This window comes from Bubalus kerabau, chromosome 16, assembly GCF_029407905.1.
Source record: "Bubalus kerabau isolate K-KA32 ecotype Philippines breed swamp buffalo chromosome 16, PCC_UOA_SB_1v2, whole genome shotgun sequence".
NCBI lineage: Eukaryota > Metazoa > Chordata > Mammalia > Artiodactyla > Bovidae > Bubalus > Bubalus kerabau.
In genome coordinates, this window is record NC_073639.1 from 27,265,349 (window position 1) to 27,337,437 (window position 72,089).

The following is a 72,089-nucleotide window of genomic DNA, read 5'->3' on the forward strand; positions in this document are numbered from 1 at the left end:
AGCATACCCAGGGCTGATCTCCTTTAGAATGAACTGGATGGATCTCCCTGCAGTCCAAGGAACTCTCAAGAGTCTTCTCCAACATCACAGTTCAAAAGCATCAATTCTTATCCCTTATGATTATACAGTGGAAGTGAGAAATAGATTTAAGGGACTAGACCTGATAGACAGAGTGCCTGATAAACTATGGACGGAGGTTCATGACATTTTACAGGAAACAGGGATCAAGACCATCACCATGGAAAAGCAAAAAGCAAAATGGCTGTCTGAGGAGGCCTTACAAATAGCTGTGAAAAGAAGAGAAGCAAAAAGCAAAGGAGAAAAGGAAAGATATAAGCATCTGAATGCAGAGTTCCAAAGAATAGAAAGGAGAGATAAGAAAGCCTTCCTCAGCTATCAATGCAAAGAAATAGAGGAAAACAACAGAATGGGAAAGACTAGGGATCTCTTCAAGAAAATTAGAGATACCAAGGGAACATTTCATGCAAAGATGGGCTCGATAAAGGACAGAAATGGTATGGTCCTAACAGAAGCAGAAGATATTAAGAAGAGGTGGCAAGAATACACAGACAAACTGTACAAAAAAGATCTTCACGACCCAGATAATCACGATGGTGTGATCACTGACCTAGAGCCAGACATCCTGGAATGTGAAGTCAAGTGGGCCTTAGAGCACGACTACGAACAAAGCTAGTGGAGGTGATGGAATTCCAGTTGAGCTATTTCAAATCCTAAAAGATGATGCTGTGAAAGTGCTGCACTCAATATATCAGCAAATTTGGAAAACTCAGCAGTGGCCACAGGACCGGAAAAGACCAGTTTTTATTCCAATCCCAAAGAAAGGCAATGCCAAGGAATGCTCAAACTAGCACACAATTGTACTCGTCTCACACGCTAGTAAAGTAACGCTCAAAATTCTTCAAGCCAGGCTTCAGCAGTAGGCAAACCATTAACTTCCAGATATTCAAGCTGGATTTAGAAAAGGCAGAGGAACCAGATATCAAATTGCTAACATCTGCTGGATCATGGAAAAAGGAAGAGAGTTCCAGAAAAAATATCTATTTCTGCTTTTTTGACTATGCCAAAGCCTTTGACTGTGTGGATCACAATGAACTGTGGAAAATTCTGAAAAAGATGGGAATGCCAGACTACCTGACCTGCCTCTTGAGAAACCTCTATGCAGGTCAGGAAGCAACAGTTAGAGCTGGACATGGAACAACAGACTGGTTCCAAATAGGAAAAGGAGTATGTCAAGGCTGTATACTGTCACCTTGCTTATTTAACTTATATGCAGAGTACATCATGAGAAATGCTGGGCTGGAAAAAGCACAAGCTGGAATCAAGATTGGTGGGAGAAATATCAATAACCTCAGATATGCAGATGACACCACCCTTATGGCAGAAAGTGAAGAGGAACTAAAAAGCCTTTTGATGAAAATGAAAGAGGAGAGTGAAAAAGTTGGCTTAAAGCTCAACATTGAGAAAACTAAGATCATGGTGTCTGGTCCCATCACTTCATGGGAAATAGATGGGGAAACTTGGAAACAATGGCTGACTTTATTTTTCTGGGCTCCAAAATCACTGCAGATGGTGACTGCAGCCATGAAATTAAAAGACACTTACTCCTTGAAAGGAAGCTGTGACCAACCTAGTTGGCATATTAAAAACAGAGACATTACTTTGCCAACAAAGGTTCGTCTAGTCAAGGCTATGGTTTTTCTAGTGGTCAAGTATGAATGTGAGAGTTGGACTGTGAAGAAAGCTGAGCGCCAATGAATTGATGCTTTTGAACTGTGGTGTTGGAGAAGACTCTTGAGAGTCCCTTGGACTGTAAGGAGTTCCAACCAGTCCATTCTAAAGGATCAGTCCTGAGTGTTCTTTGGAAGGACTGATGCTGAAGCTGAAACTCCAATACTTTGGCCACCTCATGCGAAGAGTTGACTCATTGGAAAAGACCCTGATGCTGGGAGGGATTAGGGGAAGGAGGAGAAGGAGACAACAGAGGATGAGATGGCTGGATTGAATCACCAACTCGATGGACATGGGTTTGAGTAAACTCCAGAGTTGGTGCTGGACAGGGAGGCCTGGCATGCTGCAATTAATGGGGTCGCAAAGAGTCAGACACAACTGAGCAACTGAACTGAACTGATAGCATCTGTTTCATAGAAAAAATACTTTATATATAAATGTTATTAAGGTGTTATTAAATATGTATTTCAAGTCTCATTTTAATGTTAGTTCATATTATTAGCCAAATACACACAAAATCAGTTATAATTCACTGATAGATCTAGTTAAAGTAACATGTCAATATAAATGGTGATATCCCTGAATATATAATATTAAAATAGTGGAAATATTTCATTTAGATTGACTTGTACCTCTACCAAAATAGAAAAAGGCAGCATTTAAGGGTGCTTTTGAGAGAAAACTAATGACACATTTTAATGAGATCATTCTTTTCATTGTATGAAAGGGTGTACAGTGTCATGACAATGCAATATTAATGAATGTGTATATCAGGTATTGAATGAATGCTCCTCTCTGACTAGGTTAGAGAAAAGAAAAAAAAAGTTATTTTAAAAAGTTGCTTGCAGTTGAAATGATTGAAATGACTCGCTCTGAGAGGGTGGCAGCATCATTCTAATCTTTACTGGAGAAAAATAATCTTGATTGGCCTCTTTGGTGATCAAAGATGAGACACATGGCACCTTTGCTATTACCTACATGGGAGATGGGCTTCCCTGGTGGCTCAGTGGTAAAGAATCTGCCTCCAGTGCAGGAGTCACAGGAGATGCAGATTCTATCCCTGGGGTCAGGAAGACCCCCTGGAGGAGTACATGGCAACCCACTCCAGTATTCCTGCCTGGAGAATCCAATAGACAGAGAAACCTGGCGGGCTACAGCCCATAGGGTCATAAAGAACTGGACACGACTGAAGCAAATTAGCTAGCAGGCATGCACCTGGGAGATAGGTAAATAAGAATTAAATTGCTCTGTAAAATTATATAAGTGGGACATTGGTGCTTGACAGATAATGCTTTGAAAACAGAGTAGAAGTAAGGATGAGAAGGCTGAGGTGAGGCAAGGCAGGCAGGAAGTGGGGTTGCTGCTGCTGCTGCTAAGTCGCATCAGTCGTGTCCAACTCTGTGCGACCCCATAGACGGCAGCCCATCAGGCTGCCCCGTCCCTGGGATTCTCCAGGCAAGAACACTGGAGTGGGTTGCCATTTCCTTCTCCTATGCAAGAAAGTAAAAAGTGGAAGTGAAGTCGCTCAGTCGTGTCCGACTCTTAGAGACCCCAGGGACTGCAGCCCACCAGGCTCCTCTGTCCATGGGATTTTTCAGGCAAGAGTACTGGAGTGGGTCGCCATTGCCTTCTCTGGAAGTGGGGTTAGGTCAGAGTAAAGGACAATCACTTTTGGTGGATGTTTGAGCCTCCTTCCATTTTCCATCATGGTGTGATCAGCAAGACTTTAGAAATGAGACATAACTTTTAGTTTGAAGATTTTTTTTTATTTTTTTTTTCTGTATGTGTTGTAATTGTTTTCTTTAATAGTCAAAATTTGGTAATGACCTGTATAGACAGCAATACTTTCCAGTAATGCTGCCTTGGGCAATAAAGAACGTGAAACAGGCCTGGAGGTTCTGATAACATTTAGAACTGTATGACTAGAGGCCAGGCATCAACAGCTCAGTGTATTGATTGAGAGTCTGTTTACTGTTGAGAAACAGGTAGTAGCACCCACCTTCCAGGCTCAATAAATCTTTTCACCTAACTAAACTAAAAGTTGAAGAATAAAAAACCCAGATGATATATTCTAACAATATCTCAGACAGTATCTAGCGGTATCAGCAATGTTAAATAAATCATGATGATTTAACATTATATTTACCATTGAAGAAACATTTTTCTTACTTTCTAATGAGGAAATACATAGAAAGGTATGAGTAGCTCTGAGAGAGAGAACAGAATTTATGAAAAAAAATTTGTACAGAAAAATATATTTCATGTGATGAGTTGGATATTCATGTGGATATATAGACATACCTATGGTTCTTAATAATTAAAAAGAAAGTGCACAAAAGTGCTAGATTTTAAGAGACATATCAGAGAAGGGCAGTAATGGATTTTCACAATACAGGCCAAGCACGGTCTTAATGATTCTCATGCACTTTCAATTTAAGCTTTCAGAAAATTAATCACGTTAAACCACTTTATGTGCTGAAATAACCTGGCTTTTTTATTACATAATTATCGGACATGGCGGGGTAAAGTTGTTTGAGCATTTTTATGGCTCTCAGATGGATAATAGATCACAGTTCTGTATAGCAGCTCTAACTAGAAAACATCATGCACTGCTCTATCTTGTCAATATAGGTTTTCTTTATAAAAGTCTTAGGATGTAACAGAACTTTGGTGACAACAAGAGAAATTTCCAGTGACAAGGGTTCTTGACCTGTGCATACAACTATAATTTAAAATATAAGAATTCAAATCCCATGACTTTAAAGCATCCTCTTACAAGTAGGACAGATATTTTGTAGAATAAACAAGTTGATGGCATTAGTTAAGCTGATTGATATTATTTTAATAAAAATATAGAATATGTATCTAGTAATTGTCAAAATTGAATGAATAGATGTTCATTATAGAAAAAAAAATTACATTTTGGCTTCTACCATGATTAATTTTAACATCATAAAAACTGAGATTGATTTTTTACTGCAATAATTTCTAGATCAGATAGGGCTCACAAGAAACCCAAAATAACTGGCTACAATCTTTAGAAGTTCCATTTTTTAAAAAATAACTGTATTTGAAAAAATCTCCCTTCTCTTTATGAGTAATTGCAACTAACTGATACATAGTGAACAAAAAGAGATTTGAGAATGCATTATTTAAGGATATATGTTGATGAAAATGGAAACTGAAATAGGAACCAGTTAGAACAAAGAATATTTATGAAGGAAAGAAAACGCTTCAAAACACCACAAGAGTTACACTGTGTGTTTTCTAAGTAGCATAGTGATTAGGGTTCAACCTTAGAATAGTGGTTCATTTGTTTCAATTGATTTGTCTTACTAGGAAGTAAAATATATAATTGTAAAAAGTAAATTATATAATTGTGAAAGATAGATGAGATAGTAACTCTGATTCAAACTGGTTTTGAAAGGTATCTAAAAATCTGAAGGTTGATGGAAATTTTTGAGCACTTTTTCTAAAATAAACTTTGGGTTAATGTCAATTCTATAACCTATTTTCACTTTTTAAAGTTTTGTTCAATTCTGTTGCTAAGTCGTGTCCAAATCTTTGTGACCCCATGGATTGCAGCATGTCATGTTTCCCTGTCCACCACCAAATCCCCACAGCTTGCTCAAACTTTTGTCCATTCATTTGGTGATACCATCAGACCATCTCATCCTCTGCTGGACCCTTCTCATCCCACCTTCAATCATTCCCAGCATCAGGGTTTTTCCAATGAGTCAGCTGTTCACATCACAAAGTATTGGAACTTCACCCTCAGCATCAGTCCTTCCAATGAATAGTCAGAACTGATTTCCTTTAGAATGCAGTCCAAGAGACTCTCAAGAGTCTTCTTCAAAACCACAGTTCAAAAGCATCAATTCTTTTGCACTCAGTTTTCTTTATGGTTGATTTCACATCCATACATGACTACTGGAAAAACAAAAGACTTTATGGGCCTTTGTTGGAAAAGTAATGTCTCTACTTTTTAATATGCAGAGATTGGTCATTTAATATATCTAGGTTGGTCATAGTTTTCCTTCCAAGGACTAAGTGTCTTAATTTCATTGCTGCAGTCACTATCTACAGTGATTTTGGAGCCCAAGAAAATAAAATCTGTCACTGTTTCGATTGTTTCCCCGTCTGTTTGTCATGAATTGATGTACTGGATGCAATGATCTTAGTTTTTTGAATGTTGAATTTTAAGCCAGCTTTTTCACTCTCCTCTTTCACTTTCATCAAGAGGTGCTTTAGTTCCTCTTTGCTTTCTGCCATAAAGGTGGTGTCATCTGCATATCTGCAATTATTAATATTTCTCCTGGCAATCTTGATTCCAGCTTGTGCTTCATCCAGCCCAGCTTTTCGCATGATATACTGTGCATATAAGTTAAATAAACAGGGTGACAATACACAGTCTTGACATATTCCTTTTGCAATTTGGAAACAGTTCGTTGTTCCATGTCCAGTTCTAACTATTGCTTCTTGAGCTGCATACAGGTTTCTCAGGAGGCAGGTAAGGTGGTCTGGTATTCCAATCTCTTGAAGAATTTTCCAGTTTGTTGTGATCTGCACAAGGGCTTTAGCATAGTCAATAAAGCAGAAGTAGATGCTTTTCTATAACTCTTGCTTTTTCTATGATCCAACAGATGTTGGCAATTTGATTTCTGATCCCTCTGTCTTTTATAAATCCAGCTTGAACATCTGCAAGTTCATGGTTCATGTACTATTGAAGCCTACTTTGGAGAATTTTGAGCATTACTTTGCTAGCGTGTGAGATGAGTGCAATTGTGTGACAGTTTGAACATTCTTTGGCATTGCGTTTCTTTGAGATTGGAATGAAAACTGACCTTTTCCAGTCCTGTGGTCACTGCTGGGTATTTAAAATTGCTGACTTATTGAGTGCATCACTTTAACAGCATCATCTTTTAGGATTTGAAATAACTCAGCTGGAATTCCAAGACCTCCATTAGTTTTAGTCACAGTGATGCTTCCTAAGACCCACTTGACTTCGAACTACAGGATGTCTGGCTCTAGGTGATTGATCATTCATCGTGGTTATCTGGGTCATGAAGATCGCTTTTGTATAGTTCTTCTGTGTATTCTTGCCACCTCTTAATATTTTCTGCTTCTTTTAGTTCCATACCATTTTGTCCTTTATTGTGCCCATCTTTGAATGAAATGTTCCCTTGGTATCTCTAATTTTCTTGAAGAGCTCTCTAGTCTTTCCCATTCTATTGTTTTCCTCTATTTCTTTGCAAGGATTGCTGAGGAAGGCTTTCTTATCTCTTCTTGCTATTCTTTGGAACTCTGCATTCAGATGCTTATATCTTTCCTTTTCTCCTTTGCTTTTCACTTCTCTCCTTTGCACAGCTATTTGTAAGTCCTCCTCAGACAACAGTTTTGGCTTTTTCCATTTCTTTTTCTTGGGGGTGGTTTTGATCACAGCCTCCTGTACAATGTTACAACCCTCCATCCATAGTTCTTCTGGCATTCTTTCTATCATATCTCTCCCTTGAATCTATTTGTCACTTCCACTGTATTATCATTAGGGATTTGATTTAGGTCATCCCTGAATGGCCTAATGGTTTTCCCTTCTGTCTTAAGTCTGAATTTTACAACAAGGATTTCATGATCTGAGCCACAGTCAGATCCCAGTCTTCTTTTTGCTCTCTGTATAGAGCTTCTCCATCTTCGGCTGCAAAGAATATAACCAATCTGATTTTGATCTGGGGATGTCCATGTGTAGAATCATCTCTTGTGTTGTTGGAAGAGGGTATTTGCTCTGACCATTGTGTTTCTTGGCAAACCTCTTTTAGCCTTTGCCCTGCTTCATTTTGTATACCAAGAGCACACTTGCCTCTTACTCCAGCTACCTCATGACTTGCTACCTTTGCATTACAGTCCCCTATGATGAAACAGACCTCTTTTTTTTTTTTTTTTTTTTTTTGGTGTTAGTTCTAGAAGGTCTTGTATGTCTTCATAGAGCTGTTGAACTTCAGCTTCTTTGGCATTATTGGTTGAGGCATAGACTTGGATTACTGTGATACTGAATGTTTTCATTGGAAATGAACAGAAATCTTTCTGTTGTTTTTCAGATTGCACCCAAGTACTGCATTTCAGACTCTGAGGGCTATGAACTGAGGGCTGTGAATTGACTATGAGGGCTACTCCATTTCTTCTAAGGGATTCTTGCCCACACTAGTAGATATAATGGTCATATGAATTAAATTCGCTCATTCTTGTACATTTTAGTTCACTGATTGTTAAAATGTTAAAATGTCAGTATTTAGTCTAGCCATCTCCTGTTTGACCACTCCCAGCTTATCTTGATTCATGGTTCCTATGAAATTTTCATAGGTTCTTATGCAATTTTGTTCCAGGTCCCTATGCAATTTTATTTTTAACAGCATCAGACTTTACTTTCATCATCAGATGTATCCACAACTGGGCATTGTTTTCACTTAGGCTCAGCCTCTTCATTCTTTCTGGAGTTATTTCTCCACTTTTCTGCAGTGGCATATTGGGCAGCTACTGACCTGGGGAGTTCATCTTTCAGTGTCATATCTTTTTGTCTCTTCATTATGTTCATGAGGTCCTCAAGGCAAGAATACTGAAGTGGTTTGCATTTTCTTCTCCAGTGGACCACATTTTGTCCACCATGGCCCATCCATTTTGGGTAGCCCTATATGGCAAGGCTCATAGTTTCGTTGAGTTAGACAAGGCTGTGATCTATGTGATCAGTTTGTTTAATGTTCTGTGATTGTGGTTTTCATTCTGTCTGCCCTCTCATGGATGGAGGCTCAGATGGTAAGGTATCTGGATCAATGCAGGAGACCTGGGTTCAATCCCTAGGTTGGGAAGATCCACTGGAGAAGGATATTGCAAGCCACTCCAGTATTCTTTCCTGGAGAATCCCTATGGACAGAGGAGCTTGGTGGGCTACAGTCCATGGGGTAGCAAATAGTTGGACACAAATAAGAGACTAAGCACACCCGCAACCCTCTGATGGATAAGACGTTTGTGAAAGCTTCCTGATGGGAGGGACTGACTGTGGGGGTATCCTGGTCTTGCTCTGATGGGTAGGGCCATGCTCAATAAATCTTTAATCCAATTTTCTGCTGATGGGTGAGGCTGTGTTCCCTTCTTGTAGTTTGGCCTCCTTCAAAAGGACTTATGCCAGCACACCCTGTAGCTTCCAGGACTATTGTATTCAGTGCCCCAACCCTGTGGCAGACCACTCGCAACCCACGCCTCTGCCAGAGACTCCTGGACACTCACAGGCAAGTTTGGCTCAGACTTTTGAGAGGTCACTGCTCCTTTCTCCTGGGTCCTGTTGCACACAAGGTTTTGTTTGTGCCCTCTAAGAGTCTGTTTTCCCAGTCCTGCGGAAGTTCTATAATCAAATCCCACTGGTCTCCAAAGTCAAATTCCCTGGGGGTTCTCAGTCCCTTTGCCAGATCCCCAGGTTGGGAAATCTGTTGTTGGCCCTAGAACTTTTGCAACAGTGCAAGAACTTCTTTGGTGTAATTGTTCTTCAGTTTGTTGGTCATCTTCGCAGTGGCTCTATGGTGGTACTAATGGCGACCTCCTCCAAGAGGATTTATGCCACAAGCTGCACCCCAAGGTTTGCAACAGCCAGAGCCCCTGTCCCAGCAGCACATCACTGCTGACCCAGTGCCTCCGCAGGAGACACTCAAACACTCCAAGGCATGTCTGGCTCAGTCTCTTGACTGAGTCTTCTTTTTTACTTGTAGGTAATTTTCAGTTTTATTTATAAATGTTTTGGTTTCCATGCTCATTAATATATTTTGTCATAAGTTACTTAAAAATCAATCAATAACTCTAGTAATCACCATAAGGACAAAATTAGTTTCACAAACTCTTGGTGCATAGCCGCAAATAACTTTTGTAGTGTGATGATAAGGCATAGTAACAAGGCTTAGGGTTTAACATGTTTTCCCTGTATGTTAAAATAGTTGAAAGTTATTCACTCATCTATTTATCACTAGTAAACCATATTAACCCAAAAGAGAGTTATTACAGTGGTTGAATAAATGTTCTCAAGGGAGCAAAGTCATGGAGGACAATAATGCTGTGACCAAGAGCAGGGAAAAACAATGAGGTCACACTAGAGGTGGACTTAGGTGCAGCAGAGTGTATAGGAAAGGAAATAGATAGAAATGAACGAGGAGTTCAAGGGCAAGATGTTAAAATGTACTGACAAGCAAACATTAGTGGTTAATGGGCAATAAAATTTTAAGATAGGGGTCTCTCAATCTTAAAGATATTGATTTTTGTATTTTTATTACAGGATAAGACACCAAAATTATATCACCAGCACTTATGTCATTTAAATATCCACACTTTGCTTGAAGGAAATAGAAAATTAATGGTGGACATTTTCTATCTTGTGCTTAAGTCATTCTTTTGTCAAAAATGATGTGATTAGGGATGTGTTTAATTCTTTCAGGCTGTATCTTAGAAGTGACTTTGATGAACGAATAGTTTGCAGTATGCCAATTTCCACAAAGTTATTGAATTTGCCTCACACATTAAAAGGGTGTTGTGCTAATATTTTTGTTATAGGTTATTTGATTCAAATTTCAACATCTAAGTACATTTAGCTACTTAAAATTTTTACCACCATTGAGAATAATACACACACTAACATGGCCTATATTCCATTAGATATATATTGCACTGAATTTCATAAATATATTAATATTTACTATAGTTGCATTTCTTAGAATATGGCTTCTCCTTTCTCTATATATATTTTAAATTATTTTATAAATATCATTGATCTAAAACTTAATGATTGTGTTTTGTTTTAGACCCAAGCTTTAACAGGTGAATTAAATTGTACAATACCTATGTAATTAAATTAAATAAATATAGTTTATATAACTCTTTTTCCATAATATCATCATAGTAATTGTCATTATAGGAATTGTCAGCAATTCCTATAATGGTAAAATCACATTACATATAGTTTCATAGTTGTCTATAGTTTGATTTGCTTTCTTACTTCAATGATTATGCAAGGGATGGAAGTAGTTACTGAATATGATCAATATTTTCTCTAAAATTAAACATGTTCTAGCATTCAAGAGACTATATAACACATGGAGCCCAGCCTGGTGCTCTGTGATGACCTAGGTAGGTAGAATGGTTGGAGAGGGAGTCTCGAGAGGGAGGGAATGTGTGTGTGTATATATATGAGGGAATGTGTGTATGTATATAAAATTATATGTATGTGGGAGTTGGTGATGGACAGGGATGCCTGGCGTGCTGCGATTCATGGAGTCACAAAGAGTCAGACATGACTGAGCAACTGATCTGATCTGATCTGATATAAAATTATAACTGATTTGCATTTTTGTATGCCAGAACCCAACACTGTAAAGCAATTTTCTTCCAATTAAAAAATAAATTTTAAAAAATGTAGAAATAAACTAGATATTGATTCTAATACCCAGTTTCAAAATATTTTTTACAATGTTCTTTTTAAAATGTTTGTTTTTATCAAAATAGCTTCAAAACTCTTAGGAAAATGTCCAATATTAAATAATGTGTTAAATTTTCCAACATATTGCTTTTTTGAGAAAATATCCTCTTTTGGATAATTTGGAATATAATAATGTTATGTTTTGGATAATTTAAAACATGATAATATTCCAAATACTTTTATGATTAGAGGATATTTGGTCTACATTTAAACGCTCTATTTACCATTGAAAGACCTCATCTCAACATATGTTGGGCAATCATCAGTCAGTTCAGTTCAGTTCAGTCACTCAGTAGTGTCTGACTCTTTGCAACCCCATGAATCGCAGCACGCCAGGCCTCCCTGTCCATCAGCATCTCCTGGAGTTCACTCAGACTCACGTCCATCGAGTCGGTGATGCTATCCAGCCATCTCATCCTCTGTCGTCCCCTTCTCCTCCTGCCCCCAATCCCTCCCAGCATCACAGTCTTTTCCAATGAGTCAACTCTTCGCATGAGGTGGCCAAAGTACTGGAGTTTCAGCTTTAGCATCATTCCTTCCAAAGAATACCCAGGGCTGATCTCCTTCAGAATGGACTGGTTGGATCTCCTTGCAGTCCAAAGGACTCTCAAGAGTCTTCTCCAACACCACAGTTCAAAAGCATCAATTCTTCGGCACTCAGCTTTCTTCACAGTCCAACTCTCACATCCATACGTGACCACTGGAAAAACCATAGCTTTGACTAGACGGACCTTTGTTGGCAAAGTAATATCTCTGCTTTTCAATACACTATCTAGGTTGGTCATAACTTTTCTTCCAAGGAGTAAGCGTCTTTTAATTTCACGGCTGCAGTCACCATCTGTAGTGATTTTGGAGCCCAAAAAATATGGAATGTCTTAATTTATTCTCGTACAAGATAGAAACCCTTACTTTCCTTTAATTCATCTGTCAGACCAAATTTAGAGTGTGTATTCATTTCTGCACAACATCCTATCAACAGAAACATCCACTTTCAGAGGAAAACAAGTCCTGAGAAACAATACTCCACTTCTCCACAATTTGAATTGCTGGTTTAACCCCATAAAGCTGTTTCAAAGTAATTCACAGGGTTTCTGTGAGAAGTAAATGAGGTAATTGATACAGATGTGTACTTAAAAGACAATAAACATTTATAAAAGGTAAGGATATCTTGTATATAAAGTTTATTTCCTGGAGATTCAATTTATTGGCAATAGGACAAAAGTCTTCCTTCTTGAGCATTTCTCTGTAGCAAATTATTGACAAAATTACCAATTTCCTTAATATCTACTTCTGTATAGGCAATCAGAATAAATATTATCTGTATTGTTTCTCATAAAAGGTTACTAGATATTTTCTCATTCAAACAGATATAAGATATGGATTATTTCCTAACTGAATTATTTCCCATAAAAAACAAGGATATTAGATATGTATTTTAACTTACTCATCCTACTAGACAGGTTATATAGCTTGGACAGTTCCACAGTCTGCACTCCAGGTTAGCAAGTGATTATTGAGTTTCTGTCATGAAAACTGCTTATATGGTAATATACTTATTGACTTAATCTGCAATTGTGAAATGACTGTCCTTTATAACACTTAGTGCATCACAAGAGACACTGTCTCCCTTTGGAGATACTTACCATGCTGCCACTATGGAAATACATAAATGTCACGAGTTTTTGAAAATGTGAAACTGAATAACTAAAACTGGCCTTTCAATGAACTGCTACTTAAAAATTGTTGTTGTTTTTTTATCTGAATGCTCTGAGAATTTTTTTTGCATGTAAATATATTTGAAATGATGATAATCTTGAGAATTGAATGCATTTTCTTTTCTGCTTCTTTGCTATTTTTATTCTATATCTGTATTTTTAGAAGCACCACAGTTCATTAATAATTAGAAAGTAACCTTTCAAATGTGGAATTTCTAGACTTCAGGTATCACTTTGTATCTTTTAAAATCAATTTCTACAGACTGAAATTCAGGATAAAGATAAAAGGAAAATACAGAAACATGGAAAAACTCTCTTTTTAAGATTTGCAGGCTGTAGTGTCTCATGAGTGATTGTCAGCTAGTTAATGCATTAAAGGATTATCACTCATGGGTAGTTACTTAAATATTTTTTTTCTTTTAATTTTGTTTCACTCCTAAAAAAAGATTATTTCCACATGAGATGTGCATATTTCATCCTCACCCTCCATGAAATTAGAGCTAACATTAGGGATGGATGAGCTATTTCAAGAAAATTAGCTGAAAACTAAGCTTTCTTAAAAAAAAAAGGAAATATTAAAATATTTTCAGAAGAAACAGGAAAATAAACACAGATAGTAATGTCCATGTTTATAACACATTATGCAGATTGGGCCAGACTAGATTCATCCATCAAGTGAAGAGAAGCAGCATCCTTTGGCTAACTATCTGTGAAGGTAGTTTTCCAAAAAGGCTCCTTGGTAGGTGGGAGGAGGGAAGACATGTAAATTCTATTTCACATATAAGATTCAGACACATGAAGATCTGAAATAAAGAACTGAATGTTTTTCATGAACAGACAATGAGGCCTCTTAAATAAGAAAAATAAGGAATGAAAGCCAGTATTAGTATCTAGCAACACTGCTAAGCAATCTAAAGGGGGGCACTCTGCATGGGTTTACCATCTGGCTATTCCTTGGCTCTTTAGAGACCCAACCAGGCTGGAAATACATACGGTTCTTTTAAAAAGCAGCAGCAGAACAACAAAGTGTTGATATGCAATTTTCAGCAATATTTTTATTTCTGTATTTTTGCAGGATCTAAGCTAAATTTCTACGAACTCTTAAGTAGACTAGAAAACAGCATTCTTTGATCATTTTACTGCTTAGAACATAGATGGGAAGGAAACCAGTTCTCACTCTGTAAGAGTGTTGTTATGCAAGGCATCAGAATACTGAAACTCAGCTTGTCTGTTGCCTGAAATGCAACTCAGTTTGCAGCAGTAGATCTTGGCACTCTAAAGGCTGCCATTGGAGAGTCCCAGTTAAGTTACCAAGGATGTCTGCAAATTCATGCCTGATGGATGGTATTGGAAAATAGAAGGCCTAGGAGTTGTATAGGAATCCACCAAAGTAGTATGGATAGGAATAAATAATTCATTGATTTACCCAGCACTACAAGGACATGAAAACTTGATACATGCTTAATATCAAGTCAATATGTAGAGGGCAAGAGCTAAAATTAGGGAGTCCTATCAGTGTGACAATATTTATTCCTGTGTCTGCATGGAGCCTTCTTATTCATTTGAAATATGTTCCCTTATATTTTCAAACTTCTTTATTTTATGATTATAAAATTGAAATAGGTAAGACAACTTCTAAAATGATGCTTTGCGTGATATACAGAATTTTGGCATCTCTATATCACAAAAGCATTTTGAAGCGTATACATTCTTAGTAGCATACACATTTAAGTAAACTTTTAAGGAAGGAGAAAAAAAATGTATATATTTTTGCTTATATACAATATGCATATGTGTGTTTATCTCAGTAGCCAAATGTTTTCTTAAGTATTCACTTTGCCAATTAGAGAGGGCTTTTCAGTACCTTAGAAGTTTGTTTCTGAACTGTAAAAGCACATATTTGAGGGCTGTTTCATAGATATATGCAAAAATATTTTGTTAAATATACTTACAAAATAAAATGTTAAAGACATTTTCTAGATGACTAAAACAAAGCAAAAATAAGCAAGGCAGAAGCCAGATAACTTTGACTATATGTAAGTGTAGGTGTATAATATTAGTATAATATTAGATGACTTAAATTGCTATACTGTATGAGACCTCTGTTTTCTGAGGCAGAATTTTTATATCATTTAAAAAGATTGTAGTCAGTGACAGGGAAACAAAACTTGAACTTGGCTGCGTTTTCCGTTTCCATTTCAAATACTCCAGTATTTTAACTTGGCACAATGGCCTGATTTGTGATCTTTAGCTGTGGTATGTTTGTGTGTGTGGCAGGGGGTGGGGTTGAGGTTATTAGTCACTCAGTGGAACAGTGATTTGATACTTTTATAAGTTGAAACCTGAAGTAGTAGGTATAATTCTCTGCAATTATTTGTTTAGTCATTTTTAAGGATTTCGTTTGTCAAGAGTAGAAGGTAGATAGGCTGTTTGAATTTCTTGAAATTTTTTCACAGCTTTATTAAGGCATAATTTACATACTCTAAAATTTGCCCATTCTAAGTGAATTAAGTGATTTTAGTAAACTTATACAATTATGCAACCATTACCACAATCCTATTTTAGAACATTTTTATCACCCAAAGTTTTCTTTTTGCCATTTGCAAATTAATCCTCACTCTCACCTTTGGACCTCCACATTGATCAGCTTTTGCCTTTACAAATTTGCCTTTTCTAGACATTGCATGTAAATAGAATCATACAGTACTGTCTTTTGAGTCTGCTTAATTTCATTTAGCTTAGTGCTTTTGAGATCCCTCCATGTTGGCACATGAATAAGTTTATTCCTTTTTAGTGCTAAATGGTGTCCCAATGAGTAGATACACACATTTGTTTATCCAGTACTTGGTTGTTAGACATTTGGATTGTTTCCAGTATTGACTATTATGAATAATGCTATGAACATTCATATATAAATCTTTGTAGGTATATATGTTTTCATCTCTTGGGTGTGTTCTTAGGAGAGAAATTTCTAGGTCATATGTTAAGTTTGTGTGTAACTTAAGAAACTACTAAATAGTTTTCCAAAATGTCTGTACTATTTAACCTTCCCAGTAGCATTGTATGAGATCCCTTTCCACCACATTGTAAGCAGTGCTTGCTATTGTCTAGTTTTTTTTATTATAGCTATTCTGGTGGATGTATAGTAGTGTCTCATTGTGGTTTAAATTTCCATTTCCCTAGTGACTAGTGATGTTCAGCATCTTTTCATGTGCTTAATTAACCATTCCTATATCCTCTTCGGTGAAATATTTATTTAAATCTTTTGCTCATTTTGGGGGTATATTTTAAATACTGGATTGATTGTAAACTTTCTTTATATGTTTTTGGTGCAAATCCTTTGTCATATATGATTTGCAAATATTTTCTTTCAGTGTGTAACTTATAGAGGAGCTACACACTATTTTACTTTTTAGAGCAGTTTTAGGTTCATAGCAAATTTGAGCAGAAAGGACAGAGAGACCCCCTAGGCCCCATCTGCCCACACATGCCCAGCCTCTCTCCCACAGTCAACATCCTCCAAGAGTGGTATGTTAATTACAATTGATGAGCCTACATTGACATGTCATTATCACCCAAAGGGTGACTTGTCTTTTCATTTTCTTAATTTTGAAAATGGAAAGTTTTTAATTTTCATAAGTTTTAACCAATTTATTCTTTTATGGATTTTGATGCCCAACCTAATGGATTTCCCTGGTGGCTCAGATGGTAAAGCGTCTGCCTACAATGCCAGAGACCTGGGTTTGATCCCTGGGTCAGGAATATCCTCTGGAGAAGGAAATGGCAACCCAGTCCAGTACTCTTGCCTGGAAAACCCCATGGACGGGGGAGCCTGGTACCTTACAGTCCATGGAGTTGCAAAGAGTCAGACATTACTGAGTGACTTCACTTCACTTCACATTCTTACTACAGATGAATATACTACTCTCACTGTGCTGCTTACTTGAAGACTAATTCAAAATACTTGCATGAATGTATATGATTCTGTCATAATGCTAGATTCTAGAACAAGCAAAAACCCAAATTTCAACTGTTTTCACACAATTATTTCTTGCTCACATTACAGCCCAAAGAACATATTCATGGCAAGAAAATGCCTGCCATGTGATGACTCAGGAACTTAACAGCTTCTTCTGATTTTCCAAGACCTCTGTATTCAGTTAAGCAGATGGACAGAAATCATGACAAAGACACTCTTGTTTCATAAGCTCCAAGAGATAGAAACATTATAAACTTCATTCATCAGTGTTCAGAATTGGACACTAGATGCACAAGAAAGAAAGACATGCAATATAGGCATTCTGTTCTATGAAAGAGAAAATATGAATCTTTGTGGATGGCAGAGCATTTCTGGCACATTATATAGTGTTTTATTTTGTATAAGATAGTTTCACATATATTACGTGATGCTTAAAATAAGACTGAAGTTGATTTAGAGAGTTAAAAATTTAGTACAGAGTTGGCCTAGGACTGAACTTTCATCATTCTAATGCACAATATATAGTGTTTCCTTTCTATAACAGATATTTAACTTAATAAAATTCTTGTGAATTCCTTTATATTTTTCTTCATGGCATGTTTACCAGTGACATAAACTATAATATTTTATGGTTAAATTCCAAATACCTATTAATGTATATTTTGCCATTAATGCTTTCTTTTTAAAAGCTAACAGAATAAAACTAATCAACATCTCCGTAAAATCATTATGAGGAATGGTAATTATAATAATGCCATTTGTAAAAATGTGTGTTTCATACTAATGGCTAAAATAAGGACAGTATAAGCAGCTGGTTTTAAAAGTGTTTGACCCTAAACAGTCTATGACTAAATGTAACATATCAGTTCAGTCGCTCAGTCATGTCTGACTTTTTGCAACCCCATGAATTGCAGCACACCAGGCCTCCCTGTCCATCACCAACTCCAGGAGTTCACTCAAACCCATGTCCATCGAGTCAGTGATGCCATCCAGCTATCTCATCCTCTGTCGTCTCCTTCACCTCCTGCCCCCAGTCCCTCCCAGCATCAGAGTCTTCTCCAATGAGTCAACTCTTCGCATGAGGTAGCCAAAGTATTGGACTTTCAGCTTTAGCATCAGTTTTTCCAATGTACACCCAGAACTGATCTCCTTTAGAATGGACTGGTTGGATCTCCTTGCAGTCCAGGGGACTCTCAAGAGTCTTCTCCAACACCACAGTTCAAAAGCATCAATTCTTCGGCGCTCAGCTTTATTCACAGTCCAATTCTCACATCCATACATGACCACTGGAAAAACAATAGCCTTGACTAGATGGACCTTTGTTGGCAAAGTAATGGCTCTGCTTTTTAATATACTATCTAGGTTGGTCATGACTTTCCTTCCAAGGAGTAAGTGTTTTAATTTCATGGCTGCAGTCACCATCTGCAGTGATTTTGGAGTTCATAAAAATAAAGTCAGCCACTGTTTCCACTGTTTCCCCATCTTCTTCCCATGAAGTGATGGGACCAGATGCCATGATCTTAGTTTTCTGAATATTGAGCTTTAAGCCAACTATTTCACTCTCCTTTTTCACTTTCATCAATAGGCTTTTTAGTTCCTCTTCACTTTCTGCCATAAGGGTGGTGTCATCTGCATATCTGAGGTTATTGATATTTCTCCCACCAATCTTGATTCCAGCTTGTGCTTCTTCCAGCCCAGCATTTCTCATGATATACTCTGCATATAAGTTAAATAAGCAGGGTGACAATACAGAGCCTTGACATACTCCTTTTCCTATTTGGAACCAGTCTGTTGTTCCATGTCCAGTTCTAACTGTTGCTTCCTGACCTGCATAGAGATTTCTCAAGAGGCAGATCAGGTGATCTGGTACACCCATCTCTTGAAGAATTTTCCACAGTTTATTGTGATCCACACAGTCAAAGGCTTTGGCATAGTCAATAAAGCAGAAATAGATGTTTTTCTGGAACTCTCTTATTTTTTTCCATGATCCAGTGGATGTTGGCAATTTGATCCCTGGTTCTTCTGCCTTTTCTAAAGCCAAATTGAACATCTGGAAGTTCACAGTTCACATATTGCTAAAGGCTGGCTTGGAGAATTTTGAGCATTACCTTACTAGCATGTGAGATGAGTGAAATTGGGTGGTAGTTTGAGCATTCTTTGGCAATGCCTTTATTTGGGACTGGAATGAAAACTGACCTTTTCCAGTCCTGTGGCCACTGCTGAGTTTTCCAAATCTGTTGGCATATAGAGTGTAGCACCTTCACAGCATCATCTTTCAGGATTTGAAATAGCTCACTGGAATTCCATCACCTCTGCTAGCATTGTTTGTAGTGATGTTTTCTAAGGCCCACTTGACTTCACATTCCAGGATGTCTGGCTCTAGGTGAGTGATCACACCATCATGATTATCTGCGTCATGAAGATATTTTTTGTACAGTTCTTCTGTGTATTCTTGCCACCTCTTCTTAATATCTTCTGCTTCTGTTAGGTCCATACCATTTCTGTCCTTTATTGAGCTCATCTTTGCATAAAATGTTCCCTTGGTATCTCCAATTTTCTTGAAGAGATCTCTAGTCTTTCCCATTCTGTTGTTTTCCTCTATTTCTTTGCATTGATCACTGAGGAAGGCTTTTTTATCTCTCCTTGCTATTCTTTGGAACTCTGCATTCAGATGCTTATATCTTTCCTTTTCTCCTTTGCTTTTCATTTCCCTTCTTTTCACAGCTATTTGTGAGGCCTACTCAGACAGCCATTTTGCTTTTTTGGATTTCTTTTCCATGGGGATGATCTTGATCCCTGTTTCCTGTACAATGTCACGAACCTTCGTCCATAGTTCATCAGGCACTCTATTTATCAGATCTAGTCCGTTAAATATATTTCTCACTTCCACTGTAGAATCATAATTTGATTTAGGTCATACCTGAATGGTCTAGGGCGGCAGCAGAGAGGAGCTACCCCAGACGTAGGTCAGGGGCAGCGGCTGAAAGGTGCGTCCAAGGAGTGGTGGCTGCGCGGGCACAGGAGGGCTGAGAGGAGCTACTCTACGTTCAAGGTCAGGAGGAGCAGCTGTGAGGAGATGCCCCGTGTCCAAGGTAAGGAGCAGCGGCTGCACTTTGCTGGAGCAGCCGTGAAGAGTAACCCACGTCCAAGGTAAGAGAAACCAAAGTAAGATGGTAGATGTTGCAAGAGGCATCAGAGGGAAGACACACAAACCATAATCACAGAAAAATAGTCAATCCAATCACATAGACCACAGCCTTGTCTAACGCAATGAAACTAAGCCATGCCGTGTGGGGCCACCCAAGACAGTCGGGTCAAGGTGGAGCGGTCTGACAGAATGTGGTCCACTACAGAAGGGAATGGCAAACCACTTCAGTATTCTTGCCTTGAGAACCCCATGAACAGTATGAAAAGGCAAAATGATAGGATACTGAAAGAGGAACTCCCTAGGTCGGTAGGTGCCTAATATGCTACTGGAGATCAGGGGAGGAATAACTCCAGAAAAAATAAAGGGATGGAGCCAAAGCAAAAACAACACCCAGCTGTGGATGTGACTTGTAATAGAAGCAAGGTCCAATGCTGTAAAGAGCAATATTGCCTAGGAATCTCGAATGTTAGGTCCATGAATCAAGGCAAATTGGAAGTAGTCAACAGGAGATGGCAAGAGTGAACATCGATATTCTATGAATCAGCAAACTAAAATGGACTGGAATGGGTGAATTTAACTCAGATGACCATTATATCTACTACTGTGGGCAGGAATCCCTTAGAAGAAATGGAGTAACCATCATGGTCAACAAAAGAGTCCGAAATGCAGTACTTGGATGCAATCTCAAAAATGACAGAATGATCTCTGTTCGTTTCCAAGGCAAACCATTCAATATCACAGTAATCCAAGTCTATGCCCCAACCAGTAATGCTGAAGAAGCTGAAGTTGAATGGTTCTATGAAGACCTACAAGACCTTTTAGAACAAACACCTAAAAAAGATGTCCTTTTCATTATAGGGGACTGGGATGCAAAAGTAGGAAGTCAATTAACACCTGGGGTAACAGGCAAATCTGGCCTTGGAATATGGAGTGAAGCAGGGCAAAGACTAATAGAGTTTTGCCAAGAGAACACACTGGTCATAGAAAACACCCTCTTCCAACAACACAAGAAAAGACTCTATACATGGACATCACCATGACCACTATACATGGTCAACACCAAAATCAGATTGATTATATTCTTTGCAGCCAAAGATGGAGAAGCCCTATACAGTCAGCAAAAACAAGACCAGGAGCTAACTGTGGCTCAGATCATGAACTCCTTATTGACAAATTCAGATTTAAATTGAAGAAAGTAGGGAAAACCACTAGACCATTCAGGTATGACCTAAATCAAATGTAACATATACATCTAATAATTGCATAACTTATAAACTAATGATAACTATATAACTTATAAATAGATTACTGATTTATTTTATTTATATGCTATGTAAAAACTACCTGCTCTTCTGAATTTTATTAAAGCCTATCATGTTCTTTGTGATATGAGAAAATGGGAAGAGAAAAGTCTAGTATGAACAACACAGATCATTTTCACTTACCATATGAATTCGAGGCTTATTAAACTACGTTTGAAGTCTAATACCTGTGAAATCATTAATTTCCCTGTGATAGTCCCTTGCCTTCTCCAAATATCAAGCGAAGTCCCTTTTGCTGTTATTATAAATCCTTCACAATGACACTGTCAATCATTCTTAATCTGTCATCTATTATTAGTCTCTGCAAAATTAGAATCCCAGATGTCAGTCCTGTCTGTCATGTTGCCACGTGTATGCAAGAAGTCTTTCCTTGTATGAAGAACAATTCTCATCTACAAATTCAGCATAAGGTTACAAAAAAATACTACAACAGGCAACATTACACCCTTCCATGTTATAAATTTTAATAAACAGTTTGACTTCAGAACACACCATTTAAGAGGACCTCCTGGATACTAAGCACCTCACAGATCATGAAGTCATTACTGAAAATTTTCAGTGTAGAGGTACTTAGGTATATATTTATTATTTTTTTTAAAAAGTAATATAGTCAGTAGCCTTGAAGAGGTTATAATCCAGGGAGGACAGTGAAGGTAGTAGGTGCTAAATGTTTTTCCACTCTTCATTTTGCTGCTGCTGTTGCTTGCTAAGTCGCTTCAGTCGTGTCTGACTCTTTGCGACCCCATAGACAGCAGCCCACTAGGTTCCCCTGTCCCTGGGATTCTCCAGGCAAGAACACTGGAGTGGGTTGCCATTTCCTTCTCCAATGCATGAAAGTGAAAAGTGAAAGTGAAGTCGCTCAGTCGTGTCCGACTCTTAGCCACCCCATGGACTGCAGCCTCCCAGGCTCCTCCATCCATTGGAATCCATGGGATTTTCCAAGCAAGGGTACTGGAGTGGGGTGCCACTGCCTTCTCCGACTCTTCATTCTAGTTTAGGACATATAATTAATGATGGATTTTAGTGTGTGCTACATTTAGGGCTGTGGTGAGTGATATTCTATCAAGAGGCATTTTATTCTATGAAGCACTCTGAATCAACCAGAGGGTTTTCTCTCGATAAACTGTTGCCTAGAAACTCAAAGTTACCGCTCTTTTCTTAGAAGAATCCTAAAAGGCTCTGCACGTCCTTGTCCCATATTCCAATTACATCATTTTCTTTATTGCCAATTTTCTCTTCTAGCAAGACTAGAAAATGACGATATTTATTTAAACCATTCAAAAAAGATTAAGGCAATTTGAATTTAAGGGGTGCTTGTCATTCACTCAGAGCCATCCCTGCAGACAGGATAGTAAAGACTAACCGACCCAATAGACCCTTTACTATAGTGTTTAGAACTAAAAAAAAAATAATAAGCATTTAAAGACTATGCATATTTGAAGTCTAGGCTCTTATTTTGATGTTGTTGGAGGTGCCGTTAATTACAAAAGATTCTCTTTATGTGTATAAGAAATGAATCATTATAGTAAGAATATTTGCATAAACATGCATGTTATATGTATTTGATAATCAGGACACAGTGTATTGCCAAAATGTATATATGCTATTCTGCTTTTCAAGTAGTGCTGGCAACCTCTTCATGGACCTCTCAGCCTGGGGCTCCTTCTCAGGTGCTGCTGTACTCATGGAGCCCTCCTTTCTTCCTTCTTCAGGGTTTATTCTCTGTACTGACCTTTCAAACTATTTTATTTGACTCTATTTTCTTGTTTTTTTTTCCCCCCTCTTAACATTTACAGACTAAGTAATAACCTGTTTTTCTTAGCTTTCATTTTCTGTAACTGCACCCAAAGACAAAGACATGGAGAACCATAAAAAAAGCACAAAGATAGCAGTAGTAACACAAAGCTAACAAATTTCTTTGTAACAATGTCACAGAGCTAACACATTTCTTAAGTAGCAGGTCCTCCACATGTTTTTATTCTGAAATGGTAATTCAAAACAGTGATTTGTAGGTTAGAAATCTGAAAAAAAACTAGCATTTTTAAAAGTTTTAGTCACATTATGAGCTTGCCTGGGTCTTCTGAAAAGCAAAAGCCAAAGCACAGTTCACTCTACAAGAGATTTATTAGGGACAATGATTGTACAGGAAATAAAAGAATCAGGGAAAAGCAGAAGAGCCATTAAAACTTGATACACCCTTGAATCAAGTTAAAGCAAAGACAATGAAGGGAGAGAAGGAAGGTTGGGCAGAAGTATCCTAGACTGCAGTACAGTTCTTTTCCCCCTAGTTTAATGAGACTTAATTGTCATATAATGCTGTATAAGTAACAGGTGTGTAATGTGATAATTATATATATATATAAATATATATATATAAATAGATATATACATTGTGAAATGATAATTATCATAAAAGGCTTAGTTAACACATCCATTACTTCACACAGTTAACTTCCTGTATGTTTTGTGTGTATGTGTGCAGTGAGAATGTTTAATATCTACACTTAGCAACTTTCAAGTATACTAATATACAGCATGGTGACTGCAGTTAATAATACCATATTGCAATGCATTTCTAAGAGTTCAGTGTGATCTTTGAGGAGACTGTGAGCCAAAGTCACCCAAGTATCAAGGGATTTCAGTGCCTTCTAGGAATGGATGTGCCTTAGTATACCTTCATGCTCAGTCCCTGTCTGGGAACAGCTATTGAGGATCAATTTCCAAGGAAATCTGATGGATTTCTTGGCTGTATGGCTGGAAACTTTGTTCAATTTTGCTCACTAGTAACCAGAGATTAGAGAGGTAGATCCTAATGGCTATCATGGATCATATGCCTCTCAACATTTCTAAAAATATTTCTGTCACAGAGAATAGTTGATCTTACACCACCTCTAGCCATCCTGGGTGATTCCACCAATTCCTGGTATGTTGATCAAATGGGAATATTTAGTAATATTAATAATAGAAAGTACTACAAATAAGCAATAATAAGAATGACTTAGGAGTAATTTGCAAATTTTTATTGGTTCTCATTTAAAATATTTTGTTACCATTAGAGGCAGGACTTGACTCTTTTTGATCTCTTTGTCCTCAATCACTTCTTTATGCCTTGGATATTTATAGAAGAATTTTTTAAAAGGCTTGTTGAATTGGAGAACAAATTATAGTTTAGATAAATGTCCATTAAGGAAAATAAGGATGATGTTGAGAAGACTTCTAAAGTGAAACGAAATCTTGAATCATTGCATATCTTAACTGAATGCCTATGAACAGTAAATATGCTTTTGCTCAAAAAAAAAAATTGGGTCTGGACTTAAGAGAATTTCAAAAGAATATTTGGAAATGGGGATCTATATTTTTGTACTTTAACTGCAATAAAGAAATTTCCTTTTCTCAATTCCTTTAAGAATAACCTTGGGACAGACAACATTGTGAGTCAGTGGATCAGAAGGCAGGCGGTGAATGTAGTCATGTGATTGCTGAGATGGTGAGGGTCTCACCTTTCCAGACCTTGAGGCCAGAAGTTTTAAATTGGATTCAAAATTGGATTGTATCATTTGGTATAGGGATGGAAACCATCAACTCATAAAGTTTTTGGTTTGGTTTTTTTTTTCCCCTTTTTCTTCTTTTCTGTTCTTCTCACCTTAGCACCCTCTGGGATTGGTCATTGAAATATCAAAATACCTGGACTTATTCATCTAGCTTCATGCTTTCTGAGCTACCACATAAAGAAAAAAAAAAATCAATAAAGGTGTTACCTGCATCTTGTAACTGTGCTTAGCACTTTTTATGCATTTTGTTCAATGTCAGTCACCAGGGAATTCCTTACACTTGGGAATCCAGTGTTCCAACCATTTGCCATTTGGTCCCAATCATTCCTAGACTAAGCTAATTCTTTTCATATGTAAAACCTCCAAGTTTTTGAATTTACAGATGTATTGAGGTATGAAATGTTTTTCACAAATTTGTTTGTGGTGCTTATTTGAACAATCTATAAAAACAGATATTTTTCTTAGAAATGGGGTTCTAGGATTACTGTGTTAACAAATATGTATGATACAAGAGAAATGCAGTATTTTACATATTTAATTCATACATTAGCAAGTTTTGATACTTAAAAGTTGAACATATTTTATCATTATTCCAAGGTATGCTTTGGCCTTTTCATTATCTTCATCACCTTTTGGGAAGCAATATTATTATTTTGGAAATTTCTAAGGATTAATTAAGATTAATCATTTCCTTGTTTTCAACTGACATTTAAAATAAAACTAACACAATATTGGGAGTTAGGTATGTAAAGACTTATCAGTTATATTAAATCTCTGGTTCTTCACCACAACTATATTTTATGCAATAGTATTCATAGGCAAGCCAGTTTTAATTAATATTCCAGAGTTATTTTGTCAGACACTAATACAATACTCTATTGGTATTAAAATATATTAGAATTGATTCAACCCTTAATCATCTAATTTAGTCAAAGTAGAAATGAAAGAGTGGAGTGATATTCTTTCCAGAACTGTGACACTGATACCCTCTACTAATTTTCTGAAGTTATGTACAGATGTGGTTTTTATCACCAACCCATTGACTAACCCCAGAACCAGCTTTTTATAAAATGATCAAATTGTTCAGTTCTTCTCCTTGGCTTTGGTAACCTATCCAAAAGTACCTTCCTCATCGCTGGTCCTTACTGTTTTCTCCTTAATTCACTGTTTCCAATGCTTGTTTGGATAACTACAACAACCTAGAGTCACTCTTGTACATCTTTCCAATGTAATCCATGTTGTTTAGTCACTACATCATGTTCGACTCTTTTGCTAGCCCGTGGACTGTAACCCACCAGGCTCCTCTGTCCATAGGATTTCCCAGGCAAGTATACTGGAGTGGGTTGCCATTTTCTTCTCCAGGTGATCTTCCTCCCCTAGGGATGGAACCTGGGACCCCTGCATTGGCAAGTGTATTCTTTATCACTAAACTACTTAAGATGCCTTATCATATCCATAGGCTTCTCTGGTGGCTCAGATAGTAAAGAATCTGCCTTCAATGCAGGAGACCTGAGTTTAATCCCTGGGTCAGGAAGATTCCCTGGGGGAGGAAACTGCAATCCACTCTAGTTTTCTTGCCTGGAGAATCTCATGGACAGAGCCTGCAGGCACTGGCATGGCTGGCCTCTGGCAGGCTGCAGTCCCATGGAGTTGCAAAGAGACACATCTGAAGCAACTGAACATAAACATAGATAAGTATACTCAGTATGATTAAGAAACTGACTTAGATGTGTGCAACTAGAGATTATCATACTAAGTGAAGTCAGAAAGAGAAAGATAAATACCATATGATACCATATATATATATGGAATCTAAAACATGGCACAAATGAACTATCTACAAAATAGAAGCAGACTCAGAGACATAGAGACAGAGTTGCTGTTGTCTAGGAGGAGCGGGTGGAGGAGGGAAGGATTGGGAGTTTGGGATTAGCAGATGCACACTATTATATACAGGGTGGATAAACAATAAGTTCCTGCTATACAGCACAGGGAATTATATTCAATATCCTGTGATAAACCATAATGGAGATGAATATTCAACAAAGAGAATATCTATATGTGTATAACTGAGTCACTTTGCTATATAACAAAGATTGTCACAACACTGTAAATCAGTTATGTGTCAATTAAAAAAATTTTAAAGTAAATATCATAAGCACAGAAAGGAATTTGTCCTCTATAGAACAGGTGTTAACAGTGACCATAAGAAGTCATTCTATAAAAATTCACTCTTTGTCTTTGAGAATATTCCAACTATTTTACATATCAGAAAGTGAGATTTACATATCAGAAAATTTCTTTGGATTCTCACTTTCATCAGGCTCAAGTGATTTCAAATAAATTTGACTTACATAGAAAAAGAAGAGAAACAAGTCTATTACCCCAGCTAATATGGTAGACATATTCTTTGTTTTGATTCTTTTCTCAGTGCTCTTTCTACTATTATATTTCTACCCACTAATTTATGATAATCACACGAACTGAATAGCACTTACAAAATAACATCCTGTTTAGGGAATTTAATCAAAAGTAATTAGCTCAACTGTGTAATACAGGGTGTCGAAAATGCTTTTAAAAATTGATATTTCAAAATGAACCATACATTTAAAGTAATCAATGCTCTGAGAATTATTTTCCCTTTTATACATAAGCCAGGCAATAAATACATTCTTATAAGTAAAACTGCCAACAAATTCAAATATTTGAATTTCACCAACATGCACAAAATGGTATGAAATCCTCCTTCATTTGGTTAGGCTACCAGCATTTAATAGGCTACCAGCCTTTAATAATGTGCACGTGAATGTGCACATTCACGTAGACACTTGCACACGCATGCACACACACACATGCGTGTGGTTGCAACAAATAATTTGCTACCAAAGATCACCTAATACTTTTAAATTATGGAATTCACATCTTAACTGTTGTTTTCTATGTATTACTTATCATTTAAGAGCTTTGCCTGACTATACAAAGTGAACATCTACACAGTAGATAAATGTAGGGAAAAAAAAAAAAAACCAGACGCTATCTCCTCAAAATTTTTAGATATTTTGGCAAACATATGCACTTACTATTTATTTTGTCATTGTTTTAAATATATATTCAGATTTTCTATTTTAAGTCAGTTTATGTAAAATTATATTTCTCTACTTAGAGACCAATCCTAAGTTTTATTGATTAGTTTTTTTGTTTCATTTTTGCTCTTGATCAGCTTGCAGTCATTCTAATTAGGATTTGTCGATTGGAAACCTGTTTACTCTGAATGTTTATGAAATCTTCCCACTGTCTTTCATGATCAACAGTTTCACTATAGTATTTCTACAAGAGTTCTTTTAAACTATACTTATTGGGTTTCCTTATACAATGACTTTCCTGGTGGATCAACGGTAAAGAATCTGCCTTGTGATGCAGGAGATGTGGGTTCCCTCCCTGGGTGGGGAAGATGCCCTGGAGAAGGAAATCATTTCTCAGCCTTTTGGATAAGATCAAGTGTTGTATGGGGGCTTTCCGGTTGGCACAGTTGTACAGAGTCCACCAGCCAATGCAGGAAATGCAAGAGACACAGGTTCAATCTCTGGGTCAGGAAGATCCCCTGGAGTAGGAAATGGCAACTCGCTTCAGAATTCTTGCCTGAAAACTCCATAGACAGAGGACTCTGGTGGGCTGGAAAAGAGTTGGACATGACTGAGGGACTGAGCACTCGGCACACACTTGTACTTTACTGAATTTGAGATTACTATCACCAATAAATTCTGAAAAAATCTTTATCCACTATGTCATCGTGAATTTATTTTCCCCTACTAAGGTTTCTTCTTTTATAATTTTGATAATACTTAGGATAGATCTCATTATCTTACTCCTCTCTATCAGTGATTCAAAAGCATAGAAATATTTTCCATCTCTTTGCCTTTGGAGTTTTATCTTTCCTAACATCTTCATCTATTTTTTATTTCAATCAAACTATAGTTGTGTGTGCTCAGTAACTTCAGTTAAACCTGACTCTTTGCAACCCTATGGTCCATAGCCCACCAGGCTCCTGTGTCCATGGGATTCTGCAGGCAAGAATACTGGAGTGGGTTGCATGCTCTCCTCCTGGGGATTTTCCCCACCCAAGGATTGAACATTTGTCTCCTGCATTGCAGGCAGATTCTTTAACTCTGAGCCACCAGAAAACCCCAAACTACAGTTAGTCTACTGTTAACCAATCAATATTGGTTTAATTATAATAAAATAATTTATTTCTAGTTTTATTTGTTTTCAAATCCACGTCATTTTTATAGTACCTTCTTCTTGGCTCAGAATTTAAATTCACATTTCTTAATTTTATAAACTTTTAATCAACAAACTGTGGAAAATTCTTAAAGAGCTGGGAATACCAGACCACCTTACTTGCCTCTTGAGAAACCTGTATGCAGGTCAAGATAGTTAGAGATAGTAGATAGAACCAGATAGTTAGAACCAGACATGGAACAATGGACTGGTTCCAAATTGGGAAAGGAGCACATCAAGATTGAATATTGTCACCCTGCTTATTTAATTTATATGTAGACTACATCATGAAATATCAATAACCTCAGATATGCAGATGACACCACCCTTATGGCAGAAAGTGAAGAGGAATTGAAGACCTTCTTGATGAAGATGAAAAGAGGAGAATGAAAAACCTGGCTTAAAACTCAACATTCAAAAATGAAGATCATGGCATCTGTTCCCCCATCACTTCATGACAAATAGATGGGGAAACAATGGAAACAGTGGCAGATTTTGTTTTCCTGGGCTCCAAAATCACTGCAGATGTTGACTGCAGCCATGAAATTAAAAGATACTTGCTTCTTGAAGAAAAGCTATGACCAACCTAGACAGCATATTAAAAAACAGAGACATCACTTTGCCAATAAAGGTCTGTCTAGCTATGGTTTTTCCAGTAGTCTTGTATGGATATGAGAGTTTCACCATAAACAAAGCTGAGCACCAAAGAATTGATGGTTTGGAACTGTGGTGTTGGAGAAGATTCTTGAGAGTCCCTTGGACTGCAAGAAGATTAAACCAGTCAATCCCAAAGGAAATAAGTCCTGAATATTCATTGGAAGGACTGATGCTGAAGTTCCAATACCTTGGCCACTGCTGCTTGGAAAGATTGAAGGCAGGAGGAGAAAGGGACAACAGAGGATGAGATGGTTGGATGGCATCACCAATTCAATGGATATGAGTTTGAGGAAACTCTGGGAGTTGGTGATAGAGAAGCCTGGCATGCTGCAGTCCATGGGGTTGCAAAGAGTCAGACATAGCTGAGTGACTGACTGAACTTGAAATTTTTAATCACAGTTTTATATCCAGTATGAAAACTGTAACATATTAATATAAGTATCTTACAAATTTGAATTCTGCTGTGTATTATTTCCACTGACTCTTGCTTCTAGGATCCCAAGTGTGATGATTTTTAAAGCATACTCATGTTCATCTGAGTCTATATGGTGCTCATTTTGGAAGGCCTGGTTTAAGAATATGTTCTTCTAAGGCGATCATATTCACTTCTTTTAGATGCACTGATTTTCTCTCTATCTGAGACCAATTAAACTTATTTCTCAACTTTGAGTTTTCTAGATCAGTTAGTAGTATCCATTTGAAACTACAACCTGGCTGAGGACAGAACATAAAATTTGAATTATCAAAATTAAAATTCAAAGGGAACTTTGATTTTTCTTCATTAGGTCCAAACAAGCAAATTTTTAAATCTTTCCCTTTGCTGATGGAAAGTGTGTGAAAGTGAAAGTCTCTGGCAGCTCAGGTGGTAAAGAATCCACCTTCAGTGCAGGAGACCTGGGTTAGATCACTGGGTTGGGAAAATCTCCTGGAGAAGGGAGTGGTACCCACTGCAGTATTCTTGACTGGAGAATCCCATGGACAGAGAAGCCAATTGGGCTACACTCCAAAGGACCACAGTCAGAATTAACTGAATGACTAACGCCCACTCTTGCTGATGGAAAGAGATCTTTAAAGAGACCTCTTTAAAGAGATTGTCTAGCCATCTTAATAGATAGCCCTTTAATACCTTGCCTTTACATGTGGATCTCAGTTCTAATTACCCAATTTATTTAGCTAAAGGCTTTTTCTCCTGTTCACAATTTACTCATTAGAATCCAAAACTTGTTATCATGTTAGTTGGAAACCACACTTTAAAAGTCAATTGAAATGATAGGCAGCTTACACAGTCAGTTCAGTTCAGTTCAGTCGCTCAGTCATATACAACTCTTTGCGACCCCATGGACTGCCGCCAACTCCCAGAGTTTACTCAAACTCATGTCCATTGAGTTCGTGATGCCATCCAACCATCTCATCCTCTGTTGCCCCCTTCTCCCCCTACCTTCAATCTTTCCCAGCATCAGGGTCTTTTCAAATGAGTCGGTTCTTGGCATCAGATGGCCAAAGTATTGGGGTTTCATCTTCAGCATCAGTCCTTTCAATGAATATTCAGAATTTACTTACACAGTAGCCCTACTTTGTTTAGAGCTGAAGTATTTTCTTTACTTCCTTGAAAACATTTAAAATGTGTTAATTTTATATACTACCTGATCTCTAAGTGTTTGCTGCTGCTAAGTCACTTCAATCGTGTCCAACTCTGTGTGACCACACAGATGGCAGCCTACCAGGCTCCCCCGTCCCTGGCATTCTCCAGGCAAGAACACTGGAGTGGGTTGCCATTTCCTTCTCCAATTCATGAAAGTGAAAAGTGAAAGTGAAGTCACTCAGTCGTGTCTGACTCCTAGCGACCCCATGGACTGCAGCCTACCAGGCTCCTCTGTCCATGGGATTTTCCAGGCAAGAGTACTGGAGTGGGTTGCCATTGCCTTCTCTGCTGTATGTTTGCAATAGATACAATTTTTTAATAGCTTATAAAACTGATTTAAATGTGCTGAAGTTTTATTTCTAAAGATTTTGAATTTTGGGGGGGACAGTAGAAAACTAATTTTTATATGGTGAGTGGAGAGGGAATGGACTTGGAAGGTTTTTAGACCTGATTATATCTCTATGAATAAATTATACTTAAAGCTATCTACTGAGATTGAGAAGAAAAGGATTTTGAAATGGGCTTGAATATCAGGAAGAAAGTTTGATACGCATGCAGATATTCCTGGAAGTTAGAAACAAAAAACACATAAATATATTGTGAACCATATAAATTGGCTTATTTCAGTTTGGAACTAATGATTTGTGGAAGAACCATCTCACTTTTTTCTTCAACACTGTTTAGCCACAACTCTCAGTAGGGAAAAACATACGTTTTAAGACAATCAGTGGTTGAGATTGTATATGGTGGGTGTGGTAGAAATAAAGTAGTTGAGCAAGTGAAAATAATTCTATTGATTTACTTTAAACATTATTTTATAATTAAATTTAATATTAACCAACTGTGCTATCTGTACCCTATTTACCTGCATTGATTGTTTGATCAGCTTCATTAATAATATTTAATATTGAGGCTTATCTTTTTTCATGTAGAACATTTTTTTTCAAGTATTATTTGAATAATGAACATTGAATTTTTAAATTTGATATTTTAATTAATAATAATTAGAAATGTGCAGAAAGCAAAAGTTGTTTTTAAACAGAAAAATAAGTCTTTGAAACCTAAATAATAGTGTAAAATAATATTGATGAATAACTAATGAAATATGGATTTCAATATAGTAAATATTGTTACCTAGTGAATATTGAAAGTTACTTTTCTAGATAAAACAATTTGATTCACCCCCAAAAAATAAACTTTAAAAAGAGAAATAATCTATAGAAACTCAAAGCCATAAAATTAGAAGTTTCATTAATACAAGTAAACACATCTGCCAACATTTATGCATAGATACCATTAAAACACCATTTCCCCCAATGTAAAACATGTATTTTTTCTTATATAATAGCACATATAATAACTTTACCTAGTTCTGTCCAATCTATTAAACATACTCAAATTTTAGAAACTGGTATTTACCTAGCTTTTTCTACCAAAAAAAAAAAAAGGATATTTCAGAACTGTGTTAAACTGGAGCCTATTATACAGAGTGAAGTAAGCCAGAAAGAAAAACACCAATACAGTATACTAACGCATATATATGGACTTTAGAAAGATGGTAACAATAACCCTGTGTACGAGACAGCAAAAGGGACACTGATGTATAGATCAGTCTTATGGACTCTGCGGGAGAGGGAGAGGGTGGGGAGATTTGGGAGAATGGCATTGAAACATGTATAACATCATGTATGAAACAAGTCGCCAGTCCAGGTTCGATGCACGATACTGGATGCTTGGGGCTGGTGCACTGGGACGACCCAGAGGGATGGTATGGGGAGGGAGGAGGGAGGAGGATTCAGGATGGGGAGCGCATGTATACCTGTGGCGGATTCATTTCGATGTTTGGCGGAGCTAATACAATATTGTAAAGTTTAAAAATAAAATAAATAAATAAAATAAAATAAAGGTAGTGGGTAATATCCATTATTCCCTTAAGATCAGCTCAACACTTTCCTCCTTCCATTGCTGGTTCTAGAAAACTGAGGATCCCATCATATTTTGGGTAAAATTTGGATTCAATCAATCTGAATCCAAACTAGCAGGAAATCAGAGGGAGCGATGTTAGTAAGTGTGATTATTTGTTCCAGATCTTCCGCTCCTTTGGGTTTACTACGGACTTCATGTACACTTTCGTGTGAGTAAAAGCACAGTTACTGTCAAGCAGCCTCTCCGCACAGCTCTCTCTCTCCCTGAGCTCTGGTACCTGCTTTTTCGTTTAAATCTTTAGGCCTAGGTATAGAAATCAGTTATCAGGGCTTCTCTACATACTGCCTTCTGCTCTTTTAACATTCTCTCCATTAACTCTTCTAAAATAACCCAGTCTAAGCATGTTAAGTTTCATGTGGTAATTCTAATAGACTTTCTAAAATTTTATAATCCTTTTAATTATTGGAATTTTTAATATTTTATGTGTGTGATTTAGACATTTTAAAAACACACATTCTAGTTTTGCCATAATCCAGAAACAAAGATCATAACAATAATAATAATAATGCCATTAGTAATAAAACTTTAAGATATTAACATTTGTTAGGTACTCTTCTAAGAACTTTGCAATCATTAATTCCCAATTTTATAGATAAGGAATTCATAGTTGAGATAGGTTTTTCCACTTTCTTATTGTCACATTGACAGAAAGTTAAATAAAAGTATGTGATGTGTAGAAAAAAATGAGAAGAAAGTAATTAGGGCTAATGATATCTAATTTAAAATAAAACTACTTTACATTCCATACAGAGTTTCATTCTAATGACATCAACCATTTATGTAAAAATATGTAGCACTTTCCTAAAAATCAAAATCATGATATTTGAAGTTCATTGTCCTGAATTCACTGTTTTACATTATAAATAAATTCTCATTCACTCAACTAACAATACATATTTCCAACACAGTAATACATAGCCTATGAAAATTCTAGTTAACCCAAAATAAATACCTTCATGAGACTCACTTTACCTGTAAGACTGCTACTTTCAAGAGAAAATGTAATGGGCGCTATTATAATTTTGCAAAAGAAAGTTTGTATCTATGCATGTTGACCTTCTGATTACTTAAACATTCACCAGAAAATTATTTTAGTTGCATTATCTAGATGATTTATTTTATTTTTAATTTTAATGTTTAGAGCAGTTCTAGAGTCACAGCAAAATTGATTGGAAACTACAGAGACTGTCCATATATCCCATGCACTAACACATGAATAGTTTCCCTCATTAGCAACATCCCTCACCAAAGGGCACCTTTCTTATAATTGATGCACCTATACTGACAGATAAAAAACATTAAGAGTCCATAGTTTACTTTTGAATTCACTTTGGTTATAGTATCAGGTTAGTCTTACAGCATGAGAAGGACATGGCGACCCACTCCTGTATTCTTGCCTGGAGAATTCCCATGGACAAAGAAGCTTGGCAGCCCATCGGGTTACCAAGAGTTGGGCACGACTGAGCAACTAAGCACAGCAAAGCCTTACAGCATGTGGAAAAACCTGAGCAAAGATTTTGGCCAACCAAATGCATTCTCTAGTGTTAGACACTCAGACATGGCTGACTCTTTGTGACCCCATGGATTGTAGCATGCTAGTCTCCTCTGTCGTTGGGATTCTCCAGGAAAGAATACTGGAGTGGGTTGCCATTTCTCCAGGGAATCATCCTGATCCAGGGATCGAACCCAGGTCTCCCTCATTGCCAGCAGATTTCCTTCTGTCTGAGCTACCAGAGGTGAAGATACATTCTCTGGGTTTGGACAAATATACAATGACACTTATCTATCAGTACAGTTATAGAGTATTTTCACTGCCCTAAATATCCTCTGTGCTCCACCTATTCATCCCTCACTCCCAGCCATCCCTAATAATCATTAATCTTTTTCTGTCATCTATAAAATAATAGTTTTACCTTTTCCAGAATGTCAAATAATTGGAAATATACATTAGGAGGCCTATTCAGATTGATTTAGTTCACTTATCAGTATGCATGTGTTTCCTCCATGTCTTTTCATGATTTGATAGCTCATTTTTTTCAGTGCTGAATACTATTCCATTATTTGGTATGCTATAATGTATTTATCCATTCGCCTACTGAAGAGTATCTTGGTTGCTTCCAAGTTTTGGTAGTTAGGAAGAAAGCTATTATAAACATGCATGGGTGGGGTTTTGTGTGGGAAATAAGTTTTAACTCCTTTGGGCAAATATCAAGGAATGCGATTTCTACATCATATAGTAAAAGGATGTTTAGTTTTGTAAAATACTGCCAACTGTCTTACAAAGTGACTTCACCATTTTACATTTTCACAACAGTGAATGAGAATTGCTGTTTCTCCTCATCCCCAGCATTTGGTGTTATCAGTGCATAAAATGAGAAGCCATGAAAAAGTAACAATTTTTGATACAAGAAGCAAATTATAACTAACGATTAGTAGAGTAGGAATAAAGTATCAAGACAAATAGTGATCAGGACTCATTAGGTTAGGAAGTTCTAGGTAAGATGGATACCTGATTAAGTTGTGTGTGCATGTGTGTGTGCATGCTCTGTCTGTTTTATATGTTATAATAGAACTACTGTTAATCTACTAGAGTTGCTTGTGTCTAGATTTCCTAATTCTCCATGAAGCCTGATGAGAGAATAATATATTTTTCTAGTTCCTTGAGTATCTTTAAGTTGAAAATATTAGATCTTAGATAACTTAAGTATGGTACTATTGCATTCAAACCAAAAGACTTCGGAGAGAGAGAATTAATTTTTCCCCTAAGTCATATGCGTACATGCACCTAATAGAAAATTGAAGAACCAGAATAAATAATCAAATATTCAGTTTTTATCTTATTCAAGTTCATCCAGTTAATTTGTATTTAGACATATCAAGTTAAACAAAGAAACAACAGTGCTATTATTTTTCTCTGCTCCTATTCACTTCCTTGACTCACTTCATAAATTTCATTCCTCTGCTTTATTTAGGAGATTGGAAAGGAGAAGCAAAGTCTACATCTGTAATCAAAACTTCTCAAGAGAGTAAACAGTTCCAGCTGTGTTTTAAAACTACACAGAAATGCACTGCTTTTATTTGATTTAAGGTTGCAAAGTTCTGAAATGGAAAAAAAAAAAAAAACAGATGCCAGTTTACCCATTTATATCTTGCTACTCACTTGAAATATGTAAGAATATTGAAAAGAAGCATTGTGTGATTTATTGAGATATGTTAGCCATCAAATTTTTTATATATTTCACTTCTAATTTATTCTTATGTTTGAAAGGGAGAAGAAAAATGTACCCTTAAATATAGTGTTAGTCACTGAAGATAGAGAATGGTGTACTTTTAATCTTCAAGTGAAAAGCTGTAAATATTCATTACAGATATTTATCATTTTTTGTTTATTAATTTACTCAATAAATACTACACAGCAAGGACTGATCTAGAGCTAGAGATAGGGTACCATATAGAGTACCTAGCTTCATAGTCATTATATTCAAGAGGAAGAGACAGACAGTGAACATACATTTAAAAATCTAATGTGATATGTCAGTTATCAGTTTGAAGAAAGAGGGTCTTTCAAAAAGAAGTGCCACTTTAGCTGGCATCTGAAATGAAAGATCTATGCAAGCAAATATTTAGGAAAAGTGAATAACAGTGTTTTATATATTATTTAATATCATCTAATTTTAATAAAATTTTCTCTGAAAGGGTATACATAAACAGAAGAATGACTAGGAGTATGACCAGAGAGAGAGAGAGAGAGATCCAGTAATTAGATTGGTTTTCTATGATAAATCATATCTGAAGAGATAGGTTCAGAAGTTTGGTAAACGTAGATGATATCAGAAACCTGACATAGACCAAATGTCATTCCATTCATGATCTTTTACCTGATAGTGTGAATACAAATATTTCCTCTTTTTTAATTCTGCAGCAATTTTTAATATCTCTATTATGAGTCTTTTGTTAAATTAACTCTAAACATAACAGGAAAGATTTTTCTATATTATTTACCAGAGACCTCAACATGAGATGTAGTCTGAATACAGTGCTTACAGATAGTAGAAATGAAGTAATGTTTCTTGAAATTATGAATAAATTAATGAAGGAGAGAGCATCATAAAGGAGAAGGCAATGGCACCCCACTCCAGTACTCTTGCCTGGAAAATCCCATGGACTGAGGAGCCTGGTAGGCGGCAGTCCATGGGGTCGCTAAGAGTTGGACACGACTGAGCGACTTCACTTTCACTTTTCACTTTCATGCATCAGAGAAAGAAAATGGCAACCCACTCCAGTGTTCTTGCCTGGAGAATCCCAGGGATGGGGGAGCCTGGTGAGCTGCCATCTATGGGGTCGCAGAGAATGGGACACGACTGAAGCGACTTAGGAGCAGCAGATAGCAGAGCATCATAAATTTCAGATGTTATCACCGGTATTATCATCGTCTTCATTATCACTTGTTTTTCTTTTTGCTAGTTATTTATTTCATTTATGTGTTTTTCATGTGATTTTTGATTAATCATTGCAAGTTATGCTAACACAACAAACTCTGAAATCTCAGTGACTTAACACCCCTGAAATCTCAGGGGTTTAATGAGCTTTTCTATCTTATTGTAAGCCTTCTGTGGATATTATCTAGTTTACATCATTCAGCTACACTACTGAGAATTTATAATCACCTAGGTTTGCTTATTAGGAAAAGACACACACTGAAAAAAGGCACATATCACATCTACTCCATCATTAAACATAGCAAGGGATATGGCTGTGATTAACTGTACAAACGGGTATAGAGCTAAATGGAGAAGAACACCAGACACAGGTAAGCAAATGAAATTTGGATCACAATTTTTTGTTTCTTCTGACTAAGAAATGGAAAAAATAATGCTGGATCCATCTTACATATTAAGATAGCAGTTAAAATAGTAACAACATATTTTAATATGGATAACCATAAATCATATTGGAATTGCATAATTGTGTGCCTGATTATTATTGTTATTTTTAGTTGTAACACATTGAGTAAAAAATTAGCTAAACATTTTTGTTCTGACATATAAGAAGCATAACTATTAAAAATGTTTTGGTTAAGAAGCATAACCCAAATGTTGTTTGGGTACTCTAAACAACTTATAAAGTGTGATAGAGTCATTATTGTGTAGTTTGTGGAATAATATTGAAAATAGAAACTACCTTAATATCTGAACTCTAAAGAAAACCTTACAAAATTACTCATTCAGGTCCCTATTGAATGGTCTCACCTATCACCACTGTTTACCTTTAAATAGACTTTCTAGCCATGATAAATTATTTGAAATTAATAGATTCGAGAATTTGCTTCTACAAACAAAGCCTCCAAATTTTTTTTCTTACTATTCCATTTTCATGTAATAATACTACAGTAATTCTTTGTATGGCTGGCTCTTATGCATCCTTTAAAACTTAAGTCGTTGGGAATCCCCTGGGAGTCCAATAATTAAGACCCTGCACTTTCATTTTAGGAGGCATGGGTCTAATCCCTGGTCAGGGAATAAGTTCCCACATGCCATGTGGTAGGGCCAAAAAGAAAAAAAAAAGTATCAATTAAAGAAACAAAACTTAAGTCATTCACTGGGAAATCTTCTCTAACTTCAAACGCTCACTTTTTCTCACACTTAGGAACTTCCTTTGTGCTTACCTCTACTATAGAATTTTGATTTCTATTTTAATTATATGATTACCTACCAAAGATAATAGACTTCAACAGACCATTGACATTTAGTAAATAAGAGCATTCTTAACTAACATTTAAAGCTACAATTTCTACCACATTTCATGTCCTAAAAACAAATTAATATGGTAAATATAATTGAGGTCTCTTGCAAAATACAAGTCTCTCAAGCAGGTCCAAAATTTTTTTAAAAAGCAAGCAAAGGAGAGCTGCCTAGGGTTTTTTTTTGTTTTGTTTTGTTTTTTAATGTTTTAGAGGATGGGGCCAAGATAAGGACTCATATAGGAAGGGGCTTGTATTATTTGAATATATGACTTAAGCTAGAGAAATAGCCCCCAGGCCCTTTCATCAGCTTTATATATGTGGGGCACAGGAAGAAGAGCTAAAGGTAAGGTTTAAAGATGATAGTGTCAAACATTAAAAAACAGAATCAGCATAATGGAAGAAAACAATTGAAAATGAAGTAACTGACAAAGGATTAATCTCCAAAATACACAAGCAGCTCAGGTAGCTCAACTGTAGAAAAACAAAGAGCCCAATCAAAAAATGGACAGAGGATCTAAACTGACATTTCTCCAAAGAAGACATCCAGATAGCTTACAAACACATGAAAAAAAAAACACTCAACATCGCTCATTATTCAGTTCAGTTCAGTTCAGTTCAGTCACTCAGTCATGTCTGACTCTTTGTGAACCCATGGACTGCGGCATGCCAGCTCTCCCTGTCCATCACCAACTCCCAGAATTTACTCAAACTCATGTCCATTGAGTTGGTGATGCCATCCAACCATCTCATCCTATGCCATGCCCTTCTCCTCCCACCTTCAATCTTTCCGAGCATCAGGGTCTTTCCCAATGAGGCAGTTCATGGCATCAGGTGGCCAAAATACTGGAGTTTCAGCTTCAGCATCAGTTCTTCCAATGGCCATTCAGGACTGATTTCCTGTAGGGTGGACTAGTTGGATCTCCTTTCTGTCCAAGGGACTCTCAAGGGTCTTCTCCAACACCACAGTTCAAAAGCACCAATTCTTCAGTGCTCAGTTTTCTTTATTTTATTTTATTATTTTTTTAACTTTGCAATATTGTATTGGTTTTGCCATATATCAACATGAATCTGCCACAGGTATACACGTATTCCCCATCCTGAACCCTCCTCCCTCCTCCCTCCCTGTACCATCCCTCTGGGTCGTCCCAGTACACCAGCCCCATACCTTTGACTATAGAGACCTTTGTTGGTAAAGTAATGTCTCTGCTTTTTAATATGCTATCTAGGTTGGTCATAACTTTTCTTCCAAGGAGCAAGCATCTTTTAATTTCATGGCTGAAGTCACCATCTGCAGTGATTTTGGAGCCCCCAAAAATAAATTCTGTCACTGTTTCCACTGTATCCCCATCTATTTGCCTTGAAGTGATGGAACCGGATGCCATGATCTTAGTTTTCTGAATGTTGAGCTTTAAGTGAACTTTTGCACTCTCCTCTTTCACTTTCATCAAGAGGCTCTTTAGTACTTCTTCACTTTCTGACATAGGGTGGTGTCATCTGCATATCTTGATTCCAGCTTGTGCTTCATCTGCCCAGCGTTTCTCTTAATGTACTCTGCATATAAGTTAAGTAAGCACAGTGACAATATACAGTCTTGACATACTTTTTCCCTATTTGGAACCAGTCTGTTGTTCCATGTCCAATTCTAACTGTTGCTTCTTAACCTACATACAGGTTTCTCAGGAGGCAGGTCAGGTGGTCTGGCATTCATCTCTTTCAGAATTTTCCACAGTTTGTTGTGATCCACACAGTCAAAGGCTTTGACATAGTCAATAAAGCAGAAGTAGATGTTTTTTGGAACTCTCTTGGTTTTTTGATGATCCAGAGGATGTTGGTAACTTGATCTCTAGCTTCTTCGCCTCTTCTAAATCCAGCTTGAACATCTGGAAGTTCACAGCCCGCATACTGTTGAAGCCTGGCTTGGAGAATTTTGAGCATTACTTTGCTGGAATGTGAGATGAGTGCAATTGTGTGGTAGTTTGAGCATTCATTATCATTGCATTTATTTGGGATTGGAATGAAAAGGGACCTTTTCCAGTCCTGTCGCTCATTATTAGAGAAATGCAGATCAAAACAACAATGAGGTATTACCTAACACCAGTCAGAATGTCCATCATCAAAAAATCTACAAACTATATATGCTGGAAAGGATGTAGAGGAAAGGAAACCCTGTTGCACTATTGGGGAGTGTAAAATGATATGGCCATTATGGAGAACAGTGTGGAGACTCCTTGAAAAATCTAGGAATAAAATTACCATATGGTGCATGCTAAGTTGCTTCAGTCATGTCCAACTCTTTTCAATCCTATGGACTGTAGCCCGCCAGGTTCCTTTGTCCATGGGGATTTTCCAAGAGAGACTACTGGAGTGGGTTACCATGCCTTCCTCTAGGGGATCTTCTTGACTCAGGGATGGAACCCATGTTTCATGTCTCCAGCGATGGCAGTTTGGTTCTTTACCACTAGTGCCACCTGGAAAGCCCAAAACTATCATATGATCCATCAGTCCACTACTCGGCATATACCCTAAGAAAATCACAATTCTAAAAGACACATGTACCCCAGTGTTCATTGCAGCACTATTTACAATAGCCAGGACATGAAAGCAACCTGATGTCCACTGACAGATTAATAGATAAAGAAGATATGATACATATATACAATGGAATATTAGCCATAAAAAGGAACAAATTTGAATCAGTTTTAGTGAGGTGGATAAACTAGAGCCTGCTATAGAGAGTAAAGTAAGTTAGAGAAAAATAAATATCATATATTAATGCATGTATATGGAATCTAGAAAAAATATACCAGTGAACCTATTTGTAGAACAGCGATAGAAATACAGACATAGAGAACAGACTTGTGCACACAGCAGGGGAAGGAGAGGGTTGGACAAATTGAGAGAGTAGTGTTGAAAATATACATTACTATATGTAAAATAAATAGGCAGTGGGAATTTTACTGTATGACACTGAGAGCTCAACCTGGCGCTCTGTGACAACCTAGAGGGGTGGAATGAGGTGGGAAATTAGAGGGAGATTCAAGAGGGAGGGACATAAGTATGCTTTTGGCTGCTTCATGTTGATGTATGGCATAAAGCAACACAAAATTGTAAAGCAATTATCATCCAATTGAAAACAAATTAAAAAATAAAATTATGGTAGAGTAAAATGTATTTCATGGGGAAAAACACAACAAAAGAAATTTGTGCTAAGGTGTGTGTGTGGAGAAGCAATGGCACCCCACTCCAGTACTCTTGCCTGGAAAATCCCATGGATGGAGGAGCCTGGTGGGCTGCAGTCCACGGGGTCGCTACCAGTCAGACACGACTGAGTGACTTCACTTTCTCTTTTCATTTTCATGCATTGGAGAAGGAAATGGCAACCCACTCCAGTGTTCTTGCCTGGAGAGTCCCAGTGATGGGGGAGTCTGGTGGCTGCCATTTATGGGGTTGCACAGAGTCAGACACAACTGAAGCGACTTAGCAGTAGTAGCAACAGTGTGTGTACTAAGTCACTTCAGTCATGTCTGTGTCTTTGCAGCCCTATCAACTGTAGCCTGCCACACTTCTCTGCCCATGGAATTCTCCAGGCCAGAAGAAATCCAATACACTTAAAAAAGAAAAAAAAATGGAGTCAGACTCATTCAGTAAATGTTTGTAAAATCATAGGAATACAGACAGGATAACTGAATTTTCTACTTGCCACTAGATACAGAAGGCATTAAGAGGAAAACTGTAATACTTGTCCTTTATATTTCCCCATGGACTGCAGCACAGCAGGCTCCTCTGCCCATGCAATTCTCCAGGCAAGACTACTGGAGTGGGTAGCCATGCCCTCCTCCAGGAGATCTTCCAGACCCCAGGTCTCCTGCATTGCAGGCAGATTCTTTCCATCTGAGCCACCAGGGAAGCCCCTTATATTTCCATAGTAATTGTTTTTTCATTTGGGTTTGACTCTCAAGGAAAAAGTATAATATAGATTTTTAACTTTAATTTTTTGGGTTAGTATGATTAGAAAAACTCAATAAAATGTATCTTTGCAAGATATATAACTTAAATAAGCACTATATTCAGTATGTCAGTCATTTGCCATACAGCTTTACTAGTCTGTGGAGAAATTTGGCATTTATAAAGAACAATGAAGATAATTAAGAAGCAATTATTACTTTGTGTAAAGAAGAGGTTTTTTGCTGCCTGTTTTCTGATTTATCCTTATAAAAATAAGTGATAAAAATCTGTTTCTTTAGCTACAAACTATCACTTTTTGTTTTTCACAACATTTGTGAATATTTCTAGATTAGCACAACGCAGAGCTTTGAGCATCTCAAAATCAATTTATTTTGGTCAGGTGAGCATTTATTTATGTAAGCATTTATATTTTACTTTTAATGTCATTAATATTTTTTAAAAATCACCTTCAGAAAAAAAATAACTGTAGTATTCTAGTTGGGCATGTGTGAATAAAAATAATTTGAGATTCTTTTTGTTGGCACTATATGAAAATTTGCACTGAATATAAAACTTGCACAAAACCTTTAAGAATTTTCAAGCAACTAGAAGATTATTCAAAGGACAATAAAAGAATGATGTCACAAAATAAATATTTTTGGAGAAAGTGACCAAAGTTCCTCACTCCTTCTAGCTGTACATATATTCTCCTATTCCTATTCCTCTTCATTAATGAAGGACCTCCCCCAAAGTGGCATTGCTCACCAACTCATTCTTGTCTCAAGAGTTTATCTACCATCATCCGTGCTTTGCTCCACCTATTGCATTTCTGCTCCTACAGCCCAAACCCCAGTGCCACTGATTTTTAGAACACTTCCTGTATTGAATACAAAGCTTGCCCCTCTGCCAAGGATTTACAAGTCAACAACTCTTCTGAGGTTTCTCATTTCAAAACCTCACTCCAACTTATTTCTCTACCTGTTACTTTAAGTCTTTAAATAGATTTTGAGGTGCTCAAAGCTCTGTGCTTTGCTAATGTAGAAATCTTCACAACTGTTGTGCCTCAAATTTCTATAATATTTTTATCTCCACTCTTCTAGTTATACACAATAATATGCACATTCAATTTATAATTGCCTGATTAAGCATTCTATGTGATTTCTGTAGGTTTTAAAAGATGCTTGTTATTTGAAATGAACATCGGTTTAATATAATGAGTAGTATGACACATTTTAACAGAAAAATCACCCAGGAAAGTCTTATTTTTCACTTCTCTTTCACCTTTATTTAGTTTTGTATCATTATACCTTCAGTTTTAGTCTAATTTGTATTGAAATACTAATATAATTTACAAGTTACTCACATCTCTTTTCTAACTTGATCCTCAGGGCATCCTTGTAAGGTAGATAGGCTGCATATTTCTGTCCTTAATTTAAAAGAAACCAAGGCGACAGCTTTAAAGTATTTTTTGAGTGGTGTTCACGCATCAAGTGAAAGAAGTGCTACTAAATCTCACACCCTTCCTTAGTCCTCAGTTGGATTGTGATTTCATCTCACATTTGACTTTGCTGGTGGTGGTGGTATAGTCGCTAAGTCGGTTCCAACTCTTGCGACCCCATGGATTGTAGCCTACCAGGCTCCTCTGTCTATGGGGATTCTCCAGGCAAGAATACTGAAGTGGGTTGCCATTTCCTTTTCCAGGGACACTTGACTTTAGAAGTTAAATAAATAAATGAATTATCTTCTGAGGGAAAGCAGAATTAGACAACTTAATAGGAAGACTAGATCTTGCCAAGAGCATTTCAAATGTAAGCACTGTGTTAAGGTACTTTCTCATTTAAAACGTTACTGATTATACACCAGTTTGCCTACTAAGTAATTGGGCCTCAGAGTGTATGTAACTTCCCCATGATCACCTAACAACAAAATAGCAAAGGAAACCAGGTCAACTAGCTATAAATAGCATGCACTTTCTACTATACCATTATATTTCACATTTAGGTCATTTAAAAAAATAGACTAGCTTCAATATGTGTAAAAGAAAAGGTTAATATATCTCTTATCACAAAGATATTTCTGCATATTTACTTTTAGCTAACTTCCTCTCATGTGATTTTTTACTTCTCTGACAGATTATACTAACAATTTGGTGATCTCTTAGATTATGCAGATAAATGTAAATACAATTTTTATATAGATGGTTTACTTTAGTCGTAAATTGTTTCCAACAAATACTGTACAATCTGCAGGAACCACATTACCACTTTTTCCATTTATTCAAAAGACAAATATCTGAGAGTTTGGTTTTTGGCAAATATAGTAATTGGCTCTAAAGCTGCAATAATTGAGTTATACAGGCTCTTGCTGCCCTGTTCATGGAGAGTGCCGACATTGAAATGTGATAAAGAATAGACTAGAATGACAAAATCACAATCAAGGAAGGCTACCCAAACTGAGGTAAGCGGACTGGGAGTGATCGCAGTGGCAGCACTTACATGAAGATGGAGTGAACAGATACCAAAGAAAGGATGCACAGTGCATGGGAATAGAAGAGGCATGTTATCCATAAAGAAAAGTAAACATATTTCTTCATCAGTTTAATCAGATTTTTTCTCTCCCTGTCTTATTGAAGTATTTAATAGAATATGTGAATTATATCATTGGATTAGATCAGGGCACATTTTTGGTGGTGGACATAGTAGTGGTATAATCAGGATCTACTTCTCATAATTGTTACATTGTATGTGTACATGACATTGACCCACGTACTAACATTTACTGAAAAAATTTCAATGTATATATTTGAACCAACTTTTTATGGTCCCGATGTTATAAGAAAATCAATGTATTTTCATGAAATTATATTTTTAAGTCAATATTTCACGTTCTTCTCATTCTGGAAAACAACTGTGAAGGAAGAGGAGAAATACTGCTATCTATTATCCACAGTTAAATTTGAAATCTTTCTTTTTTTTTTTTTTTGAGTTATTGTTTCTTTAGGAAGAATTGATTAGGGACTTATAATTTATCAATTTTTTTTTTCAGCAAAATGTCTGATTTTTACAAAGTCATCATTGTGGTCTTAAGAACACATTTGATACATTCAATCCCTTGAAATCTATAATATTTAGCATTATTTTACAAGAAAATAAAAATTAAATTTAAATAACTTGGATATAAGTGGACTTGTATACTCTAGAGCAGTATTTTAACTAAAATAACTATAATAGGGTTGGGTTTGGTGGTAAAGAATCAGCCTGCCAATGCAGAAGAGGCAGAAGACATGGGTTAGATCCCAAGGTCAGTAAGATCCCCTGGAGGAAGAAATGGCAATTCATTCCAGTGTTTTTGCTGGGAAAATTCCATGGACAGAGGAGTCTGACAGGCTACATTCTATGAGGTTGCAGAGAGTTGGGCACTATTGAGCCTACACAAACCAACGATCATAACAGATATTTGTATAATTTAGTGTGTATGTGTGGTGTGTGGTGTGTACACATATGTGCTTGTGTTTAAAGAATGTAAGTATTGGGTAGTGACACAGAGACTTGGATTTTGCTAGACTAAAACTAATCGCCCTTCATCACTGGGAGAGTCTTCTTGGTTTAGCATTTTTTTAATGATTTAACCAAAATCAAATAATCTTATTTTTGCTCTAATTTTATTCTGACTCTAGCAAAATCCCCATTGGCAAGATTCAATTAGTCTTGTTATCCTTTATTAGCCAAGAGCCTATCTTCTGTGCATTTTCTTTTGGCAATATTCATTTACTATTTTCTTTCTTGGTTATTTAGAGCATTTCATTACTCAGTTAACCTTATTTAATAAAACTGCCACAAATTCCTCACTATCATACATTTTGTGAATATTTAATTATTATGCATACCAACACACAGAGACACACACAATATACAAGTATATGTATAATAGCAGGTCATTAAATACATTTAATAAAATAATATATATTCATGTACAGATCACTGAAGTTAGAAGTGAAGACCTCAGTCGAACAAAAACATTTCTTGAAAGTGTTTACATTCTGAAATGTATAATAATTTTTCATGTATAATAATAAAGAATAGTCACTAAGGGTAAGAAACCTGATCGATATCAATATGCAATTTTCCAGGTTACTGCAGAATAATATATATTAGGGTAAGTTTTAGGAATGAAATAAACCAAGTATGTGGCTGATAAGTTCTTGGCTTTTCTCATCCATTTTTCTATCACAATGCTAGCTAAACCAAGCAGTGTAAGAATATAGAGGATCATTCACAAATTGTGGCAGGTATTCAACCTGCAAATTTTAGAGTTGTCAAGGTTGAGTGTTTCAATCAATCTTGACATCTCCTGCCATTTCCTCTCATATTGTACCTTCTATAAATAATATCCTTTCTTAGGCATCATTTTAACTTCGAAGGCATGTTTCTCTTTCTCACATAAAATGGTTGTATCTTTTAACATGCATTTTCTTTTGTACCCTTAGTTTGAAAAAATAAAAAATGTATGTTAAATGAGCTATCTAATTCTGAAATACTGTTTTGAAAAGAAATGTACTGGTAGGTGATGCATTAACAACAACATACTATTTAGCACATGTAAAAAATTTTTCCTCTGAAGATTTTAAAGTGTTTGAAGAACTCCACAATAACATAGCATGCCTGTTATTTGAAATAATTGTTTTCTAAAGATTATTAATGATTTCTTCATATACATAAATACCTAAGAATAACTACAGAAACACCTACATTATGATATTTTTCATACAAAATAACTTTATTTTGAACAAAATTGCTTCACCTAGGCTCCACCTCTAATTCGACCTAATTTTCAGAGTAAGAAGGATCTCTTTAAAAAGTGCTTTCAGTCTTGAAAAAAGTCACATAAAAAAGTTTAGAAGGAAAATTTGAAGAATAATTTTTAGTATTTGTCACGATTAACTTATTCTTAATCACCACTTTCATTTGGCATGGTGTCTTAAGTAGAAATTAAGTAAGACAATATAAAATATATCATGTCATGCAAAATTAGTATGTTTGAGATAGAAAAACTCTGGTAATCCTTTTACTGAGAATTCTTCAGGCTAAAAAACCTATGATCCAGAAAAATTAAATGCCTTTTTTTTCCCCAGAATCATGTCACAAAAAGACTTAATGGCAGAGCCAGAAATATGAACACAAAATTTCTCACTTGTAATACAATATATATATGTCCTCTGTATGACTCCATTTTTATGCCAGAGCCCTAAGCTTCAAATGGGCTTCAAGGACTCCTATGTTTATATATCCTGAGGGATTCCACTGCTGTGTAACTGGCATTTTTATAATCTGACAGTTATAGTTTAAGGTGAATATGTGCATTTCTGTCAAAAATTTGTTCAGTCATGAACTCTGCATTCTTTCACACATTTGATTACAGATATGCCCACTCTCCATGTGTACTTGTCAAGGTAGATGTAAGGGATGTATTTCTGTGGTGGACATTACTAGTCATCACCCATATCTGGTTCTCCTTTCCTTCCAAGGCTTGCTTACTAGCCCCCTAGAAGCCACAGTCAATTATGTTACATTTTGGTAACTGGCTCTGGCCAATGAATTGTGAGTAGCAGTGGAATGCCTCAGGATCATAGCAAATACAAGCCCTGTATATCTTTCCACCTCTCTTTCCTGTCACCACTCCAGTAATCCATTTGTTGAAATGATGGGACCACATGATAGAAGCCAACGGGATCACTGAATTGTGCTGGTGATCCACTAATTTCAGAGAAGACTTTAAGTGAGTGAAATAGAAAATGTCAGTGTTAAACATGGGAGCATAAGCTAATCAATCCTGATCAATATGTTTATTATTAGCCCAGGGACGGGAAGCCTGGTTGGCGGCCGTCTATGGGGTCGCACAGAGTCGGACATGACTGAAACGACACAGCAGCAGCAGCAGCAGCATTCTGTATGTATATAAATAATCTTATTTACTTGAAAAAAATAGATTTAATTTTAATATATATTGACCCTGAATAGTTATAGAGCAATTACTTTGGTTCTCTTTGCACATTTCTAACAGTTATATTCCTACATATATTTTTTTAATATATCCAATAACCAGCAAATTTCAGGCTATGTATAAAAGTTTATTTTGCCCTTAATATAAGAAAGTTAGACATGTTTAAGATTTGTGTTATATTTTTATAAGTATTTTTATTTTTACTTTTTTTTAGCTTTCAGCTCAACTGTTGCTTTTTTTTTCTAAAAATTTCCACCTTCTCTGCTGCCTGCTTACTTTTGTATATGCCATTATTTGAAAATTTCCAGATTTTGCATTATAGCCATTTATGTATCTCTTTTCCCGTATTTCACAGTAAACTCCTGGGAAGAACTATACAGTATACCAGTGGAAAGTTGCTTTGATTGGTTGAATATTTGTTTTAATTACTCAGTGCCCATAATACACTACACAGCTTTGATATAGACTATATTTGTCTTAGCATTTTGATAGGACTTGAAATGTGCTATATGTATACTCAAAGCTAGAAAATGTTTAAGAATTAAATGAATGAACAGATTTTCTATCTGGAGATATGGCAAAGAGGAGAGTTCATATATTTGATGTTAGGTTGTTCTTTCCATTGAAACCTAAGATTTAAAATAAATAGAGAATTATAAAGTTACTACGTTGTCAGATCTTTTTCTTAGCCAAACAAAAGTAGAGTAGAAAGTATCATGAATAACAGGGAAATAAACCTATATTTTGGCTTTAAAAATGACAAAACTAAGCAAAAGAAGACAAATATATTTTCTCTTCAGAGAAATCTTATTCTGATAAGCTCTTTCAGCAAATAATCTACTAATTTTAAAATGGTGTTTGATTACATGGCAATCTGTGGTCAAGAAATAGAATGAGCTTAATAGGTCTAAAATATAGATAAATTATGTTTCTTGTAAAACACAGATCTTTTCTTTCTTTTCAAAGACTGTTTGTAATATAATACTGTACTATTATGATGTTACAAATGCAAACAACCAAGAATGATTATGAGATTACTTGGTAGGTGACTACCAACCATCTGGTGTGTTAAAAATTTAAAAATACATGGGCTTTCTTTGCAGTAGATTTGGAGAAATTCAGTTTCTTCATATACAAGTAATTAATAATGATTTCTAATTGCTCAATATAAACATTAAACATGCAACTTGCCATAGAGGTTTTTTCAAAGTAGACAGTATTTTTAGCGCAGTTTTTGGTTTAGAGAAAAACTGAGTGAAAATTCAGAGTTCCCGCATATCCCTTGTTCCTAAGCATGCACAATCTTCCCATCTATTGACATCTTGCACTAGAGTAGTATATCCATTACAAAATAAATTAGGGTTCACTCTTGATATTACATATTATCTCTGCTCCCACAAATATATAATAACATGTATCCACCATTATGCAGAAAAAGTCTTAATGACCCAGATAACTATGAGGATGTGTTTACTCAACCAGAACTGGACATCCTGGAGTGTGAAGTCAAGTGGGCCTTAGGAAACATTACAACAAATAAAGCTAGTGGAGGTGACTGAATTCCAGTTGAGTTATTTTAAATTTTAAAACATGTTTCTGTTAAATGCTATATTCTATCTGTCAGCAAAATTGGAAAACTCATCAGTGGCCACAGGACTGAAAAAGGTCAGTTTTCATTGCACTCTCCAAGAAGGGCAATGCCAAAGAATGTTCAAACTAATGTACAACTGCACTCATTTCAAATGCTAGCAACATGATGCTCAAAATCCTCCAAGCTAGGCTTCAGCAGTATGTGAACTGAGAACATTCAGATGTTCAAGTTGAGTTTTGAAAAGGCAGAGGAACCAGAGATCAAATTTCCAACATTTGTTGGATCATGAAGAAAACAAGGGAATTCCAGAAAAATATCTACTTCTGCTTCACTGACTATGCTAAAGCCTTTGACTGTGTGGATCACAATAAACTTCAGAAAATTCTTAAAGAGATAGGAATACCAGATCACTTTACCTCTCTCCTGTGTGCAGGTAAAGTAGCAATAGTTAGAACCCGACATGGAACAACTGACTGGTTCAAAATTGGAAAAGGCATAAAAGGCTATATATTGTCACCCTGCTTATTTAACTTCTATGCAGAGTACATCATGCAAAATGCCAACTGGATGAATCACAAACTAGAATCAAGATTGCCAAGAGAAATATCAATAACCTCAGATATGCAGATAATACCACTTTAATGGCACTAAAAAACCTCTTGAAGAGAAGAAAGAGGAGAGTGAAAAATATGGCTTAAAATTCAACATTCAAAACTAAGATTATGGCATCCAGGCTCATGGCAACAGATGGGGAAAAAGTAGAAGCAGTGACAGATTTTATTTTCTAGGGCTCCCAAATCACTGTAAATGGTGACTGCAGCCATGAAATTAAAAGATGCCTGCTCCTTGGAAGTAAAGCTATGACAAACCTGGGGAGTGTATTAAAAAGCAAAGACATTACTTTGCCGATATAGTCAAACCAATGGTTTTTCCAGTAGTCATGTATGGATGTTAGTGCTGGACCATAAAGAATGCTGAGCACTGAGGAATAGATGCCTTTGAATCATGGTGCTGGAGAAGTCTCTTGAGTCCCTTGGACTGCAAAGTGATCAAACCAGTCAATTCTAAAGAAAATCAACCCTGAATATTCATTAGAAGGACTGGTGCTGAAGCTGAAGCTCCAATACTTTGGCCACCCAATGAGAAGAGCTGACACATTGGAAAAGACCCTGATGCTGGGAAAGATTGAGGGCAGGAGAAGAAGAGTGCTACAGAGGATGAGATTGTTGGATGGCATCACTGACTTGATGGCCATAAATTTGAACAAACTCCAGGTGATAGCGGAGGACAGAGGAGCCTGGTGTGCTGTAGTCCATGGGGTCACAGAGTCAGATATGACTTACTGACTGCCCAACAACAGCAATCCACCTTCACAGTATTATATGGATGAATTTCACTACCCTAATAATCCTTGCTCTGCTTCCTGTTTATCTATATTCCTTAATCTGTCGCTCCCCTACCCCTTCGTAAACAATAAACTTTTTACTCTTACCAGTTTTAACTTTACAAAATGCCGTATAGTTGGAATCTTACCATATGTAGCCTCTTCCTATTGGCCTCTCTCACATAGTAATATGCATTTAAAGTTCCTCCATATTTCTTCACAGCTTGATAGCTCATTTATTTTTAGGGCTGAATCACATATCTTTATCTGCATGCATCATAGTTTATTTACATGTTCATCTACTGAAGGCCAATGTGCTTGCTTCCAAGTTTGGGGAGTTAAAAATAAAGCTGCTGTAAACAGCAAAATCAAGACATGAGGCTGACTGTGGCTCAGATCATCAGTTCCTTATTGTAAAATTCAGGTTCAAATTGAAAAATGTAGGGAAAAACACTAGGCTATTCAGGTAGGACCTAAATCAAATCCATTATGATTATACAGGGGAAGTGATGAATATTCAAGGCACTAGATCTGGTAGACAGTGCCTGAAGAGTATGGATGGAGATTCGTAACATTGTATAAGGGGTGACGACCAAAACTATCCCCAAGAGAAAGAAATGCAAGAAGGCAAAGTGGTTGTCTGAGAAGACCTTACAAATAGCTGAGAAAGGAAGAGAAGTGAAAGGCAAAGGAGAAAGGGACAGATATTCCCAATTGAATGCAGATTTCCAAAGAATATCAAGGAGAGATAAGAAAGCCTTCCTAAGTGAATGCAAAGAAATAGAGGAAAACAATAGAATGGGAAAGACTACAGATTTCTTTAAGAAAATTGGAGATACCAAAGTAACATTTCATGCAAAAATAGGCACAATAAAGGACAAAAATTACAAGGACCTAATAGAGGCAGATGAGATTAAGAAGAGGTGGCAAGAATACACAGAACTATACAAAAAAGATACTAATGACCCAGATAACCATGCTGGTGTGGTCACTCACCTAGAACCAGACATGCTGAAGTGTGAAGTCAAATGGGCCTCAGGAAGCATTACTATGAACAAAGCTAGTGGAAGTGATGGAATTCCAACTGAGCCATTTCAAAACCTAAAAGATGATGCTGTTAAAAGTGTTGCACCCAGTATACCAGCAAATTTGGAAAACTCAGCAGTGGCCACAGGACTGAAAAAAGTCAGTTTTCATTCCAATCCCAAAGAAGGGAAATGCCAAAGAATGTTAAAACTACCATACATACAACTGCAATCATTTCACATGCCAGCAAGATTACGCTCAAAATCCTTCAAGCCAGGCTTCAGCAATACGTGAACTAAGTACTTCCAGGTGTTCAAGCTGTATTTAGAAAAGGTAGAGGAACCAGAGATCAAATTGCCAACATTTGTTGGATCATGAACAAAGCAAGGGTATCCCCCAAAATAAAATCTACTTCTGCTTCATTGACTGTGCTAAAGCCTTTGACTGTGTAGATCACAACAAACTGGAATATTCTTAATGAGATTGGAACACCAGACTACCTGACCTGCCTCCGGAGAGACCTGTATTCAGGACAAGGAGCAACAGTTAGAACCTGACATGGAACAACTGACTGGTTCAAAATTGGGAAAGGCATACAACAAGGCTGCATATTGTCACCCTGTTTATTTAACTCATATGCAGAGTACATCATGAGAAGTGCTGGGCTGTATGAATCACAAGCTGGGTCAAGATTGCCAGAAGTATCAACAACCTCAGAAATGCAGATGATACCACTTTAATGGCAGAAAGGAAGAGGAACTAAAGAGCCTCTTGATGAAGGTGAAAGGTGAGACTGAAAAACTTACAACTCAGTATTAAAAAATGAAGATTATGGCATCCAGTGCTATCATTTCATGGCAAATAGAAGGGGAAAATGTGGAAACAGTGTCAGATTGTATTTTAGTGGGCTTCAAATTCACTGTGGATAGTGACTGCAGCTATAACATTAAAAGGCACTTGCTCCTTGAAAGAATAGTTATGCCAAACTTAAACAATGTATTAAAAAGCATAGACATCACTTTGCCACCAAAGGCCCATATAGCCAAAACTGTGGTTTTTCCAGTAGTCATGTAAGGATGTGAGAGTTGGACTATAAAGAAGCCTGAGTGCCAAAGAATTGATACTTTCGAACTCTGATGCTGGAGAAGACTTTTTAGAGTCCCTTGGACTTCAAGGAGATCAAACCAGTCCATCCTATAGAAAATCAACCCTGAATATTCATTGGAAGGACTGATGCTGAAGCTGAAGCTCCAATACTTTGGCCACATGATGAGAAGAACTGACTCATTGGAAAAAACTCAGATGCTGGAAAAGATTGAGGGCAAGAGGAGAAGGAGGCAACAGAGGATGAAATGGTTAGATGGCAACACTTGAATGGACATGAGTTTGAGCAAACTCCTGGAGATAGTGAAGGAGAGGGAAGCCTAGAATGCTGCAGTTCATGGGGTCACAAAGAGTGGGATACAATTTAGTGACTGAACAACAACAATGACAAACATCCACCTGCAGGTTTTGCTGTGGGTATAAACTTTCAGTTCCTTTGGGTTAGTACCAAGGAGCACAGTTACTGGATATTATGATGGAAGAAGATTTAGTCTTTAAAGAAATTTCCAAACTATCTTCAAAAGCGATGTGACATTTTGGTCATTCTAATAGATGTGTGGTGGTATCTTGTTATTTTGATTTGCAATTCCTTAATGACATATGAATCCTAACATGCTTTCCTATGCCTATTTGCTATCTGTTTATATTTTTTGGTGAGGTGTTGAGTCAAGTTTTTCCAATTTTTAATCAGTTTATTTTCTTATCATTGAATTGTAAGTTATTTGTATATTTTGGTAAGTGTTGTTTATCAGATATATCTTCTGTAAATATTTTCTCCTAATCTCTGATTCCATTGATTGGATCATGTTATTTTCTTACTTAACCTATTGATATGATTACATTAAATGATTTTTACATGTTGATAAAGGATTGAATATATGGGATAAATCCCACTTGATTATGGTGTTTAATTCTTTTTATGCTTTTCTGGCTTTTATCCACGAATATTTTGTTGAGAATTTTTCCATTTATTTTCCTGAGAGATACTGATCTATAGCTTTCTTTTCTTGTAGTGTCTTTGTCTGGTTTTGGCTTTAGGATAACGATGGACTCATAGATTTAGGAAATATTCCCTCATCTCTTATTTTCTGGAAATTAGCTCTAGAGAATTTGTATAATTTCTTTCTTAAACATTTACCATAATTCACCAGTTAAGCAATCTGGGCTTGGTGCTTTCTGGTTTGAAAGGTTATTTATAAGTGATACAATTTCTTTAGTACACATAGGCCTATTTAAACTGTCTATTTCTTCTTGTGTAAGTTTTGGCAGATAGTATCTTTTAAGAAATTGGTCCATTTCATCTAGATTATTGAATTTATGGGCATAGAGTTGTTCAGATTATTCTTTTATCAGTCCTTTGAAGTCCTTAAGATCATCTCTCTTTCTTTCTTGGTTAGCCTGGCTAGAGACTTACCAATTTTTTTATCTTTTCAAACAGATTTTGAATTTGTTGATTTTCTCTGTTGAGTAAATACTGTTTTCAATTCATTGATCTCCACTCTTTTATTATTTCCTTTGCTTGCTTTGGATTTAATTTGCTCTTCCCTGTTGTTTATTCCTATTACTAGGTTGGGTATTACCTCTTTCAGTCTTGGAGGAGTGACCTTATGTAGGATGTGTCCTATAGGACCCAGCAACATGCTCCCTTCTGGCCACCAGTATTAGATGCTCCAAGGGTGTCCTCCACTGGGGTTGTGTGCACACTTCTACTGTACCAGGGCTGACTACGGTAGGCCCATTTGTATGTGGGCCTGCACCCTGATCTGGCTTTCTTCATGAGGGTGTGTGAGTGCACTGGTGGGTAAGGCAAGCCCCCAGTGGGGCTGGTTGTAAAGCTGGTGGCTTGTGACTGCTGCATGTATATTTATGGGCAGAGTCAGCCCCTGGTGCTATAGATAGAGGGGGGATTTCAAAATGATACCTGGCAGCACCAGTGTCAGCACAGTAAAGTGAGGATCACAAAAGTGGCTGCTGCCAGCACCTCAGTCCCCGGGGCGAGTCCAGGCTGCCTCTTTTTTTTCTCTAGGAAACTCTTGGAGATCACCAGTCTGCCCCAGGCTTCTTTCCACCAGCTGCCTCTCTACTGCGACTTGGAGCATGTGAGATTTTATGTGAAATTTTGATGAGTCTCAGTTTCTTACAGCCGTCTGGCTCTCTGGAATATAAGTCTACTGGTTTTCAAAGCCATATGTTTTGGCGGCTCAGCTTCAGGACACCAGGACTGGGGAGCCCAGCATGGTGCTTGGACCCTTCACTCCTCAGAAGACCTCTAAGGCTGTGATGAAAGAAAGTGTTCGTGGCTCAGTCGTGTTCAGCTCTTTGTGACCCCATGGACTGTACCCTGCCAGGCCTTCCATCCATGGGATTCTCCAGAAAAGAATATTGGAGTGGGTTGCCATTTCCTTCTCCAGGTGATCTTCATGACCCAGGGATTGAACCCAGGTCTCCTGTATTACAGGCAGACTCTTTACAGTCTGAACCATCAGGAAAAACATTGCTTCAGGCTGCCCAGGTGGCACTAGTGGTAAAGAAACCCCTACCAATGCAGGAGACATAAGAGACACAGGATTGATCCCTGGGTAGGGAATATCCTCTGGAGGAGGGCATGACGACTCACTCCAGTATTCTTGCCTGGAGAATCCCATAGACAAAGGAGCCTGGTGGGCTACAGTCCATAGGATTGCAAAGAATCAGACACGACTAAAGCAACTTAGCACACAGCATTGCTTCACCCCTCTACTTATAATCTACATATGTCTTTATATTCAAAGTGAAACTTTTTGAAGAAAACATAGTAGGGTCTTGTTTATTGACAATCTTCATAATCTAAAACTTTACATTATTTATATAGTTGAATTGCTATCTACCATATTTACTACTGTTTTGTTGCATATATTTTTTATCTTATCTTTGTATTTTATATTTATATTTTTCTTGGTTTTAATTGAATATTTTCTTTGATACCATTTTATATCCTTTCTTAGTATTTCAATTATTATTATTATTTTGCTTTTTTTTTAGTAGTTTCCTTGGTGTTTGCAGTACATATTTATATCCAGTCTGAGTTCACTTTCAAATAGCACCATACTATTTCATGGGTAGTGCAAGTAACTTATAATAACATAATATTTCTAATTCCTCAAAATATTTCATCTATTATTCATTTCATTTGAACTGTAATCATTGAATTTTCAGTTTTGTTATTTTTAAAAAACATCAATTATTTCAATTATGAATAATAAACTTTATTACTTTCATAATATTTTTTATGTACATATATTAAAGTTTCTGACTTATTTTCATTCTCTCTGAATAATCTGTTTTAACACTTATTGCAAGATTTACATGCAACTTCTTTTCTCAATTCTTGTTTGTCTGAAAATGTTTCAACTTCTTCACTTTTGAGAGAAAAATTTGCAGGATACAGAATTCCAGGTTGGTGGCTTCTTCTTTAACACTTTGAATATTTCACTTCATTCTTTTCTCATTTGGTTCTGTGGAGAAGTTAGATGTTGTTTTTATCTTTGCTCCTCTATAGGTAAGGTGTACTTCCTCTGGCTTCTGCCAATTTATTTATTTATTCATTTTCTTTTCTGAGTTTGACTATGCTATGTCTATGTATTGCTGGATTTGCTTTTTTGCTTTTTGTGGTTTTATGTTTTGGCATTTTTCCTACTTGGTGTCCTCTGAGGTTCATAAACTGATGTCTGACATTAATTTAGGAAAATTCTCAGTCATTATTGTTTCAATATTTCTTTTGTTTCTTCCTTTCTTTCTTCTCATTCTAGTATTCCTATTATGCATATGTTACAGCTTTTGCAGTTTTCCAATTTCTATCTGCATATACTCAAGCTCAGAAAAATCTTTTCTCATCCATATCCAGTCTACTAAAGAATTCAAGATATTCTTCATTTCTGTTACAGTGCTTTTTAACCTTCTTTTTTATTCTTTCTAACATTAATCCATCTCTGTACTAACATTATTCCACATGTTCTTTCATGTTGTCAACTTTCATAAGAACTCTGTGATGTTAAATTTTCAAATTGTCTGGGCTGGGGATGCCTAGGTCACTGGTAAAACATTATTTATAGGTGTGGTCTATGAGTGTGTTTGGGGAAGAGATTGGTATTTGAATTGGTAGGCTCACTAAGGAAGATCAGTCTTACCAAGATGAGTTGGTATTATCTAATCAGTTTGTGGGCTTGAACAGAAGAGAATGGAGGTGAAAGTTTTGTGCTTGAGTGAGGACATTCATCTTCGTCTGCTCTCAGACATCCTGGTTTTTAGGCCTCTGGATTCAGAACAAAGCACACAACTGACTCCTAGTTCTCAGGCCTTTGGCCTCCAACTGGGACTTACACCATTGAGTCTGCTGATTCTTAGGCCTTTGGACATGAACATCATTTGGTCTCAGTTCTCCAGGTTGCCAAAGATCAATCTTGGGACTTCCTGGCTCCATAACTTTGCAAGTCAAGTTCTATAATAAATCAACCTCTGTCTAGACAGATAGAATGATAGGCAGGACATAGGTACAGCTGCAGGGAAACAAAATCTGAAATATAAGGATTCCAGCATGGGGGCTTATATTAATAATAACATGGCCAATGGTGCCATCATCCACCTGGTCCTCAAGAAGAGAGGTGGGAGAAAGAAAACCTGTCAGGTTCCTGTTGTTGTTCGGTTGCCCAGTCGTGTCTGACTCTTTGTGACTCCATGGACTGCAGCACTCCAGGCCTCCTTGTCCCTCACCATCTCCCAAAGTTTGCCCAAACTTTGGTCCTTACCACTGCCGTTTCCCTCTCTTATTCCCCATACCCTACTCCAGACCCAAGAGACCCTTCCTTGCACATTTGTTTTCTTCTTATTTAGTTTGGAAGCTCAGATTATGGTAAGTTTCCTTCCCTGTACACTATACACACACACATGCACATTGATAAGAGAGGGCGTTCGAAGACACTCTTCTACCCAGTGGTTTCTGGAATCCTTTTTTTTTTGGGTCTTGACGTGAATGGATTAATTTATTCAGGCAGCCCATTAGAAAATGTAAACTCAGAGATATCCTGCATGATAGCATCATAGTGCCAAGTGGCACTTAGCTGATAGAATATGGCCATTATCATCATTAATCATTTTGTACCTTGCCATGGGTCAGTAAACCTCTTTAATATTTCTTGTGAAAAAATATATATCATATCAGTTTTGTTACTCTGGAGTACTCTGATTAATACAAGTTCTTATTGTATTGATCATAGTTGTTTCAAATTCAAGGTCTGACAATTTCAACATCACTGGCATATCTGGACCTGGTTCTGATTATTACTCTCTCTCTTCAAACTGTGTTTTGCCTTTTACACCACCTGATAATTTTTTGCTGAAAGGTGGACAAGATGTTCTGGGTAAAAGGAACTGCTATAAACAATCTTTTAGTAATATGGTAGTAAGGTGTGGGGTAAAAATGAGGAAGAATTCTATATTCCTAAGTCTGCCTTTCAGTGAGTCTGCTCCTGGGCTATGAACTTCACAGGTACACTTTAGTATTGTTATTTTCATTTTCATGTATGATGTAGGATTGCTAAAGGGGGCTACAATTGAGTATTTCCTTTCTCCAACTTGGAAGGTTCAGTTCAGTTCAGTTCAGTTCAGTTGCTCAGTTGTGTCCGACTTTTTGCGACCCCATGAATTGCAGCACGCCAGGCCTCCCAGTCCATCACCAACTCCCAGAGTTCACTCACGTCCATCGAGTCGGTGATGCCATCCAGCCATCTCATCCTCTGTCGTCCCCTTCTCCTCCTGCCCCCAATCCCTCCCAGCATCAGAGTCTTTTCCAATGAGTCAACTCTTGCCATGAGGTAGTCAAAGTACTGGAGTTTCAGCTTTAACATCTTTCCTTCCAAAGAACACTCAGGACTGATCTCCTTTAGAATGGACTGGTTGGATCTCCTTGCAGTCCAAGGGACTCTCAAGAGTCTTCTCCAACACCACAGTTCAAAAGCATCAATTCTTCGGCGCTCAGCTTTCTTCACAGTTCAACTCTCACATCCATACATGACCACTGGAAAAACCATAGCCTTGACTAGATGGACCTTTGTTGGCAAAGTAATGTCTCTGCTTTTGAATATGCTATCTAGGTTGGTCATAACTTTCCTTCCAAGGAGTAAGCGTCTTTTAATTTCATGGCTGCAATCACCATCTGCAGTGATTTTGAAGCCCAAAAAAATAAAGTCGGACACTGTTTCCACTGTTTCCCCATCTATAAGTTAGAGTGGACTAAAATTAGCTACTTCTTTTCCATCAGGCCAGTTAGGATTTGATAAAATTACAGTAAGTTAGAGTCTGTTAAAATAATATCCCTTGAAAGGAGATTTTGTTAAGAACAGCATAATATTCTGGTGAATTTCAAAATGGTTATTTTTCCATCTCCCTCTGCTGGAAGACCAAAGAGATTTTTCTCTGATATTCACTATGAGAACTTGGTAGAGTTCATGGAGGAGAAAATCATAAAAGTGAATCTCCCTGAAGATTGTATCCTTCAGAGTTGCTCACAGTGAGCCTCCAACTATTGATCAAGTACATTTCAGGGTTTCTTACCAGGGCATTGGTTCCAGTCAAAGTGGGATTCTGCTCTGGTAAATTGAATTATCTCTATCTACCTCTTTGTCTATCCAAATTTGTTTGTCCTGGGACCTCATTTCTCTAGCAGATATAAGAAGAATTGTTGGTTTTTCTTTTTCTTTCTTTCTTTTTTTTTTTGTTTTTTTTTTTTGTTTGTTTGTTTGTTTTTTAGCACTCCATGCTACTTGTCATTAGCCTGGAGCTGTGACCCCTCAGCACTTTACATGCTGAAATAGAAACCAAATTCCTTGAGATCAATTTGCCCCAAATCATGTCCCATTCTTACTCAATGCCACTCACTATATCTATTCAGTCCATATCAAAATTCTAACTCTTCCTTTCTTGAACACAACATAATTTTCCACTCTCCCTTATCTTAGCACTTGCTGCCCTTTCTGCTGGATTTGTAACCGCCTTAGACTTCCCTGGTGGTTCAGACAGTAAGCGTCTGTCTACAGTGTGAGAGACCTGGGTTTGATCCCTGGATTGGGAAGATTCCCAGGAGAAGGAAATGGCAACCCACTCCAGTACTTCTTGCCTTGAAAATCCCATGGACGGAGGAGCTTGGTGCAGGCTACTATCCATGGGGTTGCAAAGAGTTGGGCACGACTGAGCGATTTCACTTTACTGTAGTATTCATGCATTCTTAAAGACCTGGAGTTCTGTTCCCTCTCTTGAAAAGTCCCCCGATTCCATTTTACTGAGACTCTTCTATCCATGTGCTCCCAGTAAACTTAGTATAGATGTTTATATTTATTTGAAATTTACTTATTGTTATGTAAATATATTCCCACTTTCTTAGAATAATACTTTAAGGATGAGTCAGTGTATTTCTCGTTAGTTGTTTGCTTTTTTAAAATTAAAAGTATATTGTATTTTACTGTGCCGGTTATAGGCACTCAATTAAGTCTTCTTAAAAATATCAAAATTATGTTATCTTGTGCATACTTCCCGCAAATAGATAAAAATGAGAGTAAAAGCATTTAGGAAAATGAATCAATCATTATCTTGTAAGAGCATTCCTGTTGTTTACTAAAAGGTTTTGCATATAAGATATGTCTCTTTGGGGACAGAAAGAATTCACATTAAGTTTTCTAAGTGTGACTATTCAGCTAAAACGACACTGTCCTTAACTGTGTGCATACCAGAGTACAATTAATTGGCTTTGATCCATGAAGAATTTTTATTTTTTCACTTTAAAGGTTTAAGAAAGAAAAGAATCCAACAGCTATGAAGTTCACGAAATTGATTGGTAGATGGTTACCAACACAACTGATATGTTAAAAAACTTTAAAATACATGTTCTTACTTTGAAACAAATTTGGAAGTAGCCATGGTCTTTACATTATTAAAGATGAGTACATTTTTTATCTAGAGGTTGTTTGGGGTTACAACTGATAATATTTCTTTTTAAAATTTATTTTTAATTGGAGGATAATTGCTTCACAATGATGTGTTGGTTTCTGCTGTACAACAAGGTGAATCAGCTATATGTCTACATATATACCCTCCCTCATGAGGCTCCCTCCCATCCACCCCATCCCACCCTCTTCTCAGTCATCACAGCACCCAGCTGGGCTCCCTGTGTTATACAGCAACCTCTCACTAGCTATCTATTTAACACATGGTAGTGTATATATGTTACTGCTAGTCTCTCCGTTTGGTTCACCCCCTCCTTCCTTCACTGTGTGCCTAAGTCTGTTCTCTATGTCTGTGTCTCTATTCCTTCCGTGCAAATAGGTTCATCAGTACCAAAAAATTGTAATCTTTGTGATGATTAATTTCTTACTAGATGCTTCTTCCCAAAATGATTACATTTGATGGATCATTTATTTAACAATCATACCAATCCTCTGAAACAGACAATCATTGTCTCCATGTTACAAATGTTACATATGAGCATCAAGAGAGGTTAAGAACTTGCATAAGACAATGCTTCTGCTATATTATAAACTAGATATTAAAAAGAAACTCTCTGATTAATAAGTGTTTATTCTTTATGAGGGGCTTCCCTGGTGGCTCAGATGGTAAAGAATCCACCTGCAATGTGGGAGACCTGGGTTCGAACCCTGGGTTAGGATGATCCCCTGGAGGAGGGCATAACAACCCACTCCAGTATTCTGGCTTGGAGAATTCCCATGAAGAGAGTAGCCTGGTGTGCTAGGGCAGAGAGTCACAGCACATTCTTTACCAGACTTCCATATTACCCTTACAACAAAATTTCAAAATGCAATGAAAGTTAAAGAAATAGGTTATTATTTTACCTATGTAACTGTGTAAAGTATGTTTAGTTTGTATTACATGTGAAGTAAAATTTCCAAATTGCATTTTTACTTAGAAATTCTGAACATTTTAGTTGTAATAAGATAGGATTTGTAGTTCCACTTTTCTTTCCTTTAAGGCTTCACTCTCTCTTCTCCATCACATTTTCATTTTTGTATACTGTAAGGTGAAGAAAACATTTATATTAAGAAATCTGAATCATTTTATTTGTTTGAACAAATACTGTAAAACTGGCAAAAATTGTTCAGTGATTGCTGTGAGGCTGTGTATTTTCTACATTTCTAAGCAGAAGCCATTTTTATATTTATGAAGTTAATTATTGACATTGTGGTAAGTAAAATAATGATCTCTCCAATAATATCTACATTATAATCCTCAGAATTTGTGAGCATATTAGGGTCCATGGCAAAGGAGTATTAAGATTGCTGGTTAGTTAACCTTAAAATAGGAAGATTGTTCTCGATTATCTGGATAGAAATAATATCATCACAAGGGTTCTTAAAAATGGTAGAAGGAAGTGGTGGGGAGAGAGGTTACTATAAGAGAAAGGTACAGAAAGATGCAGCTTTGCTGGATTTGCCCATGGAAGCAGGAGGCTATAACCCAAGGAATGTGAGCATCCTCTAGAAGCTGGAAATAGCAAAACAAAACACAACAAAGGAACAGATGCTCTCCTAGAGCCACCAAAAGGGAGTGCAGAGTTGTTAAGACCTTCATTTGCCTAGTATGACCCTTATCAGACACCTGACTTGAATTTATTATCTGTAAGATAATACATTTGAAGTGTCTGAAGCCTTTAAGTTTTCAGAAACTTGTTATAGTAGCAATAGAAAACTGGCAGTTATAAATTAATCTACTTGACTTAAAGTAAACACAGGGAAATACTTAGCTCTGTCATTTTACTTGCTATTTTAAAAAATGAGATGAATATCAATAAAGTGCCTTGAGCTAAGTTCCTGAGATGCTATTGCAGTTTGTAAATGTGTGTACTGTACTAGTATACATTATATATACAAGTATAGATCTAAAAATACAGTGGGGAATATATAAAATCTTACAGTAATAGGAGGAGTAGGTCACTAGAATGTGTCAGTAGGGGGTGCTCATGTATAGGGTACCACTGTGACTTCCACAAACATCATCTGACTGGGGGAAGGGCACACCAGAAGCACCAACACATGTTTGAAGAAAAATTCAGAACCTATTACTGAAAATACTCCAAACAGAAGAATCATTATTCTGCATTTATTCTTGGATATGTATTCCATATATGACTACATAATTCTTAAAGAAAGACTAATTTTAATTTATCAAATTTATTTTTGCCATAATTTTTTTCTCGGTAGTATTTAATGAAATGCTTACATTGTGATCATACCAACTTTGAAAGTGAAAGAAAACATTGTAGCTTGTTTGCTATAAATTTTGGGTACAATTCTGGATATTTATGGTGTGATTGCACAGCATAGAAGTGTTTTATCAGAGTTACTAGAATTTGTTGTCAAGCAAATTTTCCATTTTGGTAACTGCTTCTATATTTTATGATCATGTAGTCATTTATCTAACATTTTTGAACTTTTCTTTTGGAATTTCAATAAGCAACAGTTCATGAATATTCCCCAAATATTAAGCTTACATTTTTCATTTATTTTTCTCTGTCATATCATCTGTTTCTTTAATATTCTTATATTTTTATTTTCTCACAATGAAAGTTACTCTAGTTTATTATTCATAATGTTAATGGAATCTTTTTGCTTCAAAAATTGAATTTACTTACATGAAATAAAGTTTTGTCCTAATCTAGGATATTTAATCAATGAATTGAAGTTATATAAAGCAATTCTAAGAGACATACAAAGGTAAAGAGTTCTACCATAAATGAAATAAACAGTCCCTCTGTGCTAGAAGCTTACCTTGATGCCTGACACAACCTCTATATACTACATGAGTGAGGCTGCATAAACCACATTAAAAGTCCAAACCTAAGTTAGCCCCAGGGACAAAATGAATCAAATGATTTATTTGTCTTCTGTTCTTATCACAGATTTAAAGTTGCTCCAAAAGTCCCATACTGTAAGAAATACATTTCGTCCTTGTAACCAACTGTCTGAGATACACCTGTGGTTTAATAACTTGTTTTTTACTTCTTCCCACACTTCAGTTTGTCCATCTTGCCCTCTATCTAATCACTCTGTCTAGGACAAAGTTGTCTTTTCAAAACATGGTTCCAACTCTTAATGAAGTCATGCCCTTTAACCGTCACTCACTCATATAGATTTAAGTAACCTACAGCAATATGCTGTTTTTAATATTTTCATTATCCAAGAAAAAAATGGTAACCTATAGATAGAAGGCTGATGTTAATAGCTTGCTGTTCTAGACTACCTTTTATTTGCTTGCTGCTGAAACCCCTCCTGCCAAAGAGAACAGTTCTCTTGAACAGGCCCATCTAAGGTCAGACTTGCTTCTCTGTAAACTGAATCCCAAGGTAATTTTTATTAGAGAATCCTGCATTTATTTGATTGTGTTTATGTTTCTTAAACAAAAGAGGGGACACAAGTATTATCTGTAGCCATTTAAAATGGATTCTATGGTGACTTTAAAAGTGGGATATTTATATATAGCACAGCTATTTGCAGAAAAGTGTATCAGCTCATTCAAACTCATCAGGGCATTGGATAATATTTAGATAAGCAGAAAAACAAATTAACACTCAGTCAAATCTAGTTTTATTATTGTCAAGCACTGGGAACTTGTTTTTAATGAGTTAATAATTCTTAAAATGTCTCCCAAGTACATACTAATAGGCTGCATTTTTTTCATTTGTTCTGCTTATCACAAGTGTAGCTAACTTCATATTTGCTTCAATGATGGGATTCTTTCAGAGTGTTTTGACCTTTTAGTCAATTTGGAATGCTTTTTACTGCTTTGCCACAGTTAGGAAAGATTGATCAGTTACTATATAAGCCTTCTACATTTTAGAAAGCTCCTTTACACATCTGGGTCAAGACAGTTCACAAACAGCTGAACACAGATTTTTATTGGTTTAATATTGCAGGTGGTTATATCACTCTCATAAAAGAGCTTTTACTTTCTTTAATTTCAATGTAGAATCTGGCAACTGAACTGATAATCAATCACATTTGTTCTGTTGCTTTTTAAAAGCTTAAATGCCTCATAGTAAAAAGATGCTACTGAGCAGACACAGTGGGATTTCATAAGGGTTTTTATTAGACAGACCCTATGATAGCTTAAAAAAAAAACGATTTAATTTGCAGTGTGCATATACCACAGATACTACCTTTGCAGAAGAACCTATGGGGTATGAAATATCAATCTACATTTTTTAAAGATCCAATCATTTTAAATAGGTGTTGTGTCTGTGGGCCAATTCACAAGGGAGATAGGAAATGGAATGATGAAACAACAAGCAGGTGCAGCAAGTGAATTCATCTTTACTGGATATTTGAAATCATGAAATTCAAGTAGCATTTACTGTTCTCTTTTATTCCTACAGCTGCAAGATGTAATGGAAAGTGAACCTCACTGGGATCTGGGAGTCTTGGATTCTGTACATGGTTCTGTGCCTAAAGAGTTAGAAACTAAATTAGGTTCTCAAATACTAAGTGAGTGTAAATGAGATGATCACAATGAAGATGACTCCACTAGTCCAAAGCATTCAGCAGGAGTTTTGGGTTGCCCCCAAAATATCCTGAGGCAACCCTCTCTATAATTGGTAAGATCTGACAATAGTATCTCTTTCTGAGGGATATCATTAGTTCTTTAGTTGACAGGATATATAGCAGGCATTCAATAAATACTCACTTTTTTTATCTTTACATATTTTGTTGTTCATTTTAATTGGTGGACTGTCAATTTAGATTGCCATCCTTGAATCTCTTCTCAAATATTTCCTGCTTCTTTTACTTCCTTATACAGTGGAGGATAAGAGGAGTGTAGGAGGTACTCCTTAGCTGATTTGAGCAAGTTCATTATTATGATACTGAAAACTGATAATATTTACTTGGTATCTACTTTCTTCTGAGAACTGTCATTGAAATATTATTATTTTAAGCTTCAAAACAGCTCTGAGATGTAGACAACATATAGCTATAAAGGAGTTTAGAGGATTTAAGTAGATTCATTAAGTACACATAAGCAATGATCAGTGGAACCTGGATTCAAACAATTCTTTGTCCATTTCCAATGTACTTGAATGTAAGCACTTTAGTAATTAATCCTAAGCTGGACCTGGAAAGATATGCTTTTATTCTTCACATTTTAAGAAACCCAATAACATTAGTTCTCAATAAAAATGGATTAAAATATCAAATAATATATATTTTTATTAAAAATTCAAAATATCAGCAATGTATAGCAGATATTTACTATAGCTCTACTAAATGGACAAGCTAGTTTATGCATCCACTAATTAAATCAATGTTCATATTTGTGTCTTTAATCAAAATCTGAGTAAGATTTTGATCTCTCTCAGGCATATAGAGAAAGTAACTGCTGATAGGAACACTGACTGGTTTAATGACAGCTTCTCACATTAGCAATGTCAGGTCCTAAAGGACTTGAAAAGGTTGGGAAAAGATGACCCATGAGGATTCACATATATGACTAGTGACTCATATGTCAGAAAGAAGTTAAATATTTCTATCTCAAGGCCCTTCTTATTGAGATATATGCAGACACACAAAAGGCATTGTTGAAAAAAATGCAAGCAGGCAAATAAACACAAAATCAATTCATGGAATCAATGGTCCATTAACTGCATTCTTTTTCACATAGAAACGTCATTTTAGAACACTTTGCAAGTAAGTGTTCCTGAAGAATAAGGCTTTCAGAGTAAAGGACAGAAAGCAATCAAGCTACATGGATAAGGCCAAACTATTAAGTCTTTTTCAACATTATGGAGAAATGAGCTAGAAGTAGAACTACAGACTAAGCAAAGCTAACTCCATAATTCTCAACACAGACGGCATTTTAGAATCACCAGTGAGGCTGGGGTCCACTCCTAGATATGTTCATTTGCCTGGTGTGGCCTCCGATCACCTAAAACTTTTATAACAATCAGTTGTTTCAAATGTTCAGGCAGAGTAGAGAACTATTTCTCTGGTAAACTACTTAAAGGAAAAAAAAAATCCTCCAAACTGTATTGACTTAAAACAGCAATGATTTATTACTTCTTACCAGTTCTTTGTGAAGTCAAGGAAGTTCTACTGGGTAGTTCTGCTCTAGATGTCATTGACTGAGGTCCCCCAATCAGTGGACTTCCACAGGCAGAAGACACTGGTCCAAGTTTTCACTCACATAACCAGGCATTTGGAATCTCTTCATGGCCTTTCCATTTTCACATGATGCCTAATCATTTATGAGTGTTATCTTTGCTTCTCTATAGTATGAAGGCTGCCTCCCCTGGAGAGAAAAGAAATAAAAACTGTCAGTTTGCTTTAACATCTGGCCTTGAAATTTCCAAGAGATCGTGTCTGTCACATTGTATCGCTCAAAATGAGTATCAAAGGCAGGGAATTTTGACTATACCTTTCCCCATGGGAAATGGTGAACCCTTTATGTCCACCTCTAATCCACTGCAAGCTAACTCTCCCCTAGCTACCTGTTCTGTGGCCTTCAGGGAAAAGTGTCTGTACAGTAGAGCAAGGTTTCAGGTAGGGTTTCAGGTGAGGACAAGAGGGAAGGTGAAAAAGAAAGAAGGAAACTTTTACGACAATGCCGATATGCAGAGGTTGTAGAAAAGTGTATACGTTATATAATCAGGGTGTCAGAGAGGAATTTGGGGGAGAGCGTTAGAGAAAACGTAAGAGAGAGTATAAACCCAGGGCAGAGAAAACACAGAATGTCATTGAGGTGACCTGAATGTGAGTAGTGTGTGAAGAACAGGAAAACTGAGTTTAGGCAACTTCAGTTTCCAAAAGTCTTCTCAGATTGAGGGTCTCCCTGGCAGTCATTAGGACCATTTATCAAATAATTTCACTCTGTTGCCTCTGGGTACTTGGCAGATTTGCAGCTACCTACCCCATGGATATTATGCATATCCACATGATTTGCTTCAGGCAATAAAATGTTAGATGTGGAACCATGAGTCACTATATATCCTCTAATATGGATACTTAAATAACTAGGATTATCAAAGTCTTTCCTGTCGATAACTTTGGACGTGGACATGAAATGTGGTTCAAAGTAATCTCTTTTGGTTTGAAGTCACTGCCATTTTGAATGTTTCTTTGGTTTGCTCTGCAGTATAATCTACTAACCAGGTGGTGCAATGTTGCTATGGATAGAAAGGGAGTGCTCCTTTCCCTCATTTTTAGAATAATTTCATACTGGCACTAGAGATTTACTGTTTCTCCTGGTCTGTAGGTCTAGACAGAGGTGAGTTGAAGTAAGTTTATAGTGAGATTCATGGTCTAGCACACAAATCAGCCTTGAAATAATCTCTTAAAATGTCCTGCCACTTGAATCTTTTTGTTCATATTTTATAATTTTATATCTTCTCTATTTGTTGGTTATTGGCCTGAATGGATGAGGCTCGCAGTGAATTATTTATTCAACTTCCCTGACCTAAAGTCACTAGCAAGGAAGGCTTTACTGCTCAAAGTGCCATGTTTATAAAGGTGGCACAAGAAGATGTCTTACAAGAGGAAAACATGCAGAATTCCATATCAGATAAATGTAAGACTTTCTTTTTGTTGTTGTTTTTAGGGAAGTTAGTAGTATGTTAGCATCTACTTTGGGCTTAGAGGTCAGGAATCTACATCTTCAACTGGTTACCTGAATATCAGAGTAAATGGACTAGGGTGGTGGGCTTAATGTTTTTATATAGGTAAAGTATCCATATTAATTTAGTTGCATCTGTGAAATATTCCTTGTGTTAAGATGCTTTTTCTGCTTTCATCTTGTTGATGCTTCAGATAGGGTTTCTATTTAGCTGTTTTTTTTCAGTAGTTATGGCAGTGTTGTGGTGGCTTATTAGAGCAAATTCTACCCTACACTTTTTCTTCTATTAATTAGATTTTTTCAGTAGTTTTAGGTTCACAACAAAACTGACATTAACACAGACCAAACTCTATATGCCCTGTTTGTGTGTAAGCATGCATGTGTGCACTTGGGTGTGCACATATATGCCTAAATGCACACACGCACGCACACACACACACACACACACACACACACACAAAGCCTCTATGACCATCAGCATCCCCCACCAGAGTGGTGAGTTTGTTGTATTGATAAGCCTATATCAGCATATCATAAACACCCAAAATCCATAGGTTACACTAGGGTTCACTCTTACTGTTATACATTCTCTAGCTTTTAGACAAATGTATAATCACATGATGTTGTTGTCCAGTCACTCAGTTGTGTCCCATCCTTGGCAACCCCATGGACTTCAGCATGCCTCTTCACTGTCTCCCAGAGATTGCTCAAACTCATGTCCATTGAATCAGTGACGCCATCCCACCATTTCATTCTCTGTTGTCCCCTTCTCCTCTTGCCTTCAACCTTTCCCATCATCAGGGTCTTTTCTAATGAGTCGGCTCTTCTCATTGGGTGACCAAAGTATTGAAGCTTCAGCTTCAGCATAGGTCCTTCCAATGAATATTCAGGGCCAATTTCTTTTACAAATGACTGGCTTGATCTCCTTGCAGTCCAAGGCACTCTCAAGAGTCTTCTCCAATACCACAGTTCAAAAGCATCAATTCCACACTCAAACATTCTTTATAGTCCAATTCTCATATCAGTACATGACTATTGGAAAAACCATAGCTTTCACTGTATGGATCATTTTGGCAGTGATATCTCTGCTTTTTAATATACTGTCTAGGTTTGTCACAGCTTTTCTTCCAAGGGGCAAGTGTCTTTTAATTTCATGATAGAAGTCACCATCAGCAGTGATTTTGGAGTCCAAGAAAATATTCTGTTACTGTTTTAATTGTTTCCCCATCTATTTGCCATGAAGTGATGGGACTGGATACCATGATCTTAGTTTTCTGAATGTTGAGTTTCGAGCCAACTTTTTTTACTCTCCTCTTTCACCTTCATAAGGAGGCCCTTTAATTCTTCATTGCTTTGTGCCATTAAGGTGGTGTCATCTGTATATCTGAGGTTATTGATATTTCTCCCTGCAGTCTTGATTCCAGCTTCCACTTCATCCAGTCTATCATTTTGCATGATGTAATCTGCATATAAGCTGAATAAGCAGGATGACAATATACAACCTGATGTACTTCTTTCCCTATTTTAAATCAGTCTATTATTCCATGTCTGGTTCTATCTGTTGCTTCTTGACCTGCATACAGGTTTCTCAGGAGGCAGGTAAGATGGTCTGGTATTCCCATCTCTTGAATAATTTTCCACAGTTTGTTGTGATACACACAGTAAAAAGCTTTAGTATAGTCAATGAAGCAGATGTTCTTCTGGAATTCTCTTGCTTTTTCTATGATCCAACAGATGTTGTTAATTTGATCTCTGCTTCCTCTGCCTTTTCTACATCTGGCTTGTACATCTGGAAGTTCTTGGTTCACAAAATGACATGCTATCACACTTATAGAATAGAATCACTATCCTAAAAATCTTCTACATCCTGCCTCTTCATGCTTCTTTTCTTTCTAACACCTGAAAATCACTAATTTTTTTTACTATCTACAGTTTTGCCTTTTCTAGAATGCTATAGAATTAGCATCGTATAGTATAGACATTTCTGATGGCTTATTTCACTTAGTAATATATTTCGAAGGTCCTCCATATCTTTTCATGGCTTGATAACTCATTTCTTTTTAAATTTAATAGTTTTGTTCATTTTTAGCACCAAATAATCCTCCACATCCTCTCCAGCATATAT